General features: G+C 38.1%; 3 protein-coding genes across 8 annotated transcripts in view; 1 reads left to right on the forward strand and 2 right to left on the reverse strand.

Annotated features, from left to right (window-relative positions):
* LOC114626377 (complement factor H-related protein 4-like) overlaps positions 1 to 17,535 on the forward strand; it is a 79,944-nt gene extending 62,409 nt beyond the window's left edge. For all 5 annotated transcript variants that reach the window (XM_028773763.1, XM_028773765.1, XM_028773764.1 and 2 more), the window contains 3 exons: positions 12,768 to 12,944; positions 14,738 to 14,920; positions 17,051 to 17,535. In XM_028773763.1, coding sequence (XP_028629596.1) covers positions 12,768 to 12,944; positions 14,738 to 14,920; positions 17,051 to 17,247 — 557 coding nt within the window. In that variant the 3' untranslated portion in view covers positions 17,248 to 17,535. The remainder of the gene's footprint in view (positions 1 to 12,767; positions 12,945 to 14,737; positions 14,921 to 17,050) is intronic.
* A 19,630-nt stretch (positions 17,536 to 37,165) lies between these two features.
* On the reverse strand, positions 37,166 to 55,543 carry F13b (coagulation factor XIII B chain). 2 transcript variants are annotated; one of them, XM_028773784.1, is made up of 12 exons: positions 55,370 to 55,543; positions 52,561 to 52,761; positions 50,942 to 51,127; positions 50,143 to 50,319; positions 49,643 to 49,819; positions 47,243 to 47,422; positions 46,845 to 47,030; positions 45,638 to 45,820; positions 42,744 to 42,944; positions 41,878 to 42,060; positions 38,345 to 38,558; positions 37,166 to 37,554 (listed from the first exon to the last, which is right to left on the reverse strand). In XM_028773784.1, the coding sequence occupies exons 1-12, from the start codon at positions 55,431 to 55,433 to the stop codon at positions 37,521 to 37,523; spliced, it is 1,986 nt and encodes a 661-aa protein (XP_028629617.1). In that variant the 5' UTR covers positions 55,434 to 55,543; the 3' UTR covers positions 37,166 to 37,520. The 2 variants fall into 2 exon arrangements, with proteins under 2 accessions (XP_028629617.1, XP_028629618.1); XM_028773785.1 differs by having other exon boundaries at positions 52,561 to 52,782; positions 55,370 to 55,466.
* A 9,650-nt stretch (positions 55,544 to 65,193) lies between these two features.
* Aspm (abnormal spindle microtubule assembly) overlaps positions 65,194 to 67,886 on the reverse strand; it is a 48,692-nt gene continuing 45,999 nt past the window's right edge. Inside the window, exons 26-28 of the mRNA XM_028773782.1 lie at positions 67,453 to 67,629; positions 66,219 to 66,388; positions 65,194 to 65,433 (exon numbers count right to left, since the gene is read on the reverse strand). Coding sequence (XP_028629615.1) covers positions 65,331 to 65,433; positions 66,219 to 66,388; positions 67,453 to 67,629 — 450 coding nt within the window. The 3' untranslated portion in view covers positions 65,194 to 65,330. The remainder of the gene's footprint in view (positions 65,434 to 66,218; positions 66,389 to 67,452; positions 67,630 to 67,886) is intronic.

Genomic DNA, 67,886 nt, shown 5'->3' on the forward strand with positions numbered 1-67,886 from the left:
CCTTCTCCTCCTTCTCCTCCTTCTCCTCCTTCTCCTCCTTCTCCTTGTCCTCCTCCTCCTCCTCCTCTTCCTCCTCTTCCTCTTTCTCCTCCTCATCCTCATTCTTCTCCTTCTATTCTGCCTCCTCCTCTTCTTCTACAGTGAAAATATCAATTCTAATTTGTGCTGGTTTTATATTTTGGGATGTGTTATATTACACTGGAGTGTAGCTAATAGGGGTATGATTTTAAAGAAAACTGATTCTCCCTAATAAAGTAGCTATGGATTGCAAATATCTCATCTGCTGTGGTTGAGAATCTCCCTTCTTCATCTTGGAATTGGCCTAGCTTGAACTTGTTCAAGCTTTGTACATACTTCCACAATCGATTTGAATTCATAAGTGATTCTTAATTATTGTGTCTAAAAATGCTGCTACCTTGAAATTTTCAGGTTCTTCTCCTCTTTCTGCCTTTCTGCTGCAGTTTTCTTTGAAACTTGGTAGAAAAATATGATAGTGATATCCCATATAAGAATGAAAGACACAGTATCTTATTTCATGCATTTGGGTCACTTGTAGGTCTATATGCTAAAAGAAATATACTAAAACCATCTCTAGTGAAAAGTTAAGAGATGTGTTAACTTTAAAAACCTATCTCTTATACATGAGTACCATACTTACATCATTTTATCACTCTACCTCTTCTTTCATTCTCTCTCAAATTCATGACCTCTTTTTTAACTATAATTGTTCTACATGCACACACACACACACAAACCTTCTGAAATCATTTAGTAATAATCATTTACATGATTATTCATGTATTTAAGCCTGATCACTTGAGATTGGATAACTTATTGGGAGGGCTCATTCCTTAAGATTGGGTTTCCTTCCCTAGGAAATATTAATTACATATAATTTTCATCTAGTCATAGTAAATGTGAAAATTGATCCATATGTGTAGGCATGTCAATTGATGTTGTACTGAAGTCATTTACATCATCATATTTCTGAGATTTCCTGGGTACACTTTCCCTACCATATGTAGAAGACACTATCTCATAGCACATATCTGGATATCATAGTTCTCTGGATCTCATAATCTTTCTGTTCCTTCTTCCATGATGAACCCCAAAACTAAGGTTGAGATACAGCCTAGATTTTTCAGTTCCAGCATTCTCTCAATTTGTGCTTCCTTTTTCTAACTACTGTTGAGGTCTGCCCCCACCCCAGCATAGTTGTAGCCATTTTGTTCTATGCCAGCCAGTTGAAGGAGAAGAATAACTTGACTCAGAACAATTTTATACTGACCACATACCGTATTTGTTCTGCAAATTCTGAGGTTTGCAAATATTAAGAAATTCTACAGTGATAAGCTCCTCTTATGACCAATCAGAATGAAGGTCAGTTAGAACTGTTTTGTGTAGCTAGCCAAAGTAGCTTGAGTGAAGGCCAACCATGCTGCCATGCTGTGTGTGAGCTCATTGATTTTTCCCTTTATAAGCTGGCCCCAGAAATGTTCCAGGTTCAGTCTCAGTTCTCTATTCTAAGCTGTGACCTTGATCCATCAGTCTTGGTGTGGGCTTTCAATAAACCAGTCTGTTTACCTGAGATTGGAGTACAAGCAATGTGTGTAGTGATTCTGAAACCCCAACATTGGTCCCTCCACCAGAAATGCCCCCTCCCCTCAAACACCCCTCAGTTGTTGCTAGTGAATGCCACCAAGCTGGCTCCTCCACAAGGAGGTCTGGTTTTTTTTTTTTCTGTTTGTTTGTCTTTTGGTTTGGGGGTTTTATTTGTTTGTCTGTTTCTCTTGGTTTGGCCTTAGTTTGGACTAGTTTCTGGTACCTTTTGGTGACTCAAGGAAGAGCTACTGGGTGTAGCACTTTTCTTCCAGTTCCTCTTGGTGTAGGGATGGGGTTACAATCCACTCCTTTAGATATGGACTTAATAAAGACTCTTGTCTGAGAGCCCCAATGCACAGCACTGTTTGTATTTGAAACTTGATTTCCTTTGTGTTTGTCTTCCATTTTCATTTTGTTGTTATTGTTGTTGTTGTTTGTGGTTGTTGGTGCTGGCACATCTCTCCTCTTTCTTTAGTCCCCTCACTATGTGATATTTGGGTTGCTTCAATGGGACATCTGGCCTCTCCCCTCTTCTCCCCAACTTTATTGGTTGTCCTGAACAAGCTAGTCTGTCCATGTGTGTCAGATTTTGTCTGTAACATCATTTAGTTGCTTGTTGCTGTGTGATTCATATTCAGAAAGAAAATGGTTAAAACTGCATCTCCTGGGCATTCACCCCTTGACTTAGTTTTAACTTATTTCAATGATTAGAAACAACAAATACTGATAAACTGGTGCTGCCATTGGAACCGTGCTGCTTGCCTAGAACCTGCTGACAGCAAGCCAGAAAGCTGCTTGATCTGCTCTTAAAGGGTCACTAGCAGCTTCTCAGTTCTCTAGCAAGAAAGATGATGGCTAGCCCTCCTACATATCCTATGTGCCCATGAGAATTGCATTCAGCAAGTACCAAGGTGATCCTCCCTTGAGATTACAGCTAGAAAAATAAGGAAATTTTTGTTGGTTTATTCTAAATGTATAAATATATGTGGCCACTATATCATTTTTCTCTGACTGCTCTTAGATATAGATGTTTACTATGTTCTGCATATCTTGGTTATAAATTATTGGCTTATAAGTTATTGGGTATGGTTAAAAATCTGTAACATCTGTAAGAAAAAATGCGCTAAAACTCATAACTCAGGGTGGGAGTTATTCTGGACAATGATACATGACATGAGCCAACCAAGGAAACTGATCTCTAGAGATGCTTTTAAATTAGGATAATATTTTTAAGTAATTCCTGTCCTAAAAAAATAAACAGACTTAAAAAGAAAGAATTTAAAACAATGTTTATTTAATGAGATATTAAAGCTGTACCTCCATTCAGAAAGAAAATGGTACTTCTTCTACACAAGAACTATACTTCTACACAAGAACTTTTCTTGCTGGAAACCAAACTTTACAAGGTCAAAATAATGCACTTGTTACTGATTTTAGAGACAATGAATTCTTTAAACTGTTAGAACCTGGTTTTGCCTTCTAAAAATTATGGTTATGCTCTATGTCTTTACTCCTACAAAAGTAATTTATGTTGCTATTACTAAACACAATTTAGATATTTTAATTTTTAGAGGATTTCAATAGTAAGAAGGTTAAGAGTCACTGGTTTTTGAATACCACACTCCCTTCATTTCAGTTTGCCTAAAGTCCAGTAAGGCTGTGGCTCCTGTCCCTTCCTAAATCTACCTTTCGATAATAATAGTTTCCTCAGCCAAAATGCTTGCCATTCTTCACACCTTCTTAACTCTTTCCTGTCCTGACACGGACTTCAACTTAAATGGGAAACTGTTGTGTACTATAACGTTATACCATATAAAGGTCAGAAAAGTTCCTAGTCTCTTTAAGTATTATGTTTATAGTTTTATTTTGGTACTAGAAGACCTTCAATTCAAAACTGTGATTTTTTAAGGCTCAAACCTAAATAGGGATTGATAGTAACCCTTTAAATAATCAAATTCTTTAATGTATTCAAGAATATATTTGAAGTCATGCTAAATACTGATGCAGTTAATTCCAATATTAAACTTATTTAGTCTCCTATTTTTTTTAAAGATTTGTTAATTTTATTTATATGAGTACACTGTAGGTGTCTTCAGACACACCAGAACACGGCATCAGATCCCATTACAGATGGCTGTGAGCCACTGTGTAGTTGCTGGGAATTGAACTCAAGACCTCTGGAAAAATAGTCAGTGCTCTTAACTGCTGAGCCATCTCTCCAGCCTGTCTCTTATTTTTTAAAGGTGCTTCTCATCATGCTAAAAAAAATCATCTTTGTTCAAACTAAAATTTACATAAGCTTCGGGGACTCAAAAAAGCCATGAGATTTGGATTCCAGATAGTACAACCACCAGTTCTTTTTTTTTTTAATTTTATTTTTATTTACTTTTAAATCAAATTGTAATTTTTACTTATTCACATGGGGGTTATAAACACAAAAAGGCAGGACGTGGGAAGGGGATGACACCAGAGTGTGGGTGTTTGGGGGGAGTACCGATATCTTTCAGAACATGGCTGGGTGAAGGTTCAGGGACAGATCACTATGACTCAGCCTATGATTCACTTGTCCTTATCTAAGTTGGTATTATCCACCAAGGCTACCTATTTACAAGGTCTATGACTACTCAGGTTGGTAAATTTCCACAAAAGCTGCCTGTTTACAATACCTTATAGCCATCTGTTTCAATGTTTTTCCACAGAGACCCAAGACTTTGTGTTAACATAGATGTATGACAGGCCTATTGCTGATTTTAGGCCTTCAGTGCAGAAGCAGGGCTGCTCCTGACATCTCCTCCCTTCTATAAGTATAGAAGGGTTGTGGCAATTCTAATCTTTCGAAGGCAGGGAAAGAGGCCTGACCTACAATAATTGAAGGGAACCTTGTAATGGCTACAGTCCCCGTCGTTGTCCAGTGAGGCGTGAGAGCTATTCCCGTCCTGATATCTTTTTTCTGGAGAGGGGATACTTTTGACATCAACCCCTATGCAGTCAGGATTGTCCCTCAAGGAACCCAGAGAGATATTTTTAACTTTTATTTATATTCCCTTGCAGTGCTTAGCCTCGCGGCCTAAGCAAAAATTCAGATTGCCAGTCAGAGGGGATTCTCGGTGGCCCCTCTCTGCTTGGTCTAGGGGCGGAAGTCCCCTCTTTTAGGTTGGGTGGAGATGGGTTTTGAGAACACCCTGGATAGAGTAACAACTTCATCTTGAGTCTTGTGGTCTTCCATAGCTAACTTATGATAATGTATCTGAGTAGGTTTTGCTACCAAATTATCTATCTGTTGTTTCACAAAGTTAGTCAGCCTATTTAAGGCCCAGAGACCAAAAGAAATAAGCAAAAATAACCCAATTAATGGTCCCAAGATGGGAGGAAGTAGGGTTGACAACCATAGAGAGGTTGAAAACCAATTCTTGTACCAGCTTTCATCTTTCTCTTTCTCTCTCTGTCCTTTCTCAGGGCCTTCTCTGACCTTTTTCATGCTCTCTTTAACCATCCCTGTCTTGTCTATGTAAAAGCAACATTCTTCTTTAAGGGATGTACACAGTAGAGAGCTGTACACAGCCTTTTCTATTGTATAAGAGTAAATCAAGTCCAATAAAGTCCTTTGCAATTTTGGGGGGGGGTCTCTTCAGACAGCAAAACGAGGGATTTCTTCAGATTAGTGAAGTCAATCTCTAGCTGTTTGATATCCTTGTCAATGGCCCATCGAAGGTCTGAGTATTATAAGTTTGGAGGCCAGCATCTGGATTAGAACTTATAAGAGCAGACATCACGGGTGATTCATTTTTACCTGAGATACTGCCCAGGTAAGAACTCCTGGGAAGCCCTCTTCCTCTGGGTTTTGTGAGGTTGGGTGCAGAGCTGCCACCCGGGATCTGCTCTATGCTTGGGCCCAGACCAGAAGTCCCAACCACCAGTTTTTAAAAATGGGATTTTCCCCCTAGTTTTAACTTCTGCTGTAGTCTATATTTGTCCCAACAGATTGTCATCTCGTTGTCAGACACCATCCAGCAATAACCTGTGAACTGCAAGCTTCTGAACTCTGACTTGCTGAAAGCAGATATAAACTGGTCCAACCAACATAATTGTTCCCTATCCTTCAGCTGGATCAACTAATCAGATGCTTCTGATAAATGCCCCATTGCCCAGCCTTTAACTAGACTTTAAGCTTTTTTGGGGACCCGGATAACAAAGTCCTAATGTCAGCTGGAAGTAATTACAGAAGAATGTGTCATCCATTGTCCCACACAACAAGCTGAAATGCTAAGGCAAAAAGAACCCCGATTCTCAGAGGAAATTTTTGAGTTAAAGAATTGATTCACTGGGGCAACTCAAGAGGGTTGATGAGACCTGCTATCCTAGCTGTAGCCATTTTGTTTCACTCCTGCCAGTTATTGAAGCAGAACAATAACTTGAGTCAGAACAAGGTGATGCTGCCAACATACCCTATTATGCTCTGCATGTTCTGAGATTTGTTAATCTTAAGAAAGTGAACAACCATAAGCTCCACTTACTACCGAGCTGAATAAACGTCATTTAGAACTGTTCTATCCTCTCTTTGTGATTCTCTGTTCCACAAGGTCTAAGAACTTGGGGCAAGGCAGCTTGTCCCATCAGGGGTACAGTTAAGCAATGGTGGATCTAGAACTTATGTGCAATACAGCTTCCCAATCATGAATGTCAGGGCACTAGCAAGCTCACAGGTCAGCATCATTCTTTGTCCTGGCATCAGCATGTCTCACCCATCACTCTGGAGCCACCATGCTCCTTTTGCATCCTGTAGAAAAAACACAAACATACCCTCTTCCCCCTATTTAATACTTGATAGGGGTCATTCTTTATGCCAGTAAGTGGATCTTTCCCTTTCACCTATGCATAAGTATGCCTAGTTTTAGAGCACCATAGACACTTGGCAGAAAGTTTCTTAACATCCAAATTTTTAAAAAAAGAAAAAAACTTTAAAATAAAAGTAAAAAGAATACGATTTAAATAAATTTGTGGTGTATGGGGGTATATCTCCCCCTTTTATATTTTATGAAGATATTGTTTTAAAGTTCTATGGGCCTGTTCCACAGTCTCTTGTCCTTGACAATTATAAGGAATCCCCGTAATATGGGTAATGTTAAATTGCCACTAAAGAGTCTCAAATGTTCGACTGCCATAGCCAGTTCCATTATTTGTTTGTTTGTTTGTTTGTTTTTCTTTTTTTAATTGGGTACTTTATTTATCTACATTTCAGATGTTATCCCCTTTCCCCATTCCTTACCCCCAGGGACCCATTCGCCCTCCTATTTCTATGAGGGTGTGCCCCACCTACTGACCCACTCCCACCTCCCCTCCCTCAGATTTCCCCTCACAGGGACATCCAGGCTTCAAGGAACCAAGGCCCTTCTTTCCCACGGATGCCCTACAAATACAGCTAGAGACATGGGTCCCTCCATGTGTGTTCCCAGGCTAGATGTTTAGACCCTGGGAGCTCTGGTTTGTTGGTATAGTTGCTCTCCCTATGGGGCCACGAGCCCCTTTAACTCTTTCAGTCGTCTCTCTAATTCCTCCATTGGGAACCCTGTAGTCAGTTTGATGGTTAGCTGTGAGCATCCGCCACTGAATATGTCAGGCTCTGGCAGTGCCTCTCAGGAGACAGCTATATCAGGCTCCTGTCAGCATGCACATCTGGACATACACAGCAGTGTTTGCATATAGTGATTGCATCTGGGAGGGATCTTCAGGTAAGGCAGTCTCTGGATGGTCTCTCCTCCAGTTTCTGCCCCACACATTGTCTCATATTTGCTCCTGTGAGTATTTTGTTACTCCTTCTAAGAAGGACCGAAGCACCACATTTTAGTCTTTCTTTTTCTTGGGCTTCATGTGGTCTGTGAGGTATGTCTTGGGTATTGTGAGATTTGGGGCTAATAACCACTTATCAATGAGTGCATACTATGTGTATTCTTTTGTGATTGGGTTACCTCACTCAGGATGATATTTTCTAGTTCCATCAATTTGCCTAAGAATTTCATGAATAAATTGTTTTTAATAGCTGAGTAATACTCCATTGTGTAAATGTACCACATTTTCTGTATACATTTCTTTGTTGAAGGACATCTGGGTTGGGTTCTTTCCAGCTTCTGGCTATTGTAGATAAGGCTGCTATGAACATAGTGGAGCATATGTCCTAATTATATGTTAGAGCATCTTCTGGGTATATGCCCAGGAGTGGTATCACTGGGTCCACAGGTAATACTATGTCCAATTTTCTGAGGAACCGCCAGACTGATTTCCAGGGTGGTTGTACAAGCTTACAATTCCACCAACAATGGAGGAGTGTTCCTCTTTCTCCACATCCTTGCCAGCATCTGCTGTCATCTGAGTTTTTAATCTTAGCCATTTTGACTTGTGTGAAGTGGAATCTCCAGGTTGTTTTGATTTGCATTTCTCTGATGACTAAAGATGTTGAACATTTAACTGGAAAAAAAAAGAACTGTTCTATCTAGCTAGGCAAATTAGTTTGAATTAGGCCAACCCCACTGCCACACTGTACCTTTCCCTTATTTGGTTTCTGCTTGATTTCAGTTCATCGTTTTAGGTTTTCACAATTTGTGATTGTGTTAATATTTACTTGCTTTTCCAAGTTAACAAAGTAAATACACATACTGAATTTTATTCTTTACTGAATTTTATTATTTATTCTTTTCCAGCTGTGTGATAGTGTTCTTGTCTCTTTACTACTTAGTGCTTCCACACAATATTTTGTCTAATATTTTCTTTGAGATTTACATAAAATATTTAATCTTTTCTTATTTGATTTCCTACTCATTCCTAATGAAGCAATTTGTGTATTATAATGAAATTGATTAACTGAAAAAAGTCTACTTTTACAATTTCTTTTGTAAGTTAATTTTTCATGCAATTTACTTTTATTTTGTACAATTCATAATGAAATATTTATTATCCAGCTGATGGAAAATATAACTGAGAGATTTACTAGTACACTTTCATGTTCAGTTGCACAGGAATTGAGGAATCATCATTGTGGCATAAGAAGATTCAATAAATTTATTGTTTCTTCTGATCTTCTTTGAACCTTAACATCTACTTTATTTTAGGCATGCACTTATAATGAGTTTTCAAATTTTGCCATACTGAAGTTTGTACCACTTATGTGGATAAATTTTCTGAGATTATCACTCAACTCCTAAAACCCTAATTGGATAAATGAATCTGTTTGTAAGGGAATCAATTTATTTTCACATATGCACACACACATATATATAGCATACATATATATATATATATACATATATATGTATATATATCACTCACATATATATGTGTGTGTGATGTATGTGTTATATGTGTGTGTGTGTGCATGTGTGTGTGTTCTGATCTTCTATAGGACTATTTACTTGAAAATATCTAATACATTTTTACAAAAAATTATGAATGGTTTAAATATTGCTTTGTTAGAAAAAATTCACAGCAGAAGATCATTGTATATCTTTAAACCTACAATTTGTTTTTGTAGACAGGGGTTGTATTTTTGCCCAGCAATGTGAATGATTTTTATTATTCCATGTCTGTGCACAAAGGACTAATGGCTATTTTTATAGTATTCTATGGTAGCTCCTAAGCCAAGCATGGTCTAAGCATACATTGACCTTTTTCTCACTCTTTTCCATTTTGAGACGTGTTCAAAGTCAAATATAGAAATTGAGAATGGATTTCTTTCTGAATATAATTTTACATGCATGCTCTTAATAAGAAAGCACAGTATAGGTGTAACTAGAGATATGTAGAAGCAAGTAGAGAATCATCAGTATCAATTGGCTGCCTGAAAAATAGATGGGCAGTTCAAGCCTCATGCATTAGTGAGTACGTCATTGTATTACTCCCATTATATTACTGATGTATAAAAGTTTTATTCTCCTTTTATGAGGATGATGTTGTTTCATTTGAAAGGTAAGTTTTAAATTTAAATTTTTTACACCAGTATTTGTTTTCTTTGGACTTATGCCTTCCCTTCTAATGCTTTAAAATATCATATAATTTTAGGGTTTGTTGTTGTTGTTGTTTTTGTTTTTTGTTTGTTTGTTTTGGTTTTTCGAGACACGGTTTCTCTGTGTAGCCCTGGCTGTCCTGGAACTCACTCTGTAGACGAGGCTGGCCTCGAACTCAAAAGTCTGCCTGCCTCTGCTTCCCAAGTGTTGGGATTAAAGGCGTGGGCCACCACTGCCCAGCATAATTTTAGATCTTAAAGGATTCTTTGACCAGCTGACATTTTTAAAGGTGTTCTGCATGCATATTAAAGCCTTGTTCCCAAAGGTAAAGGTGAAATGTTTAGCTAAGATGCATGTCCATGTTTTAAATCCTAGAATATGTGATAACTTTTTTATTTTTATTTTTAAATCAAATCATAATTTTTACTTATTCACACAGGGGTTACAACACAAAAAGGCAGGATGTGGGGAAGGGGATGACACTGGAGCATGAGTGTTCAGGGGGCTACAGATATCTCTCATAACAGGCTATTGGCTGGGTGAAGGACGACAGGGGGACCAGAGCCATTACAAGGTCCCCTTCAATTACTGGAGGTCAGGCCTCTATCTCCGCCTTCGAAAGATTAGAATCACCACAGCCCTTCTATATTTATAGAAGAAAGGAGATGTCAGGGGCAGTCCTGCTTATACACTGAAGGCCTAAAATCAGCCATAGGCCTAAAATCAGCAATAGACCTGTCATACATGTATACTAACACCAAGTCTTGGGTCTCTGTGAAAAAACATTGAAATAGATGGCTATAAGCTAATGTCAACAGGCAGCTTTTGTGGAAATTTACCAGCCTGAGTAGTCATAGACCTTGTAAATAGGTAGCCTTGGTGGATAGTACCAACTTAGATAAGGACAAGTGAATCATAGGCAGAGTCATAGTGACCTGTCCCCAGGTTAAAAGTCCATTTCTGAATGTTGCCCTCTTAGGAAATCTTTCCACATATCTTGATATTGGAAAGAAAAAATATTTTCAGATAGTAGGAAATTTCTGTGGTTTTGATCAAAATTTATATTCCAATTATCATTTTTTCATGTAGGAATAGTAGTTTTAGGAAATAAGGGGTAAGTTTAGTTTTATATAATCTTAATTTGAGATGCCTTCACAATATTGAAAGAGATAAGGTGGCAGCTGACTAAACAAGGCTGAAGCCAGGATAGTAGCAGAGATTGACAGATGGGTTGGAGAGTTATTAGCATATAGATGAAACTAAATAAAGATACATAAGCAAGTCTCAGCTACAAGAACTACTGCCCAAGATTGGTAATACAGAGATGGGAAGATAGAAAGTACTTAGAGAAAATCAGAATGCAAAGTTGCGAATACAGAATTTGAGGTACTCAAGGCAAGAAGATAGATTCTTTTAAAATGGCATATTGAAAGTGTTAAATATATGAGGGTAATCCAAATTTAATCAACAAAATTCCACTGGTACTTAAGTAATGGAATAGGCTGTGTTGAAATAATAATCATTAGAAAGAATTTAAGAGTAAGTGGTGTGCTGGAGAGATGTCTCAGCAGTAAAGAGCACTGACTGCTCTTCCAGAGGCCCTGGTTCCCAGCATCCACATGGTGGCTCACAACCATCTGTAATGGGATCCGATGCCCTCTTCTGGTGTGTCCGAAGACAGTGACAGTTGTACTCATGTACATAAAATGAATAGATCAATCTTTAAAAAAAAGAAAGAATATTTCCTTTGTTTTAAGAACTAATGAAAGTTTTCTAAGAATAATTAGTTCTTAATCTTTATCTTATTCATTGGTTAGTTCTTATCTATATAAATTTCAACACAGGCAGGCAGAGTTTCTTTATTTTCAAGTCACTGGAGTATTTGCTGTTCCTCTATCACATATCTTGATTTTCATTGTCATTCTTTTTTGTACAAACACACATTTATTGACTAGAGGTAAATTGAGCCCTCTAGTTTCCTGATAAGGTCAAGGTGAGCATGGACACCTATATATTATACTTTTGCCACCAGTTGCCTGGAAGTAGCTGGCACACGACACAGCCTGCAGAAGGCTCAACATGTTGGAGAATGTCTCTTCCAACTGATTCCATTGGTCTGAAGCTGTTCCCAACAGCTACGCTGGTTCCAGCTACTGCGTATGCCCAAAATGGATAATATTTGTTTCTATTATTTCATTGTATTTATTAATCCTGTGTATATTTGCATGCATGTATGTGTTTATGGATATATGTTCACCACATTTGACCACATAGATGTCAAATGCTTTTAAGAGTCACCTCATTCTTTTCATCATGTGAGCATCTATCAATATCTTACCTATATTATTAGTTATAAAATCTTATCATACTTATTAGAAAGCTAGCAAGTGATATTGTTCAAGAACTATTCAACATAATTTAAAGAAAAAGACTCTTCAAAGAATTCATTGCTTTTTTAATTTTTATTTTTCATTCATCATGCTTTTACAGGATACTATTAAAGAAAAGTGATTAAAATTATTCCCATGTAATATTCATTTATATTAAATTATAAATAATAAGCCTACATTGGATTTTTATTGGTAAAAAGAAAACCCTTGATATACTACAATGAATTATTGTAATATTAAGCTAATCTACTTTTCTGAATTCTATATTTCATGTTAACTACTAAATATGGGACTTTATTGGGGGGAACTTACTAAATATGGGACTAAATATGGGACACAAAAATGCTATCATGCTTTCCTAAAAATATAATGTACATCTTAACTTGTCTATTTATTTGTATCATGTCATAAATATGAGTAAATTTGACCTGTGAAATTATTTTTAAATTTTGAAGCTTAAGTGAAGAGATAAATGCTATATAGAAACCTTTTTCATTTTAATAACTGTTTTGGTTGGATATCTTTCTTTTTTTATAGCATAGAATAGAGTGTATTCAGGGCATGGGGAGGGGAGCCAGGAGGGTGGCAGAGAGAGAGAGAGAGAGAGAGAGAGAGAGAGAGAGAGAGAGAGAAGTCTTTGGTTGGATTTCATAGAAGGATTTTATGCAGAATTCAATGTTAGAATACATTAACCTATAATACCTTTTATCTTGATATGAGAATTATTCAGATTATTCAACGACACATTAGAAATTAAATCTTCTATTTTATTTTACATTAGAGTCGTGTGATATACCTGTGTTTGAAAATGCTGGAACTAAGAATGATAGCACATGGTTTAAACTCAATGACAAATTAGACTATGAATGTCAAGTTGGATACGTAAACAAATATAATCATACCGAAGGCTCGATAACTTGTACTCATGATGAATGGTCTGATAAGCCCTCATGTTATGGTGAGTACTGTTGTCTCTACAATTTTGCTCACAGAAGAAAATTAAATATTTATGTTTAACTTAAAAAATTAAATTTCTCAGAATCTTCTATCAGATTTAATATAAACTAAGAAAAATAGACTATGAAGAAGATTTTTGAAGGACAAAGATGATAATACTTGTCTGTATTACTTTAATATATTAATTTATTCTGTGCATATTTGCATGCATGTGTGTGTTTGTGGATGTGTGTAAACCACGTTGCACATACAGATGTCAGATGCCAGATGCTTGTGAGAGATAGCTCACTCTGTTCATCATGGAGTCCTTAACATTGAACTCAGGTCACCAGGCTTAGAGGCAAGAACTGTCATTGAGTAACTCTTCTCACTGGCTTGATAATCTATTTTTTAAATAATACATTCATCAGGTGTGATATATATCTTATTTGGCCATAATTGTTTTTAGTATCACAAATACAAGCTCTTAATTTTTTAATTAAATTACATATTACTAAAATTATAATCTGTAGTATAAAATGAGATCATGCAAACTTGAACAATGTGACGAAGGACGATGAAAGACGATTTGTAGTGCAGACAAATTGAAAGAATAATAGCAGCGACTGAGAAACTTGATTTTCATCTCAAGGATATACACAAATTTAATTCATTAAGGATGTCAACTAGCAGAGTGGCACAGACATATAATCTTAGCACTTGGGATAAAGAAGCATAAGGCCTCTAATTCCAGATAAGTCTGGGTTACACAGGAAGACATCACAAACAAAGAGGAAATGCATAAACACCAAATAATAATATCAAACTAAACAAATGAAAATCATTACTTTTACTGAGAATAAAAACTGCAATGTTATCAAATCAGAACTTTCTACAGTATAATGCTAAAATAAATGCAAGGATGAGAGTATTAGTTCATTGGGACAAAACTTGGCCAAGCTATGGTCTTAGGGTCAGGTCTAGCATTATATAAATGAGATGAAAATTAATATGAAATTATTTATATACAATACTGTTATATGAAAAAAAATTCCTGTTGAGATGATACACAAACATTTACTCAAACCATATAATATGCCTAGAGCACACCAATATACAAATACCACCAAAGTCCGATGTGGTAAAACACTAGTTGTATTGAAGTTACTTATAGAAATATAGGTGACGGTTTATTTATAAGAACAGAAATGACTCAAAGACAGTTGCATCACCAAACCCTACCCATCATAGAGATAGCTCAATATTTATGATAATGTCTCTTACAACTGACTCCATTGTTCTGAAGCTCTTCCAGACAGCTAAGGTGGTTCCACCTACTTCCAGGTAGCCAGAAGTACAAGTATAATATATAGGTGCCCATACTCACCTTGACCCTATCAGGAAGCCAGGGAGTCTAATTTATCTCTTGTCAATAAATTTGTATTTCTACAAAAAAAAATGACAAGAACAAGAAAATGTGTAGAAAGAATCAGTAAATACTTTAATGTCTTAAAAACGAAGAAACTACCTGTCTACACTGACATTTATCTGTTCAGCAGCTGATAAGACATCTATCACTGGAAGGCTTCAGAGCAGACATGCTTGCTCTGGTTGAGTAAGTGCTTTAAATGAGAATGGAGAAAGAGCTTGACCTTTAACTATCAGCTTATATGATTAAAATTTCTTCAAGCAGTCTATATTGCAGCATGAAATCATTAAAGTCTTGACCTTACGTTTAGCACTGTATGTTTATTGGATCTTTTTAAACCAATACTTTGACTTGACCTTTCAAAATTTCAAATGTTGTCTTTTTAGATTCAACAAAGATATGTGGTCCCCCTCCACCTATTGAGAATGGAGACATCACATCCTTCCCACTACCAGTATATATACCACCATCATCAGTTGAATATCAATGCCAGTCTTTATACAAATTGCAAGGCAACAAGACAATAATATGTATAAGTGGAGAGTGGTCAGAGCCACCAAAATGTTTACGTAAGTAACTTGTTCTTATAGATCCTGGGAAAGTCAATATTCCAATATGAAGGCTGAAGTCAACTCATTTTGAGTGTATAGATTGCCATATGTGGTAATCTATAGTACCTCCAAAGAGGTACTCAAATTTAAGAACTTAAAACAAATCTGATTAAGAATCTAAATGGGTATCAATATACAAAACTAGCTTTGTTCTGTATATTAATTCTAATTTTATGAGAAGTAACAATAAAACAATCTCATTCACAGTAATTAAAAATAATCTACCTATAAATTCAAAAGAACTTAATGACTTCTGAGTGCTAAAGTTTATTGATGAAAGGATTTCACAAAATTAAAATTGAGAAATCTGTATTACAGGATTGGGAAAATTAATATTAAAATGTTCATGTTTCCCAATGCAACTAGCAGACTATGAAACTCTATTAAAATATGGGAAACATATTTCATACAATATAAAAAATAAATCTAAAATTTGTATGGAAGTACAATAAAATCAGTACAAGTAAAAGGAATTTAAACATAGCGGAAAAAATCTGGAGCTATTATAATACCTTATTTCAAGGTACACCAGTAGCTAGCTACAGTAACCAGAGGATTCTGGCACTGGGATAAAACTGATGCACAGAAAGGGAATGTATTTTGGAGAAATTGATCTATGCATCTATAGGTAATTGATCTTGGTAGAGTTTCAAAAACATACATTGGGGAAAAGGGTAGCATCTTCAATAAATAATACAGGGAAAGGCAAAATACACGTGGAGATGATTAAATTGATTCCTGTTTTATTCTGTGGGAAAGAAAATCAACTAAAAAGCAAAGACATACATGTAAGAACAAAAGTGCTGTAACTACAAGGGAAAACACTTAAGTAGGCTGGGACTCTGACTATTTGAATGGGATCCCAAAGAACAGACAAAAAAAAAAAGAGAGAGAAAGAAAAAGAAAACCGTTAGCAGTGAAGTTTATCATTGAAATGCTCCTGCATAGCAAAGAAGAGGATCAATTCAACTAACAGACAGACTGTAGAACTGGAAAAAATGATTGTCAGTTAATTCATTGTCAGGAGTTTGCATATATAACATAGGGGTTTTCCCTGGCAAGAAATCACAAGAATATTCAAATCCATTTTTAGAATGTAAGCAACCCTACAAAACTGAGGCAAAAGGAACAGACATTTATCAAAAATAAATAAATGCATAAATATATCAGTGAGGAAAATAATGCTTAATTTCATTACTTCTCATGGTACTGCCTGTCAAAGTCACAATGAGATACTTTATCATTTAGTTAGAATTCTTAATGGAAAAAAAAAACCTTAAAATAACAAATGCTCATGTAGAGAAATCTGTTAATAAGGTGTGATTTTGTGTAGTTACTATGGAGAATAATTCAGAAATTGCTTTAAAATCTATATACCATTCCTGTACCTGTCTTTTCCTATATACGAAAAGGAAATAAAATTAGCCTACTTAACCTCCAAATATATGTTAATTATACAGTGCTACTTGATAGAATCTAAGACAAGAAAATTGTCTATATTCCCATAAATTGTTGAATGCCTAAAGACAATGTAGTATATTTATATGATGTAAGCCAAGATAGTGATTGGAAAAGCTGCTTTTCAACCATTCTTGTCACTTAGCCAGTTTTGTTATTTAATAGATTTGTTTTTTAAAAATTATCAAAATAAAATTAATGATGCATTTATAGTTACTTTTTAGTGAATATATCATGAATATTGTGAAGGCAATTATGGTCAGGTTCCTACTTGCAATATTATTAATAATGGTCATATCATTGAACATTAGATTTGAGTACCATATATAAGTCAAACCTCAAATCGTATAACTTTGCCCACCACCCAAATCAAGGTAGACAACCATGAATACCCTTAAAGGTAAGTTACTGATGTTAAGAATGCTTGATGATGAGATCAAATTATCACATTAAACATCACGTTTATATCATTTAATGCTCTATATTTACTTAACTCTATGTGCTGTCCTTATAGGTCTCTTAAAGAGTTTGTCAAAGAATGCCTTAAATATATAACAAGTACACTCTACTTAAAAACTGGATCTCTGAAGTTTCATGTATTGATATTTAATGGTATATTTTTTCTTTTAGATCCATGTATAATATCAATAGAAATTATGGGAAAACGTAACATAACTTTCAGGTGGGAAGAAAAACAAAAGCAGTATTACCAATCCGGAGAGATTCAAGAATTTAAGTGTAAAAGTGGACATCATCTGGCAACGTCTCAACCATTAACTACAATGTGCATTAACGGTTACATCAATTATCCCACTTGCACAAAATAATATGAAAAGTTTTAGTAGAATTTAGGCATACACCTCTGTTCAGTTAAGATGCATGCATATTATCAATACAGTGAGAGCTTTACTTTCAAAGTCTTGTTTAACTCATTTCCATTCATAAGTGTAAGCTGGTGTGTATATACATGATGATTAATCTGAGAACTAACTGGGATACTGTAGACACCAAGGCAAAGAATTTTCTTTAAAGCTTCTAAATCAAAATGTGATCTATCCTAGCAAAAAAAAAAAAAAAACAGTAGTAGTAATTAGATGTAATTACTTCTCTATCTGGCTCTATCCACCACTCTCCCAAATCTTTCAAAGCTTCTACTATGCCTTTTGGTATAAGGCTCTGATTCACAGTGAAAACAAAACATGTTCTCAGTCTTCAAAACTGTTGTCATTTCACAAATATATAAGAAAATGTCTTAGTTTATATTACTAGTGAATATAAGTAATTCTGTATATTGCTTTTGTTCCTAATTAATAAATACAAAGAATTTTTTGAATGAACTTCTAAATATGTTACTTTCATACTTTAAAATTTTTCAAGAAATTATGCAAATGACTTAAATTTTAATTAGATGTATGATTACAATGAGTACCAAATATTGGCATTAAAACCTATGAATATTTTGTGCAACTTACAAACAGGCAAGAAGCACATACTCTGCTCAAAAATATAAAGAAAAATACATGTTAAATATAATAAACATGTCTTAAGAAATGGTAGGGTTTTGAATTGCTGCCTCTCCTCCCAGCCTTGGGACTTGGCCACATGGGGTAGTCCCAAAATTCCCCTGAGGTTTTGTCTTTTATCCATTCCTTCTAGCTCTTCTTATATTTTCTTTTGTTATTGTTACTCCACGTAGACTTAATGAACAGTTCTGTACCCGGGGCCCCATAGCCACCACACATGGCTAGAAATCAGGAATCCCAAAGCACTACACATGGTTAGAGTCCAGAGTAGGTAACAGCAACCCAAAGGTAAAACTACTGCCTTAACAAAAATAAGACCAAAAATTTATAAGAAGAGCTCCAAATGCAGTAACTCTAGATGCCAAGATAATAACACAAAAACACAACCATGGTTAAATGAGAACATATGCTTTCTTCAGAAGCCAACAGACCTATTTTAGCATAATACTTGCATGTAATTAAAATGTTATAAAGGCAAAAAGGAGGAGGGATGGGATAAGGGGGTTCTAGGGGGTAATGGGGAAAGGGGATGGCACCTGAAATGTAAATAAATAAAATATCCAATTAAAAATGGAAAAATAAAGATTTAAACCTCCAATCTGAAGCAGAGGAACTTTGAGAAGAAAACAGGCAGTATCCTACATGATATAGCTGTAGGAAGACTTTCTGAATAGAACTTTATCTGTACAAGAATTAATGCCTACAATTGACAAGGTGTACTTCATAAAGCCTAAAAACATTTGCACAACTAAAGAAAAAATCAACAGGGCAAAAAGGAAGGGAACAGAATAGGAGAAAGTCTTAGTCCACTGTATACATGACAAAATATTAATATCCAGAATATATAAAGAACCCCCAAAAAGTAGTTTTGATTTTAATTTTCCTGATAGGGAAGAATGTTTTATATTTTTTGAGTATTTTCCAGCCATTTGAGTTTCCTCTATTGATAATTCTCTGGTCTAAATCTGTACCCCATTGTTTAATTAGATTAGTTGTTGTTGTTGTTGTTGTTGTTGTTGTTTGACTTGTAGATCTTTGATTTCTTTATATAGTTTGGTTACTAGGCCTGTGTTGAAAGTGAAGTTGGCAAGAAACAGTGTCCAATTCTGTAAGTCACTGTTGTGTCCAAATGATGATATCCTTTGCCTCACAGATGCTACGAATTTTAAAGACGTTCAATTTGCAATTTTTTTAGACTAGTCATGTTTGGTTTTATTCCATGTCTTTGGACTATCCAGTTTCTGCATTATTTTTGTTGTTGTTGTTTTGCTTTGTTTTCTATTAAATTAGAAAGATACATTGAATAAAAACACTTCTTAAAAATAGAAGCTCTCTTTTTTTTCAACCTTTTATTGATTCTTTGCGAATTGTGCATCATGCACCCCATTCCCACTCATCTCCCCACCCCTTCATATCCACCCTACGCCCTTGGAACATCACCCCCAAAATAAATCATGCAAGCAAACAAACAAAAAACAAAGCATAGGAAACATCACTGTGAAAGCTGTAGTATGTCCCACTATATATCCGTCTGTCCACACATCTTCACTTGCAAATGTTCATTGCAGTGAGTATTGGTCTGTTCAAGAGCTCAGGCTTCTGTGACACTGTCAATATTGGATTCTCATTGGGACTTCTAGTTATCCTGTTGCTGCACTGTGTTACGAAGATCCTGTAGCTTTGGAACACCAGGATTGGCCCTTTCACTTATCTCAACCATTCGAAGATGATATAGACTTTGGAGAAGGCCAATTCAGAGCCTTGGATTTGGGCCTGGGTTGTAGTTGAGTTGGTCAGCCCACAGGATCTCCTTTATCCACACCACCAGAGCTATATAAAGCTATAAAAAGCTGAAAGCAATAATAAAATTTGGTGTAGTCATTTCTACTACACTCAGAATGTGTGTGTATGCGGCTTGACGGGCTCAGACTCATCTACCAAATGTATATATGCATATGTCTGTCTGTCTATATGTATGTATACTAAAGAGTTAAGAGTTAAGAGTTTCTTACTAGGCATTCTTGCCAGCCCCACATAATTAAGTTTTGTTCCTTCACTAGTGCTGACGCCATAAATCACCTGTGGCTGACATCTGTCCCCCATCTGATATCAGATGACCCCAATAACCAAAACCATACTCCCTTTTGCTGCCTACCTCAGTTAACCTTCTATTGTTGGCCTTTGGTACACATTGAAGATGAATTTTCATAAATTTCATAAATTTTCATAAATAATATTGCTTAGATGAAATAATGATTTTTATAGAATTTCTGATATGATTTAAAAAGTTTTAGAAAGTTGGAGTATTTGATAGAAAGTTTAAGGAGATGGTTTAAGTTGTTGTTGCCAGAAAATAATATAATAAAGCTATAATGAACCGTAGAATGTATGACCTTATTGCAGAGTAGTAAGGGCTACATAGGGTAGAAAAAGAGCAAAGTGTGCTGTCAAGCGTTACAAGCACAGAACTGTACTTGGAAAAACATAGGTTTGGGAAAATCTAATGATCAAAATATATATATATATATATATATAAGCATTCATTCTAGGTTGAGTCTGAGTACCTTGATCTTGTAATCTAAGGATGTATCCATGGATTTTGGAGTGCACCAAAAAGAGACAAGGTTATTATAAACCAAGAGTAAATAATTCTCTTATGAATATAAGGATAGAGAATAGATGACTAACCAATTTAGCTGAGCAAACCTTCAAAACTAACACATAAGATAGATGATCTGTTTCCAGGTAAATAAAATTGCTGTCAGCTAAGCATAGAAAAAACTTGTTAATGCAGACTTGATTTGCTTAAACTTGGTTAATCAATGACAAGAGTCACTGCTGTGGGGTTACAATGAGCTTGTTGAGAGAAAAGGAGATGGGAAATGTTTAGTTAAGTATGTGTTCCTGAAGAAGACGATATAATCAATAATCCTGTTGTCATTTTCTTTTATATAATGATTTTAATCTGTTCTTGAAGAATATGTTCTTGAAATGATTATTTTTGGAGAATATGTAACTTGTGGCTATGAGGTAATCTTTTTTTTCTACATAGAGAACTTTTGTCTTGGGTGATATAAAAAGGCTAAAAGAAAAAAATTAAGTTGTTAGAGCTTGTTGAAGCTTGTTTCATCCACCAACTGTGTGTGTGTGTGTGTGTGTGTGTGTGTGTGTGTGTGTGTGTTTCTTTCCCCCTCTTTTGCCAGCTCCAGAGAGTTCTTCGGTGACCCCAGAGAATTAAGTTTTGCTCCTTCAGAGGAAAGCCTGCTGAGTAATTAATCTCCAACTCCATGCCACTCTTCAGTTTTTCTGACCTGTTGAAGCTGGCTTTGGGCAGCCATTTCATGCTGCCATCAACAGGAGGCAGGGGCAACTCTTCTGCTCTCATGCCTTCAGGGCTGGCTCACAAGAATCAGTGCCTCCACAGCCACCTCCACTGTGCTGCCCACTTCAGGTTCAGGGCCCACTCTCCTAAGTGCTGAAGCCTATGGGGTGCTGAAACAGCTCTCCCACTCTCACACCCTCCGGGCTGGCTTACCTGTGGTTAGTTCCACAATGTTGCCCAGGCAAGATGGGGGACCCACTTTCCAGAGTGCTACAGCCAGTGAGGGGACACGGCTAGCTTTCCCGTTTTCATGACCCCAGGGTCAGCTCTTCCAGTTACTGCAGGTGGTGAGAGGTAAGAGGAGGAGGGTACCACTCCAACACCCATGCCACCTCATGGCAAACAAGTGGCAGGGCCAGCTCTTCTGAGCTCTCTCCCTTGCCCTAGGGGCTAACTCATGTGTGGCCCCTCACAAAGAGGGTTAGCTCTGCTGTTCTGTCCAGGCAAGGAACATAACAGCTCTCCTGAGTGCTACAAGTGGTGAGGGCCAGAGATAGCTTTCCCAAGCAGCTTTACAAACTGCCAGAGGTTGCAAGGGGTTGCAGGGAACATCACTTCTGCATCTGTACCACCCTACAACAAACAAGTGGTAGAGTCCACTCTCACACACTCACCCCCTCGGCCTGGCTCATTCACATTCCAGGCACCCGGACCAGCTCCACTGTGCTACCTGCCTGGTTGAGGCACAGGGCCTGCTCTCCTGGGAGCTGCTGCTGGTGAGAATGGGGCTGGCCTCCAGGGCACTACATGCAGTGAGGTGTTGGGCCAATTATTCACACCTCTTAGATGTCCATGTGGTCACAGGTATCTGCCCTGACCAGGGACATCCCTGTAGTGGTAATATGAGAGACGGACATCAACACTGAGCCCCTTGGCTGTGTAGCCACTGACTCAGACATGGCCTTCAGCAGTACCTGGGACTGGGACCTCACCATGACTCTAGGTGCAATGGCTGGCCGCTCATAACAGGCTATTCCCCTCCACCCTCGAGTCTCCAGTCCCATCTCTCTTCACAATGCTCTAGCTGCTCCACTTCTCTTTCTCTCCCATCTGACCACTACATACTTTGTGTGGTTCCCACTACAGGATGATGGGAGATAACCCCTAGAACAAGGGCAATCCCTGAGCAACATCCTCTATCTGCACTCTGTGGCATGGTGTCAAATGGATACGTATGGCCTGCCTGTGCCATGCACTGGAGACCAGGTCTATGGGTAGTACAGTGGTCTGCAGGTCTCTCTGTCTTTCTCCTCCTGTGCTGTGTTGCCTGGAATTGAATTGATTTGATTTGATTTGATTTGATTTGATTTGATTTGATTTGATTTTTATAAATCCTAGGCAAAGACAGCTTTGGACATCAAGCCAGGCCTCAAGAGAGAATGAACGAAGGACTGACAACTGCTCTGTCTCTGATTGCTATAAGAACATCACTAACAAGAGTTCTTTTTGAATATCGCCATAGGGATAGTTTCTGGCTCTTGTTTACATAAGCTGTGCTTTGTACGGGTTTCTTCTTATGAAGTAGGCCTTAAGTAAAATCAGACAGTGGTTGGCTACTCCGATAAATTATGTGCCACTATTTCCCTAAAATATTTTGGAGGCCAGATTGTATGTAGGTCAAAGGTTTCTTGTCTGGGTTGGTAACCTCATTTCTCTTTCAGTAGTCTGCAGTGTTTCTTCCCACAACAAAGAGACTAGAACATGAATGAGGCTCCATGTAGGTACAAGCTAGATTTCTGAATGTTCAAATGAGTTATGTGTGTGTTGTTCTTGCAAATGTGACTAAACTATCAATTTGTAGAGATCTGCCCTCTGTCTTAACATCAGCCTTCATTGTTTGGGGATTTCTACGTGACCCTCTTGGCCAACCACTCAACAGAATGCAACCCAGACCCACCACTGGAAGCCCTGGCTATAAGAGATAGTCAGCTGAGACACTATCTGCCCCATTACTGCTAGTCCTCATTAGGATCACCTCCATAGATTCCAGGAAATTTTCACTGCATTAGACTCTCCCCCTACACCCTGTCCCTACCTCTCTGCCCATCTTCATCAGGCCTTCGGATCCTGAAATATACAAGTAAGCTTCCCCTACCCGATCCATCTTCTTCACTCTCTAAGTCCTCTGGAGCACCTTAAACTGCCCTGAGCAGTCTGCTATTAATGGTATACCTCCATTCTCCCACCAGCTCTCTGTCCATCTTCATCAGACCTATGAGTCCTGAACCATACAAACTTGTGGATCTGACCCATACAAACCTGCAGATCCGGGACCATGCAGACCTACTTCTCCAGAACCATAAAGCCCAAGGATATCCGTCAGAAGCCTACCACACCACTAAGATCAACATTCATCCTCTCTCAATACCTACTATAACAAGAACTCCAGGAACCAAAACCATCTAGATGGCTAAAGACCCTTGAAAGAACACAATCAACAAAATCCAGGGCAATACAATACCTCCAAAGCATAACTACCCCACTACAGTCATCCCTGGATATCCTGATACACCCAAAACACAGGAAAATGACCTTGAATCCTATCTTGGTGTGACTCTAAGCAAGCAAGTGAAAGATATGCATGACAAGAACTTCAAGTCTCTGAAAAAAGAAATTGAAGAAGACCCAGAAGATGGAAAGATCTCCTACAATCATGAATAGAAAAGATTATCAAAGTAAAAATGGCCGTCTTACCAAAAGCAATCTACAGAGTTAATGCAATCCCCATCAAAATTCCAGCTCAATTCTTCATAGAGTTAGAAAGAGCAATTTGCAAATTCATTTGGAAAAACAAAAAACCCAGGATATCAAAAACTATTCTCAACAATGAAAGAATATCTGGGAGAATCACCATCCCTGACCTCAAGTTGTACTCTGCATGGTATTGGTACAGACACAGGCAAATAGATCAATGGAATAGAATCCAAGACCCAGAAATGAACCCACACACTTATGGTCACTAATCTTTGAGAAAGAATACAAAACCATCCAGTGGGAAAAAAGACAGCATTTTCAACAGATAGTGCTAGTTCAACTGGAGGTTGGCCTGAAAAGAATGCAAATTTATCCATTCTTATCTCCTTGTAAAAAGCTCAAGTCCAAGGGATCAAGGATCTCCACATAAAACCAGATATGCTGAATCTAATAGAAGAGAAAGTGGGAAAGATCCTTGAACACATCTGGGCAGGAGAAATTTCCTGAACAGAACGACAATGGCTCATGCTTTAAGATCTTATAAGATTGAAAAGATTCTGTAAGGCAAAGGACACTGTCAATAGAACAAAACAGCAGCCCACAGATTGGGAAAAGATCTTTACATACCCTATATCCGATGGAGGGATAATATCCAATATATACAAAGAACTCAAGAAATTAGACTCCAGATAACCAAATAACCCTATTAAAAATGGGGTACAGAGATAAACAGAATTTTCCACTGAGGAATATCAAATGGCCAAGAGGCACCTAAAGAAATGTTTAACATCCTTATTCATTAGTGAAATGCAAATCAAAACAACCCTGAGATTCCACCTCACACAAGTCAGAATGGCTAAGATCAAAAACTCAGGTGACAGCAGATGCTGGTGAGGATGTGAAGAAAGAGGAACACTCCTCCATTGTTAGTGGGATTGCACACTGATACAGCCACTCTGGAAATCACTCTCGTGGTTCCTTACTCTGGTTGAACATAGTATTACCTGAGGACCCAGCTATATCACTCCTGGGAAAATACCCAAAAGATGCTCCAACATGTAATAAGGACACATGCTCCACTATGTTTATAGCAGTCTTATTTATAATAGCCAGAGCTTGAAACAACCCAGATGTCCCTTAACAGAAGAATGGATTCAGAAATTCTAATACATTTACACAATGGAGCTATTAAAAACAATGACTTCATGAAATTTGCAGGCAAATGGATGGGACTAGAAAATATCATCCTGAGTGAGGTAACCCAGTCACAAAAGAGCACACATGGTATGTACTCACTGATAAGTTGATTTTAACTCAAAAGCTCAGAATACTCACAGTACAACCCACAAACCATATGCAGCTTAAGAAGAAGGAAGACCAAAGTGTAGATGTTTCAATCAGACATAGAACAAGGAACAAAATAATTGCAGGAAATAAAGGGAGAGAGGGATCTGAGAGGGAGAAAGGGGGAGAGGAAGACAGGAACAGATGTTGAAAGGGACAGGAGAGACGTACAGAGGGTTAGGAAATTGAATAGAAATAGGTAGCCATGAGGGATGGGGAACTGGAGGTAGCCACTAGAAAGTCCCAGACTCCAGGAAAGTGAAAGGCTCCCAGGAGCCAATGGCTTTAGCTCAAATACCCAACAAAGGGGAGATACAACCTATAGAGAGCACCTCCAGTAGATAGACATGCCCTCAAGTTGAGGGATGAGGTCACCCATGCATTTCAAAATTCTAATCCAGAAATATTTCTGCCCAAAGGGAAGACAGGGACAAACAAATGAAACAGAAACTGCAGGAAAGGTCATACAGTGATTGCCCCATCTAGGGACTCACCCCATCTGCAGACATCAAACTCCCTCACTATTGCTGATGCCAAAAAGTGCCTGCAGACAGAAGCCTAATATGGCTGTTTTCTGAGAGGTTCTACCAACATCTGACCAATACAGATGCAGATACTCACAGGCAACTGTAGAGAGCCGTGGAAAGCAGAGACATCTCTGGCAAGCCGATGTTCTCACAAGTTCTGTAATTTACTGTCTTTGTGTGAGGGAAAAGCGCGAGAAGTCACAAGCCCATCCCGAGGCATATAGGATTTTATGGGCAATTAACCAACCAGATATGTACACATCACTCCAGGGGGTATTTAACCAGGACCTTCCCGGGGCTCGGGGCCTTTTCTCCCAGCCGGTTTCCACCAGCTGGCCTTTTTCCAGCGGGTCTTTCCTCTATAACATCGTAATAAAGATCTGCTGAAGAACTTTGGTGTCTGTGTTATCTCGCTGGCGAGTACACGCCACCGACATAAGTGGTGCCACAAACCCGGGAAATTCGAAGGTACCCTGCGGAGAAGAGGTCCTCCCATCCAGAGTAAAACGTCAAAAAGACGGACTGCAGTGGAAGACAGAATCAGAGAGGTATGGTTAATCCTGAATCTTTTCATATTTCCCCTAAATCACAAGCAGCAGTGAAAATTTTGTTATCTTAGTGCCAGCTTTCACCCATTACCTCCTGCTATTGTATTGCTTTCACCAGTTTGCCTGTTCAAATCTTGCTGCCGCTTGAGCCGGCCCTGTCCCCCCTTCCAGCAGCCGTTCTGGGCTGCCAAGTTTCAGCAGACAAGTAAAATTTGGTCCTTTCCCTTCTTCCAGCTCTTTTCTGGGGTTTTTACAAGGCAGGAAAAAGTTTGGCTCTAGCTGCTTTGATCCGGTGGTTTTTATGAGCAGGCAGAGGCTTAGCATACTTAATCAACGGCGAGTGAGCTACAGAGCCCTTCTCCCTGAGAGTCAGATTCTCCTGGAGATAAGGGAACAAACAGCATGTGGCCTTGCAGTCAATTGTGACCAGCTCTGCAGAAAAAACTTTGTTAGGGAGAGAGATCTGTTTGCCTGCACGGGAACGCTGACACTCGCCTCCTGGGACAGGCTAGAAGGAGATCTGATTAAGGAACACCAGAATGGAAAGTTGAGGCCAGGCACACGTTCATTGTAGAAATTACAGGATCAAAAGTATAGTTCAGCTACTGTGCTGAGTCAGGGAATTTTGAGACAGATTCAGGATACAAAACCTATCAGAAACTGATTCTGGGTGGAAGTGCTCACAAACTCAAATAGAAGCTTGGGTAGACATGTCTACAGAGATTCCCCAGACATTAGATCTGCGGGAGGGAAGTAGGGGCCGGACGAGTCCCTGGGAGAGTTCTTTTACGAAGAAAAAGCCTCTATATCCAGTAGAGAAATTGCAAGATCTGAAATTATATGAATATGAATCGGGGAGGTCTGATCCCTCTAAGCGGGAACCGGAGAAAGATGGAAAAATAGTCCGTTATGAGGCGGAAGGAGATGAAGAAGTAGTCCTCTTTGAGGCGGAAGGATTCCATTCACGTGGGCAGCTGCAGCAGCAGAATAGAAAACAAAGAGAGGCGGGGATTAGAAACCACGTGCGAGCTCCCCCGCCCGCGGTGAAAACCTGAGCCGCTGTGGCGCTCCGCGCGCTCCCCTGCCTTATGCAGGCGGGCCGCTACACAGAACTCTTTTCAAAAGAAAACAAAAGAAAGATGTTTCAAGCCTTTCCAGTGTTTAAAGCTACAGAAAGAAGTTGCGTTTACACATCGGTATAATATACTTCTATTAAGGAACTTGCTGAATTAGTTCAAAAGCATGGGTTTGATGCTAATTTTACAGCCATGAAGTTTGAGAGATTTGCCGCTATGGCAATAGCTCCGAATGTTTGGAAAAATACAATAAAAGCTACTCTCCCCAATAAGAATTAATAGATACTGGGGCTGATGTAACAATTATTAAAAGACAAAACTGCCTTTAACCTGCTGTTTATCTGATCCCTCATTCAACTAAAAAGAGTTGCTTATTCAGTTAAACCAAAAACAAAGTTCAAATTTAAGATTTATGACATTAATGAGGCATTACAGCCTGTCTTGCCTACGTCAGTTACCATTCTAGTAAATACATAGAATTATTATAGATTTGAGAGATTGTTTTTATTGTTCCTTTACATCCTAGTAAAGGTGATGAGATTTAAATCCAATGAATTTATTAGTGATTCTTGAGAGCCCATGAAACAATGTCATTAAAAGGCTGCCTCAAAGAATGATTAATAGTCTTGGGGCTGGAGAGATGGCTCAGCGGTTAAGAGCACTGACTGCTCTTCCAGAGGTCCTGAGTTCAAATCCCAGCAACCACATGGTGGCTCACAACCATCCGTAATGAGATTGGATGCCCTCTTCTGGTGTGTCTGAAGACAGCTACAGTGTACTCATAAAAAAAAAAAAAAAAAGAATGATTAATAGTCTTATATAAAAATTTGTTATTGCTTTAATACAGAAATTAAACATTTAAATCTCTCAGTGTATTTTATTCATTTTGTTAACTGATATCTCTAAAAAGAGTTTTTCTATACGCCCTTGCTCTAATACAATGAGTTTTAAAATTTTAGAGTACTTGTTGCTCCAGAAAGATTCAAAGACAGTATCTTTTTAATATTTGAAAATTCAGTTACATCTTAAACAGATTGTCACACAAAAAAATTCCAATAAGAATGGATAATGGGGGCTGGAGAGATGGCTCAGCCGTTAAAGGCTAGGCTCACAACTACAAATATTAAGAGTTCAATTCCCAGCAACCCATGGTGGCTCACAATTATTCGTAGTGGGATCTAGTGCCCTCTTCTGGCTTACAGGTGTACATACAAAAATTGGTTTACTTTTAATGATTCTTAAAAATCAAGTTAACAGATATTAATTGGCTAAAACATCATCTTAAACTTACCATAAGAGGATTTGAGCCTCTGTTCGATGTTTTTCAAGAGAGATACAAATCCTAATTCCCCTCAACAGTTAACTGATGAGGAATAGATAGCTTTGTAAAAGTATAGAATAAGCTGTTAGTCATTAAAAGATAAATTATATAGACCATGATACATTGTTGGCTGTTTACATTATTGCTACTCATGTGCTCACAACAGACCTTGGCCAAAGAAACCATTAATGTGGATTCATCTATCTACAAGTAAAGTTTGAACATCTTATTTTGAAATTATTACAGTATTAATACAAGATTGTAAGATAAAATCCTAAAAATATTTTAGATGAAATGTTAATTCCTTATTCCAAATAAAAATCAAGTTGGTTATTGGAAAATAATGATATTTGACCTATTACTTGGCAAAGTTTTTAGGCAAAATTGATAATCATTATCCATAAGACAAATTGTTAACAGTTGTTCTCTATACATGCTTTTGTTTTTCCTATAAATTTACATGCAGCCCATAGAAAAAATATTTACTATATTTACAGATGCCTCATCAATTTATTAGACAGTATATGTAATTATATCACATGTTCATTTTCTTGAATTTTCCCCTGCTTCAACACAAATAATTAAATTATGTGCTGTAGACACTGTTTGAAATGCTGAAAATTCAAGCTTTCAATTGGTACACTCATAGCCAGTATATGGCTCATGGTTTGTAACTACTTAAAATTGTTGCCGTTTTTGATATTACTAATTCTCAAATTTTACAGTTAATTATAGAAATACAGCTTAATTTAAGAAACATGTACTGTTTCTTTATAAGACATTTAAGGGTTCATTAGATTGCCTAGAGCCCAGGACAATGCCAGAACAGAATTGTATACCACTCAAATTATAGACCATATAGAAACAATTGGCCATACAATCTTATTCTTTATATCATCAAAATAATAATAGCTTGAGACAATAATTTGATATTTCTAGAAAGTGTACAAGTAAAATAACAAAAACTTGTTCTCAGTGTCCTCAATTTTCATAATGGTGTTAAGCCTTGAAGACTTACACATGATTAATCATGACAAATGGATGTTACTCATGTCCCATCTTTTGGGAGACTTCAATATTTACATGTTTCTATTGACACCTGTTCTGGAATCATTTTTGCCTCCCCGTTATAGGGAGAAAAGACAGCACATGTTATCCAACATTGCCTTGAGGCCTGGAGTGCCTGAGGAAAGCCTAAAATTCTCAACTTATACGTCTCAGAAGTTTGGACAATTTTGTTGCCAAATAGAGGTGACTCACCTGACAGGTCTACCATACAATCCTCAAGGACAAGACATTATAAAACGGGCTCATCACACTCTTAAATATTATCTTTTAAAACAAAAAGGGGGAGTCGAGGAGGCTCTACCCTCAGTGCCACGAGTCACCATTTCTATAGCACTCTTTGCTCTCAATTTTTAATTTTGGACAGTCAGGGCTATTCGGCTGCTGACCATCATTGCTTAGAGCCTGATAGGCCAAAGGAGATGGTCAAGTTGAAGGACGTCTTGACCAGACAATGAAAGGCCCGGATCCTATTTTAATAGGATCCAGGGGAGCGGTCTGTGTTTTTCCACAGGAGGAAGACAATCCATTCTGGCTACCAGAGCGACTAACGCAGAGACTCGTGATGACTGAAGATGACACCCCGAAGAATTCATCTGCAGATGCTTCCAGTCCTAATCTGGATCCTCCAAAATTGGGTTCCTAGTATATGGGGAGAACAACGATGGGCTATATTATCTGCTTTTCCTAAACCTATACCTGTTAGACATGATGCCATGGTGTTTCCAAGATTTCTTACAACTAATAGAACCATGGGGCTGCCTTATCTTCCCTATGATAAAATGCAGGCCCCCCTGGGAGAAAATCGTTCCTTGCCTGAACGGGGTTCTCTCTGTTTTCAGACTACTGAGACAGGAAACTGTATAACTCTCTCGAAGAGAACCTTGGGGTGGTTTTATGAAAAGAGAAGCTGGGTTAAATTAACAACCAAAAAGAATAATAATGAAAAGGACAATAGTTATGTCAAAGAGTTCTCACAGTCTTTTTTGCAAACAGCCATTTGGATAGATGGAACATTTTTATCACCCAAACTTATTGATGGAGAGCATCCTCGTCAACCTAAGGTCTCTTCCTTTTGTAGTCTAGAAGATGAGGGAGTTGTTCTGCCATGGTCTGATTGTCAATCCAGAGTAACACTATGGGCAGATACCAATGAAACTTTTTCCTTTTCACCCAATATGTTGGGAGATCCTGGAGCTGACGCGGTAATGAGAAAAGGTCCTTTTCTACAGAGCGTTAGTATAAATCCTTTTCACAAATGGCTACTCTGTGGAGTTAATGGCAGTTGTACTGACCTCAACCCGCTAGCCTTTCTCCAGGGTGGAGCGACAGGAAGAACATCCTTTACAGGAGTTATTAACGGAACTATGGTGAAACAGAGTGCAGATCCGATCCCTCAGTTGACAAATCCTATTCAGTTAATTACTGGAGTTAACAAGATTATTGTAAATCAAACAGTATTTTCACCTACACCAGTGTGTGTTTTTCCACCTTTCTTGTTTATTCTTTCCAATTCCTCATTTGAAAAATGCACTAATGATTCATGCATGATGTCTCGGTGTTGGGCTGTTGGACAAGCTAAACGTGCCATGGTTGCCAGAGTGCCACGATGGGTTCCTGTTCCTGTTGAAACACCCTCTACTCTATCATTATTCAGACAAAGAAGAGACTTTGGCATAACTACAGCCATAATAACAGAGATATCAGTTACTGCCATTGCAGCTACAGCTGCTGGGATTGCTATGACAACCAAAGTCCAAACAGCAGCAGCCTTAAATCGGCTGTCCGCTACAGTGACAGAGGCAGCCAACTTCCATACTTCTGCTAATGCTGAATTGAAAGGCGGATTGATGATTGTTAATCAGCGCCTAGACTTGGTAGAAGAAAGAATAGATATCCTCTTTCAATTGTCACAATTGGGATGTGAAAGAAGTCTGGGAGCACTCTGTATTACTAGTGTTCAATATGAAAACTTTACTCAAGCAGCTAATTTGTCCAGACAATTGTCTCATTACCTAGCAGGAGAATGGTCAGAAGGATTTGATGAACTTCTCGAGAAGTTGCGAGCAGTGGTGGCAGCCATTAACTCAACACGTGTGGACATTTCGCTGACTGAAGGACTCTCCACCTGGATCTCTTCAGCCTTCCCTTTCTTTGAAGAGTGGGTGGGAGTAGGCCTGTTTGGTACAACCCTGTGTTGTGGATTAGTGTTCATACTCTGGTTGGTTTGCAAGCTCAGAGTTCAACAGAAACGTGACAAAGTCGTGATTACCCAAGCACTTGCAGCCTTAGAACAAGGTTCATCTCCCGAAATCTGGTTGTCTATGCTAAAGAAATAGCCAGCAAACAGATCCTCAGCTACTGCACCCCAAGGGCTCAGCCCATTGCACTGGGTCAGTGAGGAGTTTTAGTCTGACTGGTCCTTGTCTGTGTAGCTCTGGTACCTGAATTTTGAGACAAACACCCCTTGCACCCCTAGGAGATGACTCCATTGCACAGGGATGGGTGTTTGCATCTCTCTCGGTTTCCCCTAGCCTTTGCACCCAGAGGACTTGCTTCCATTGCACCTGGTAAGGTGGGAGAGACTGTATCAAACTATTAGTCCTTGATCGCTTATTCCCCCATAATGGAATTTGCTTGATCGGTCTTGAGTTTGAGTTTTGATTGATACCGTGCCAGACAGACCAAGGACAGCTCTATCTTTTTGTCTCCAGGCCAGCTGCCATTGGTCCCAACGACGGGAATAGGTTGATGCCATATGCCAGAGGTACACCATGTGGTGTGAGTTTACCCCATGACGGGCATTACGAGTGGCCACAACCTGGGTGCACATTCTTGCTGGCAAGAATGCCAGGTGTGGGTGCAACCCTCTTAGCCTAAGACAGGGAGCTCACCATTCCTTGGTGCTGGCTATGGAAAAACTTCAACTAGCCTAAGACACGGGAAATGGCCAGTGCCTGTGATTCTCATTTAAAACAAAAAGGGGGAGATGTAGAGAGCCGTGGAAAGCAGAGACATCTCTGGCAATCCGACGCTCTCACAAGTTCTGTAATTTACTGTCTTTGTGTGAGGGAAAAGCGCGAGAAGTCACAAGCCCATCCCGAGGCATATAGGATTTTATGGGCAATTAACCAACCAGATATGTACACATCACTCCAGGGGGTATTTAACCAGGACCTTCCCGGGGCTCGGGGCCTTTTCTCCCAGCCAGTTTCCACCAGCTGGCCTTTTTCCAGCGGGTCTTTCCTCTATAACATCGTAATAAAGATCTGCTGAAGAACTTTGGTGTCTGTGTTATCTCGCTGGCGAGTACACGCCACCGACAGGCAACCATTGGACTAAGCCCAGGGACCCCAATGGAAGAGCCAGAAGGACTGAAGAAGCTGAAGAGGATTGCAATCCCATAATAGTAAATACTTATTTATTATTTAATTAAATTTTGAGAATATCTTACATGAGTAGTATGCTTAGATCATTCCCACCTTCTCCTCTCCTCTGCTGATCCTTCTGTGACTTTTCATGGTTTCCCAGACTTGCTGGAAGTTTTGTGTCAGGAATTTTTTAAATTGAACATTTTTTGACTGACATATCAATTTCTTCTATCGTATCTCCTATACCTCAGATTCTCATAAGAAAAATATCAACTAACTGGACCACCCAGAGCTCCCAAGGACTAAACCACCAACCAAAGAGTGTACACATAGGGATCCAGGACTCCAAAAACATATGTAGCAGAGGATGACTTTATCTGACATCAGTGGAAGGGGTGAGAGGCTTGATGCCCCAGAGTAGAAGGATGCTAGAGGGGTGAGGCTGGAATTGATGAATGGGTGTAGGAGCACCCTCATAGGGGCAAAGGGGAGGGGGAGCAGAGGGGATGGGATGAGGTGGTTATGGAGGGGTAACCAGAAAGGGGGATATCATTTGAAATATAAATGAATAAAATGATTAATAAAAAAGAAAAGGAAAAATCCTATCTTATAAAGATGATAGATATCTTTAAAGAAATATAGGAAAATATAGTCAGATAGAGGTCTTTAAAGAGGAAACAAGTAAATCTCTTACAGACTTACAGGAAAATACAATTAAGCAGGTGAAGGAAACAAATAAAACTGTGTAACACCTGAAATAGAAATAGAAGCAATGAAGATCACAAACTGAAGGAATCCTGGAGATGAAAAACCTAGGGAAGAGAACAGGAACAATAGATGAAAGCATCACCAACAGAATACAGGAGATGGAAGGGAGAATCTAACACATAGGAGATACAATAGAAGAAATTGATATGTCAGTCAAAAAAATGTTAAATTTAAAAAATTCCTGACACAAAACATCCAGGAAGTCTGGAAAACCATGAAAAGACAGAGATGGATCAGCAGAGGAGAGGAGAAGGTGGGAATGATCTAAGCATAGTACTCATGTAAGATATACTCAAAAAATTAATTAAATAATAAATATTTACTACAAAAAGGAGTATTAATTTTAATAGACAATAAGTTTTTTAAAATGTAAAGGTGAAGTGGTCACAGATTCTGTTATTCAGTTGTCTTTGGAACTAGGAACTTTATGGGAAGATAGAGTTTTTCTCTTGCTTTCTAGAATACAAAATAGCTCACAAGTAATTACTTGAAAACAGTCATTATTAATACAAGTAGCACAAATGGAGTGTATTCAGAATAGACAAGGTAGAGAGGTACTATTTGTATACATCTTTGGAGGCAACAAGAATAACTCTTGAGAAGCTATAGAAAACAACTTTTAATTCTCTGCCAGCCTTTCAAAAAGATTGATTTATTTTACATGTATGTCTGTTCACATAAGTATATGTATGTGAACCATGTGAGCGCAGAACCTGCAGAGACCAGAAGACAGCATCAGGCCCCTGAAATTGCAGTTATAGGCAGCTGTGAACTGCCATGTAGACACCAGGAACTTTTCTCTGCATATCTACAAGATTAGCCAATGCTCTTATCCACTGAGCCATTTCTCCAGCTACTTGGTTAGACTTATTAAAGCCACATCTTCTCCTTTTTTTTTTCTCAAAAAACTCAAGCTGAGTTCTCCTGAACTCAGTTTTAATATATAATGCTCTCTAGTGTTTTGATCTTGATTTTTATGAAGAAAAGGGTAGGTACCTATGAATTCTTAATTTCCTCTTGAAAATTTTAAGTTTCTCTGTGAAGAAACAAGCAATACCCTTCTGCACTTTGTAATACCCCTGGGTAATAATCATGTCATAGTGGTTCTTTGATCTTTTATCTTTGTACTACAAAGATGATAAATTACCTAAGCAAAGTTTGCTTTTTCATATTCTTCTTAACAGATATTAAAACACAAAGTTCTTCGAATAGCAAATGATGATTATTTTAAAATTATTCTCAACATCACCCATCTACGAGAAGTAAGCTGGGAGTATTGCAGTGTGTGCCAGGTTACCTAACTGGATTGGGCTTCTCTGAATTTCTGTCCCCATTTATCATCTCTCCCCATTCTCAGCAGGTAAATTGCTCTTTTGTTTTTCACAGAAGAAACAGAAACCATAGGGTGTGAATGTCCTCGTTCCAGTCATATTTCTCCCTCCCAACAAAGGTCATTCCTATCTTTGTCCTTTGAGTGGGTGTCTATTCTTGTTTCTTCAAGAAATTCTCTGTAATATATTATGTAATATTTCACCAGAGACTTATACATATCTTTCATTACCAGTTATATTTCATTTTCATGTGTTCATGTTTTTCCCATAATTTCAAAAGACATCCCTTTTATCCTCATCCCCTCTTACGTCATTCCAGGTCCCACTCTGACAAAATCACATTTATGTCTTCATTTTTTGCGTGTGCTGTATATTTATTCTCCAACCTACAACAGTCTCGCATTCATACGATCCTGTTTTCTGTGAGGGAATGAAGGGTTGTGAAGGGATGATTTGGTCTCCCCGGTAGAGCACTGGGTTTGAGATAGCCAGAGACCCAACAGGTGACCATTGCCTGAGTAGGGACGGCAAGTATCTCCCCACACCCCAGATTCCAGACTCCTACACACGGCCTACATCCCCATTAACCTGAACCTTACAGACACGTTTGGCTCAGAGTAGCTCCTCCCAGAGAAGTTTGCTTCATCATCCATACCTACAGGTAGAGGGCGTGACTACAGGCTTCAGCATCGAGAGATTTCCATACTCATGAGTTACCTAAAGACCAGCTTAATTAAGTTATTCCGTTTCTCAGCCCCTCTTCCCCCTCCCCTATTTAAGCCAGCTCTCCCCTGGCTGAACTGGGAGTGCACACATCCAGATCCAACTACCACAACATGGCAATAAAACTCTTGGAATCCACGGACTTCTCCTATCATTGGGGCCTGCTGCTGCCAAAGCTTCCAGCCTTTATGAACTCCAGACTTTCTCCTGTTTGTGGGACCCACTGGCGTGAAAAGCCCATGGGACTCCGTGCAGACCCAGGGCTGCTACCACTGTTTTGTTCCCACAAGCGAATCCAGACCATAACAACGCTTTTTTGTCTCATCTCCACTGTTTTTCATTGAACCAATCCAACCATTCTCTTTTTATTCCCTTTGTAAATCCTCCATTCTACCCCTAATCCCTAGGCATACCTGCCTTTGGGCCATAACATTACGTATATCCATTGTCAACCATTTCATTCTCCCATTTTTCAGAATTTGGAATTAAATGAGTAGACTTTGCAATAACAAGTTAAATGATATAAAACTATAGCTTGGTGGTGTTTTAAAAAATGTCACATTAATAAAACTAACATCTTGAGTTAAATGAACAGGGCAACTCTGCTCTTCTAACAGCCAGTCCTAATGTGGACAGCATGATCCTGGTATCACTGCTATATACCTGTAATTGAACAGAAGTCACAACTGAAAATATAACTGTTATTTTTTTAAAAAAGGTATCAGTGTTTCTATTTCAGGTGATCCAACTGAGCTAGGTAACTGACATGATCATGTTACCTTCAGAACTGCCACTTTCATGATACGTAATCTGCATGGCACCAGCAACTACCTGTCCTTAAGATATTATGCAGAAAATATAAAATATTAAAACAAGAGTCATTATTTGAATATGTAAGTAGTATACTACACCATAATTTGGTTATTATCCTTGTAGGAAACATTAGAGTTAATTTCAAAAGTTCTTTACACTTTGAAGTGTAGTCTCTCATTTTATAAAGTAACTCTTACACTATATCATTACATATGCCTTTTCCCACTGTGTTTGTCTCTGATATTAATATAATAATGAATTAAAAGAAACAGAAAATCTTAATTTTAATGAATATAATAAACCCAAATGTGTTTTCCATACATACTCAAGTAAACAATATAGTCCGGCAGTGATCAATAGAAAACAGGAATGATTTGATGAATAAATCAGATTGAACAGGTGAAAGATAACAATAAAGATTAGATTAAATGTAAAATTAAACAAACTAAAATGAGATACATTTGTGCTTTGATTTATAAATAAGGAAAATATTGAGCACATTCTTATGGAAAAGTAAAGCCTCAGAACACTGAGCTCAGCATAGTCTTTCTATAATTATTTTGTGCGAGATTCATAATGTGTTGGAATACTCTTTATCTTTTGTCCATTTGTCTTCAGGTCCTTAGCGCTTCCTGAAAGGACAGACTCCTTGATGAGAAAGGGAGAGAAAAAGAAAAGAAGAGAATATAAAAGAATGTTAATCATAATCCAGTGCCTACTACAGTTTTAGTCATTAAATATTTCATGTGAATTATGTCTTAAATAGGAACCAACAAGAACAAGTAACCATGCTTAATAAACTACATTTCTGGTTCCTATTCATGTTGTTTCCTATAGTAACACCAGGTTTATATATTCTTCAAATTATTTGCTTCCACCATCCCCTATGCCTTGGAACGGAGGATCCCAATACCAAACATTTTAATATTATACAAAAATCTTCTACTCCAATGTTATCATAATTAAACATAAGAAGTGTTTCTAGGCAAGGCTCCTAAGCATTTTTATGCAGCATAGAATATACATTTTAAAGGTTGTTATTGTGTAGGTCCAAGAGTTAGCTCATCAACTGCAACTGTCCAGGTATTTCCAAAATTTTGTTATATGTAAATTATGACCAGTAATAAATATGGTAACTATGCTTTTTTCTTATTTCAAAAATATGAGTCAAATTTTGAACATTAAAATATTATATATGCAAATAAATTTGTTTTCCAACTGTCAAAATATCACAGATAGTAAACAACAATTTGACTCCAGGAAACTCAAAAACTTCCAGTGTTTAGTCAAGCTTAATTAAGATATGAAGAAAATATGTTTTTTCTTTCCAACAAACATAAAAACAGAGTAGTGTAGAGCACAAGATTATAAAATTTATAAAGTAGTGAACCTTTCGAATAACATCTGACAAAAACATATTTTCAGTACGTTTTCTTACCTTTCTCTTGGAGTACACTTAGGGTATTTCAGCCTTCCCCTGTCACACTGCACTCGAAGTTCAGACCCAATAACAGATGTCTCAGTTGTATACGCATCTCTCTTACACATAAATTCAATATACTCGCCATGGAGAATGAGTGGTCTGTTGTCAAAATTCCATTTCAGCTGTAAATAATTCTCATCCATCTCAGCAAATGATAATGTGCAAGGCTCTGGAGAAACATAAGAAATTAAGAAGAAAACTATATTGACGCATCTTGTACTAACAGCACTTTCATGTTGCCTATATGAGATGACCTTAACATTCCAGAGAGAGGCAAGCATGTTAGAATTATTATTGAAGTCAGAAAACATGCTCATTCCTAGTCCCAAAGAGAATCTGTATGGCATTCACTCCTGTGGTACTTGAGTCAAAGAGGAAATGCATAATTATAAAAAATCATTAAAACAGTCTCTTTCCTTTGCTTATTCATAAAATTTAAATAAAGTGCCTGAGTGATGACTCAGTGATACAGCATTACCTAGCAAGGGTAAGCCCCTGTCCTATGTTCAGTCCCTAGGAACCCCTAATACACATACTGTCCTCATTTGGTTCCTTGACTGAATTCATTTTCTGCAGCCAGTTGGACATTTATTTTGCCACTAGTTAATTTTTAATATGCATAGTTGATTATAAACATATTTTTTATGTTTAATTTCAAAAAGGTCTGAATTCTGACACCATGAAAAATTTACATCATTTATAATATTCCTATAAATATTATATACAATATGTGCAAGATAAACCATCAATCGCTACTAAGGTGGCAATGTAGAAACAAGCCAGATTCCCAACACTAATGCAAATGTTCTGAGCTATCACAATCCAAAGCAGGGTACAGTTTTCTCTCTTTTAAATTTCCAGTTGAGGAGTGTTGGGTTGGATTTAATTGAAGATTGGATTCTATTGTAAATGCAAAGCAATGAAAGTACTCATGTTTTCGTTCAATTGTGTATTAAGATAAAGCAGGACAAAAAATTAAACATGTATAATAATAGATAAACATCTTTGTTATCCCCCCATGATAAAAATAGGATTTTGAAATTTTTCAAGAATCAAAATATTTAACCAGGCAGCAATAATAAACACCTTTAATCACAGCAATCAGGATGCGGAGGCAGGCAGATCTCTATGGGATCTCTAGGTTAGACTAATCTACAGAGCAAGACAGAGTTACACAAAAGAAACTTTTTCTTGCAAAAACAAAATATTTTCAAAATGGAGTTACTAATGTCTCATTTGCCTCCTAAATGACATAAGACTAAAGAAATCCTTCTAAGGATTTCCTTCTAAGGAATCCTTCTAAGTAGATTTAAGAGTTTAAAGATTTCTAGAGATACTAATGTAACAGACCAACCATCATATGTTTATGCAGATAGTTTTAAAGAATGTATTGAATATCTATAGATCAAATGCTATATGAGAGGCAATACACTAAATAAAAATGATTGGAAAGGTAGACTCTCAGGGTTGTTTTGATTTGCATTTCCCGGATGACAGGATGTTGAACATTTCTTTAGGTGCTTGTCAGCCATTTGAGTTTCCTCAGTTAAGAATTCTTTGTTTAGCTCTGCACCCCATTTTTAATAGGGTTATTTGGTTGTCTGGAGTCTAATTTCTTGAGTTCTTTGTATATATTGGATATTAGCCCTCTATCAGGTGTAGGATCAGTAAAGATCTTTTCCCAATCTGCTGGTTGCCGTTTTGTCCTATTGACAGTGCCCTTTGCTTTACAGAAGCTTTGCAATTTTAGGAGGTCAATTCTTGATCTTAGAGCATAAGCCATTGATATTCTGTTCAGGAACTTTTCCCCTGTGCCCAAGTATTCGAGGCTCTTACCCACCTTCTCTTTTATTAGCTTCAGTGTATCTGGTTTTATGTGAAGGTCCTTTATCCACTTAGACTTGAGTTTTGTACAAGAAGATAAGAATGGATCGATTTGGATTCTTCTACATGTTGACCTCCAGTTGGACCAGCACCATTTTTTGAAAACGCTGTCCTTTTTCCACTGGACAGTTTTAACTCCTTTGTCAAAGATCAAGTGACCATAGGAGTGTGGGTTCACTTCTGGGTCTTCAATTCTATTCCATTGATCTTCCTGCCTGTCTCGGTATCAATACCATGCAGATTTTATCACTATTGCTCAGCTTTAGGCTAGGAATGGTGATTTCTCCAGAAGTTCTTTTGTTGTTGAGAATAGTTTTTGCTATCCTGGGATTTTTGTTATTCCAGATGAATTTGCATATTGCTGTTCCTAACTCTATGAAGAATTGAGTAGGAATTTTGATGGGGATTACATTGAATCTGTAGATTGCTTTCAGTAAGATGAAACGGGTCCTTAGAATTTTCAGGCTGTTTGTTAAATATTATTTTAATGAGGTCAATTTGAGTTGTAATTTAAATCAGTATTGACATAGAATAAAGTAGAAAACACCAATTGGTCGATACTCATTTTGTGATATATTTAGTGATTTATTTAAAGCTCTGCCTTTATTGTTTATTGCCAAACATGACTTAACTTTGCTACCAGGAAAAGAATGTTCTGGAAAAATACATGAAACACAGTAGGTGATTGCCCTTAGCCACCTGACTACAAAACCTTACTATATAACATGTGTCTTTGAAAGCAAAGCACCCAAGTTTGCTGCTGCATATGCTTCTAGAAAATCCTGTGGTCTTATCTGCTCACCCCACCTTTAGTTTTAGAGTATAAAAGGAGAATGCAAGTTAGACTTAGAACTGAAGTCTTTCAAGATCTATCCTGGTTTCTGTCCACTGTGAATACATCTCCACTCTTCCACTCTTACAGGTGTCTGAGTGCTCATTCCAGAGAAATTTCTTAAAACACTAATGTTTTATAAAACATGGCATTTTATTTAAATCTTATTCATAGACTTTCTGTGTTCATCTACTTATTACCAAGCTTATATCAGACCAAAAATTATACCAAGAACTAAAAGTATTTGAAAAACTGATTAAAACCATAAATATACCAGGGCATGTAAGAACCACCTGACAAGCCAGTGACTGAAGAACTAGGAAAACTTTATTTGGCGAGTCATTTATACCATGCCCTATAAAACCTAGGCAACATTGCAGAAAAGGGTGCAGAAAAAATACAGAACCTGAAAAATAGAGAAAAGAGCTGAAAAATGTCATCTCATAGGCAAGACACAGCTTTGTAATTACAAAGTAACAGCAGCTACAGATGCTGAATGGAATACAAAAGGAGTCCATCAGCAGTGAGGACAGGTGGAGGAGCCCTCTGTAATTCTACTCCTCACTGCTACTGTTCATTGCTGATAGATTCAAAGAGGGGGGAAATTTGAAGAGTAAACAAACTATAGTTATTCATAATACAGAGAGAGCAAAACCAGAAGCCTGCAGTTAAATAAGAGCATCACTAAAACAAGTAAAGAAAACCAAGTGTTATCTCAGTATCTCCTTATCTCTCAATGACAGAGTAAAGAGGGGTGTTTAGCAGCACATACCTAAACATGATGGTGGCGTAGTCCACACTCCATCTACACAATAGGCATCCCGAGACCCTTGTAGGAAATGGTTATCAAAACACTGGTATTCTACTGAGGAGCCATTTTCATAGGTGCTGGCTGCTGAACTAACAATGTCTCCATTTCTTATCACTGGAGGAGATGCACACATCCCTTTAGATTCTGAAAAATGATTTTACAGAATATAACAACTGCTACGATGAACTTTGAGTTTTTGGTGACTGCTAACAGAAATAAAATGACATGCTTCACTGACTTAAAAGTATTAAGGCAATTAACTATTTCTCATATTGAAAATAACTGGCCAATAAATATCATACTATATAATGAATGATCACAGTTAGGATTTCATGTTGTAAAACCTGAATGCATATTTACAACTAGAAAAATAGTGACAATATTATTTAATATTTTCCCTTTCCCTTTTAGTCAAACCAAAGGTGAAAATGTAAAACATTTATTTGCCTTAAAGCATATGCCTTCCATATGTATTATCTTTCTTTTCTCTTATTAAAAGAAATAGCCCCTAGATCTAGGGAATAAATAAAATCTCTCACATTCTGCCCTAAATCCTTTCTTGATACAAAGGATCCCAGTAAATCCTGAGTAAACTGAAGCTTTAGAAGTGTTCTGCATGAGGAAAATCAGCCTCTGACTGTCAGCTTCTTTATGAAATCTGCCCATTTTCCCATCACAGTTATTCTTTCAGTGTAAATTTTCAGTATCGTCTTCCTTTGTGAGCACATATGCTGACTGGAAGCAGACAACTGAGTCACTTCCGACTGGTATCAGAATAGAAGGCTGCAGATACTGGTCGAGCAACATGTCCAACATTATTGCTTTACCTCTTCTAACACACATAGGGTATCTCACATCTCCTCTATTGCACTGCACAGATACTTCAGACAGTGGAGTCCATGGTGACAACTCATATCCTTGTTTACACACAAAATCTATTAGGTCTCCATGCAAAATCTTGCCCTCATATTTCCACTTCATCTCTATGTTATTCCTGTTCATGTGATCCACATCAATAGTGCATGGCTCTGAAAAACAAAATGATCTTTTAAAATCATCAATAATCTGATAAATATGTAATATGTTTTCTTAAAATGCATATCATAGTAGGCACCAAAAGTAACATTATACATTTGACATTCATCATTACTAGAAATCCTACATCCATGTTAGGTAAAGAGGTAACAGGTAGAGACACAGACAGGAACCGAGGCGTATTTTTATGCTGGCTACTATATCTAGGACTCACTTGCTTCCAGGTTTTATCATGTAGGCAAATACAGGAGCTCAAGGGACAAAGGAATCACTATTTATAACTTTTCCCTAGGATGTGGATGTTTTCAGGTAATACATATGTTTACTGCTGGGGATGCTGACGAGGAGTTTGGCCTTGGAGGCACTTAGCTGGGAGCCTTTAGATAGGATGCTTGTATGCAACTTAAAGATGATTTGCGGTGAGAACAACAGCGTTGCATCCAAGGAGGACCATAAATAAGAAAGAACATTTCCACATGTCCCTTCTACATCTGCAGGAGACAGACACCAAGCCACAGGAGAGGCATGGCCAGATCTCCTTTGTGAAGACAACAGAGGGGAGAAGGAACTGGGCTTGCTTTCCCATCATAGCTGGGGCCTGATACTTCTTTGTCTCAAGGTTCAGGCCACATAAGCTGCTCAATCTGGTCTTGAAGCACGGGCCCATAATATGACAATATAGATAATAAAACACATAATTTATGACTTCCAATTTGATCAATATTTCTTATTTTCATGATATGATGGATTTAAACTAAGTAGTTTTCAAAAATCAAAATATCATTTCCAGAGAACCCGGCACTCATTACACACCTAGCCATGAGAACTCATGGAGCTTTGGCTGCAACAGAAGCTCCCATGGTAAATCATAAAATAGATACATAAACTGTTGTGATTTGTGACCATCTTACAGCTGCATTGCAAGTTAGAGAACAGAAGAGAAGTGTCAAGGAAGAGCTGCCATGGAAGCTGAAGGAAGGGAGTGTGCCCTTTTAAGTAAAATGCCCCAGTGAACCTAAAGGAGAAGTACACTTAATAATGGTTTTTAAGGATTGTATCTTGTCATTTTCCAATACAGGGAGCAATCAATATAAAGGTTGTCTGGAGATGAAATCATGGCAAAGATAAAGAAAGCAGCATGGCTGAAGCATTGTGGGACCAAGGAGATGAGCAGGGAAAAGCTAGAAAGACTCATGTCTGAAAACTGATTTATATGGAAAACCGTGCCCCTTACACAGTTGTTTGAACCTGTGGTAGAAGAACAACTGAGTCTAAGAGATAATGAGATGGTCACCCTCTGGCGTTGTACCCTGCCATCAAAAGTGACTTTTGCTCAATGTAAGCTTTGATTCATTGACTGTTAGGTCAGGATGTCTTATGGCAGCTGTTCCAGGAACAGGATGGAACTTCTTTAAATCTTGCTATTCCTTAGGAAGTTGTTTCACTGCTATTTTAATCTAAGCTCTGTCCTCAGATTGTATTTCAGACCAAATATCAGTCACATCACCAAGAACCTAATATCAATTCATTTATGACAACATAATACTAACAGAGAAATTGTAATTGCCAATGTGTTTGATTTGATTGGCATGGCATTCTCACAATGACTTGAAATATAGAAACCACAAAGGCTAAAAGTGCAGGTGACTGTGTTTTAAAATATTATAAATAAAATTAAAAACAAGAAAATATTTCTAACCCTATGTGATTCTCAGGGGTTAATATACATTATGTTTCTATAGCTCACATGAAAGTAGAAAACGAAAACAAACCTATGTGTATTAGAAAACTGAAAACTGTTTAAGTTATACTTAAATAAAACAAATTAAAGTTACTATGATGGTTAGGTTAAAAAATTATATGATAATTAAAATATCCAAAGTTGACAGAGCTTAAGAGAACGGGGAGTGTTATAAACCAGAATTAAATATCCAAAACAATAATTCGATAATTAAGAAAAATTAAAATTTCAGATGTTTGGTCAAGAAATCGGGAAAAAAATTATAAGAAAATAAAAATAGGAGAAAAATAAATGTAATTAACTTTTTAAACAAAAAATGAAACTAAGTACAAAATTATTTTGTTACAAAATGTATTAATTATTATGTAAAAATGTCAAACATTAAATATGTCAATGAAGTGATTATTTGAATTGATTATGGTATACAAACACAGTGAAATTCTATGGAGACATGAAAACATTAAACCTAAAATATAAAATGTAGACTTGTACAATATTTTAATTGGAGAAAATGTGTCCCACACACAGTATACACAATTTGCATCATGTTCATGCTTGTATATGACATTATTGTGGTGTATAATGATCTAAGTCAACAACAATAGTTAGCTCAAACGAGGTTATGAGATGTAACAAAGGTGACCATTTGGGTGCAGAAGAAGCAGGGTCAACGGCATCAACAATGATCATTGCAATCTAAGATAGTGAGTGCACAGCACTGCACATAAAGGAACATGTTACAAATTTAAATATTCATAATGTCATTGGATTGTCCACTAACTGTGTCCCAAAATGTCCAATTATATATTTATATTTTTACAATAAAATTAACTGCAAAAAATATATGTAGATCAATACCAGGATGTAACAGTTCTCCTAATTAAATCAGATGAAAATGTATAAATGTGTATATGTATAAAGTCAGTAATGTATTCTCTTTCTTACCCAAGCAGACAGGTGGCGATGACCACATTCCTTGTTCACAGTGAGATGTTTCTGATCCGCTCAATAAGTAATACTCATTGCATCTGTATTCCACTGAAGATCCTGTTGTGTAACTTGCCAGTAACCCATCAACAACTGCACCATTTGCTATGTCAGGAGGAGGCTTACAATTCTCAATATTCTCTAAGAAAAGGGATTGTTTGGAAATTTAATAAATGTGCAACAATACAATGATGCAACTCTCCAAACCAAGGTATCTCAATATTTGTGCTATCGCTTGGGAAAATTGTTTCTAAGTTAATTAAAAATTGAAAAGTTTTTAGCTTAAATATTTTTAAAAAATATATCTTGTTCTTAATCAAGAACAAATTTGTGTACGTTTCTTCTTTTCTTGACAGTAAAACGACAGTGATAAGGATGCTCTTAGATGCTTAAAAAGATCCTAAAAATCTTACCCACTCCTATCTTCCTCCTTCCCAATTCCTTTATCTCTATTCTCAATTAACACATGGATGAAATATATACTCTCTCTCACTTTCTCTTCCTCGGTTAATTTATTTAACCTCTTTTCTAGGATTTTTTCTTATGTAATAAATACCTTAGATAAGCATGCTTGGGGAACAGTTTTTCAATATCTAATAAAAGAAAACATGAAAAAGATGGTTGGAAGGGTGGCAATCAGCAGTGAGTAGAGCTCAAGATATCCTTCAGTAAAATCTAACACCAAGGGTGTGCCTCTTAGAAGCTGTAAGTCTCAGGGGGGCAAAATGCAAGATTCCAATCAGCAGGACTTATCTGGGGTCTAAGAGAGAGTGTCCTGTATTGACTATAGCACACTGGGGAGGGGAAGCAGATTATACTCATGGCCATCCTCTAACCAGGCATCTCTCTACTTGCTTCTTTAGCCAAACACATCTCACGTAAGTGTAGTCACTAAAAGTACACAGATCATGAGGTTAACAAAACCTATATACCACCCTAGCACTTTTGATTCTTTTAAAATTATTTTTTGAATAATGCTTTTGATTCTGAAATATTAATTTGCCCTAAATTTTATAGAAACATCTACATATTCTAAAATTCACACAGTGGATCCAGTAGCTATGTGTCTCTAAATTTTGAAAGCATTAGTGTCTGCCCATGAATAGACAGACTGAACACATGCAAACAAAATCTTAGGCTTAGATGTTAGAAGTAGCCCACATACCAACACACTCAGGGGGCAGTGTCCATCGGCCACGATTGCAAGTTATTGTACTTGACCCTCGGAGACTGTAGCCCCCTTCACACTTGTATGTCACTATATCCCCACTGTAGTAAGTCTCAGAGTGTGGGTGTACAACGCCATTCTCAACAGAGGGTGGTTGCTCACAGGCTATCTTCTCCTTTTCTTCTGTGAAGGTACAATTAAAGAACGAAACCAACCATAAGCATTTTAGGAGATACATATTCAAGATATTACCCAGTAGGGAGAATAGCATGGGTAGATTATGAATTAGAGCAAGAGACAATGATTCACATGTACGGGAATGTCACAGTAAAATTTATTATAAAATACATATATTAAAATATTAATGAAAACTAACTTAAAAATATTTTACCAACCAATACATTTTGGAGGTTCTGTCCACTTCCCATTTTCACAGAGTAGTTCTTCTGAACCCTGAATCACATAATTAAGCTCACATTCTATATGTACTATTTCTCCATGACGGTAAGTTGTTGACTGTGGTTGAATTTTAGAATTTAGAGGCACAGGTGGAGGAGGACATCGATTTCTTCTTCCTTGTGTTAAAAAACAAAAACAAACAAACAACAACAAAAAAGCCCAGCAGCCAATTTAGTCATATTGTTTAAAAAAAAACAATAAAGATTCATTGGAGATATTTATAGGGTTAAGCACCATAGGAAATATGGGAGACAGACTCCAGAAACACCCTTGCCTGACTATTCTCTGATACAGCATCCTTCTCCATGAGTGGGACCTGGCAACTGTTTCTTAAGTAAAAATGATGAACTAGCATGTGGTTATGTTATGATGACTCCCATACATACAAAATGCCATTCTCGCTGAAGGACTCTCTCCCTACTGACTTTGAAGAATCAGCCTGACATGTTGTGGGAGTCCAAATGAAGGAGGCCAGAAGGCAAGGGTTAGAGCATGCTACCTCAGCCAAAAGCCACCAATACTAGCTCAGCAGCCTGCAGAGCAAAAACAGCTATCAACAGCCGAAATGAATTTGGAGTACCACTACCAAGCCAAGCCTTCAAGCAGGCACTGATGTAGCGCAACAGCCAAATAAAGCCACACCCACACTCCTGACCTACAGAACCAGTAAAGCAATAGCCACGGGCCATCTGGAGTATTTTACAGGCCTTCTTTAGTCCTAAATAAATTCCTCACATATTATAGATAAAGAAGCTAAAACTGCTCTCTTTCATTGTTACAGCTCCAGCTTACTCTTCTGTGGTCAAGTACCCCTCCAGTCCCCTTTACAATGACACGTATTATATTTAGGATCCAAATAAATAGCCTCAGATAAGAGCCAATCCTGCAGCTCTTTAGTCATCTCTGTAGTTATTTTGCCATGTCAGTAAGCTTATTAAGCTGTCTTTAGGATTAGAATGGGCATATCTGGAGTTGGGAAGTACATTGTTCAAGATGCTGCTATACTACACACAATAACTATTAATTTTAAAATGACAGGGGTGTGGCCATGCTAATTTGGAGGGGGCTCAGAACCGTCAGTAAGTTGTCATGCTACAGATAGCTTGCTAGTGACCCCTCCCCCACATACTGCAATTACAAGGCTATTGGGCTCACCTAGAAAGTTAGTAAACCTGCAAAGCCACCACTCACTGCTTACAGAGTTCTGATAGGTACAGGCACTGTCATCCATATCCTGTCCAGATACCTCTTTCCTTCCTGCTGCCATCTATTTCAAATATACTTTTCTCTTTTATTTCCATGCCATTGGTCTGCTTGTCAGTTATAGCATTATCTTCTATGTTATGGCAGAAATAGTGGCTATCACACCTTTTACCTCTCATCCCACCCCCCCAAATCCTCAGATTTCCATTTATTTTTCAGACCCAGTTCAAACACTATCTGTCATGTCTATGAATATGGAAGTGGAAGTGGAATTCTCTCACACTACACTAATAGAAATCTTGAATGCTTACTCACACGCTTGTCCTTGAGTTTCGTCTGCCACATGAGGTCCCTCTATGCTAGGAATTGGCTTCTTTGACATGTGGTCATGGTTCTCCTTTGAGCACAGTCAGTGATAGAAATCCACCCTTAGCTATTACGTGTCTGGACTGCTCTGACTGCATGACTGACCTCATGTCCCATTTTCCCTTCAGGTTGATAGTCTGCTTGTATGCTTCCCACTTCATCATTTTGGAGATGTACTTTTCATATCCAGAAACATATGGCTGATTTAAAAAGTGGCTCATCCAACTAGATTGAAAATGTATAACAGAAGGTTTAGGGAGACTGTGAGACTGACAAAATCGCTTGCCTTGTAAACAGGGAGACCTAAGAGAGAGCATCCCTGTAAAAGCCAGACACAGCGGCAGGTGCCTGTAATCTTGGGACGTAGGATGGAGGTAGTCTGATGCTCATTACCTAAGCAGACCATCCAATTCAATAAGCTCTGGTTCAATGAGAAGACTTCCGTCAAAAACTAAGGAGAGGAAGGAAGCAGGGGTGACACCTGGCGTGGACCTCTAGCCTCCACATGTACAGGTGTTCATGCACCTACACAAACATATTCACATACTACATACGTATATACTATACTCAGAAATGTTCACGTTAAACATAACAGACAATATTTACTACACAAATGCATACAAAGCTTAGTTTCTTCAGAAAAAAACAATTCATTGACTTGATATGTAATAATTAGAAATAGTTCTGAAATTAGAATTTGATATGATTAATCAGAGGTCATGGATTAATAAAGCAATTTTTTTAAGTATGAAATTTTTAAAAGTTACCTTCACATATGGGAGATTCTGGATACCAGCCAAAGTTATAGCACTGAATTAGATCAGATCCACTTAGGTAATAATTTTTATGACAAAAAAATTGAACGACATCTCCTTCTTCATAGATTTGCTTTACAGGATTAAAATAGCCATTTTCTATTGATCTCAAAGAAGGGCACATTAATTCTAAAAATGAAGAAATAGATAAAAATAACAAAACATTTACTTCTTTTTAGTAGAATTCACTATATATAATCCATATCTGAAATACATAGTAAAAGATTTGCTATATTGTTCTATAAGCTAACTAATATAATTTGTCTTGCTAAACAGCAGCAGTTTTAATTGAATTGAATTCCAAATAGCTAAAATGAGATTCTTCTGAGAGCTTAAAATGACCAAAGTCTTCTGTTAACTAAATTACAACTGAAACCAAAACTGAGAGATACGGAATGTTATCGGCAGGACAACTTATATGGCATGAACCTCTGCATCAAGAAAATTCTTACTGTTGCACTGTGGCGTGAGGGACCAGCCATGAGCCTGGCACTCCGCTTCCTCCGTCTGCTTCCCTGTAGCAGTGTAGTAGCCTGCAAAGCACGTGTACCCCACTCTGTCCTTCACTTTGAATGTTCTCTGCATCGTGGAATAATTTCCATGATCCAGCTCAGGGGCCAAACATGTCTCTGAAAAAGTTAAACATTTATTTTATGAACCTTGATAAGCTTTGCCAATACCCTAGACTATTAAAAAGGAGTCACAAAGTATATCCCATTGAGTGTTAATTATAATACAGCAGTTGGCAAAGGTGACTGTTGTAAAGTGGAAGGGACCACTTTGCCTTTGCCTCTGTGGTTTTATTGTCATAGTCCTCTATCAGTCTTCTAATTTTGAAATATTGGCCCATTGTACTTGACCAAAGGTCTCATTTCAAATGAAGTCTTGAGACATAATATTTCTATTAAGTGTCATCTGTATATTTGTATAATTTAAACAACTTATACTGACACATAGTCTAGCAATAAAGAAAATATTTGCATAAAGTACACAGAAAAGCCAAGTAAGGTTCTCTCATTTTGAGCATTTTAGCTCTTTCTAGTTAATTCAAAGTAAAATCTGATGAGGCAGGGGACTTGCTGAAGTTGAGAACCCATGGATTAAGAAAAACACAAGCATTTTTAAGATAAAAAAATACTGTCAACTTCTCACACAGAAGAGACACAGTGGAAAATAAATTATACAAAATAAAGCTGCCTATCAGGCATTAACTTCATAGTTGAATATGACACTGCATTCTTGTGTGTGTACCTTGTTCTTTCCTGCAGGACGGTTGAGAAGACCACCCTTCAGAAAGACACTGGACCACCTCTTCATCCTTTCCCCCGGTGGTTTTGTATCCTGAAGTGCAACCATAGCGCATAGTCTCTTGAATTTTATACAGTACTTTGCCATCAGAAACATAGCCATTCCTTAGGACAGGCATCAGACATTTTTCTGTGTTGTAAAAGTAAATGTGCTTTGTTTCATGATGAAATTACAATGTCTATTGGTTTAATAATAAAATCATATATCATGTACTTCACTAAATTGAAAAATGAACCCAAATATATAATGTTACTTAGTTGAAATTTTGAGAAGTAAAATAATGTTTACTCCAGAATTCCTTGATTTGGCTCAATTTTGGAAATATCTTACAAGCCCTGTATGAAATTTCTTTGAAAATGGATTCAGTTTAACATCGACTGGTTTTGCATCTACAGGTTTTAATTTCTTTACACAGTCCTACCCTTCCCAAATCTTCTTTTGGAAAGTACACTAATAGCTTTTCACAAGTTGCCAGCAATCACAAGAAAGAGCAATTTCTTCTTGTCCTGCTTGATGTATTATTCCAATGTTTTATAATGTAATCAAAAACATTGTTAATGGAATCATTAAATAATGCTAAATTAACTTATTGTAAAATCTTTATTCATTCATTATTCTAGAAAGTATTTTGGGATCCAGGAGTCAGGGTATGTGGACTTACTAAGTCATACATATGCGCCTAAAAACCTTTAAATCTACAACCAAGTTTTTGATAAGTATGTGCAGCAGGAAGGCACACATAAAAAAATTATCTTCACATTAGGCATCCAATAATTTTTATAAGCCATATTATTGTAACTTTTGACAAAGCAATCTAGAAGGGTTTAGAGATTTGTCCAATATGTTTATATTATCACAAACACATTTAGTACTAGCTGTGTGGCACTCTATGTCAAAGTTCCTATTCCATTTTGTGCATCAGAAACAGGCTAAGAATTTTCACATCACTTTCACAGGGATGGTGATGAGATCTCATGCAGTCAGTTGACTGCAGAGATTCTGTGTTAATGATTATGGTCCCATGTCAATCACTGTAATTTTCTGTCTCTAAAGATAGTAAGTTCAAGGAACATGACTTCTTTCTATGATGTTATAATGACATTTATTTTATAACTCTGTTATAAAATATTCTGGTCTGTCCTGAAGTCACAGAATGAATGGTTATCTTATGCAGTTCTGTTTACTAGGTATATCAACCACCGCTACTACCGTACCAAAATGTCTCTTCTAAATGGAAAGGACTTAATGGAAGCCCTTTACTCTGGAAAACAGGAATCCAGGGAACTCAAGACATTTCACCTAAGTACAGGAAAGCCAGAGATAACGTAACATGTGATGCAAGGAAGCAATGAGGAGAGCCCATGTACTATTAAAACCAAATACAATGACTTATTGATATAGCAACATCATTTACAGAATTTCACGTACAGTATTTTATAGCAGTACTTTTGTTGCTATATATGTATATAAAATTTAATCATTGTTCACATTTAATATAAATAAGCATTCTTTTCTCAACAACTAGTCTATAATAGCTGAGTTGACAGCATGCCCAGACTTACTGTAGCACCGTGGTTTTGGAGACCAGCCTTCTGCTGTACACCTGATTTGCTCTTCTTGCTTCCCACTTTCGGTCGCATAGCCAGCCAAACAGAAGAATGAGAGTTTTTTGTCTACACTCATGGGGAAGTAAAACCTTTCAAATGTATAATAATATTGGGCAATCCTTCCATTTTCCACGGTAGGAAAATCACACTGTTTCTCTGAAATGAGGAAAACTCAAGCTGAAAATGGAAAAACATGCAAACCCATGAAACTCATGGTGAAACAACATTCCTAAAGATTTTTTTTTAGAAGATCCTTCAGGATGCACTTATTTTCATAACCTAAGTTTACAAGTGACATTGTTGTAGTCTAAATATCTAATATCATGCCCTCCCCTCTTTATATATGCTGGCAATTCAGAACATCTGTGTTACCAGAGTAACTGACAGGCGACTTCTTGGAAGCTTGTCTTAGCTTTGTAGAACACTCTCATGGATATACCATAACATCTCATAAGCAATTTTAACATTACTGAAAGTCACACTGGTAAGAGTAAAAATGAAAACTTAGTTCATTTTAATAATAGGTTTTACTTAATTTAATGTGCTAAAGTGTTCTATATTCTTTGTTTACACTTGTTAAATCCAGCAGACGTTCCATTCACAGATGTGAATGGATCAGCTGTTTCAGTGCTCAATAGCAATGGAGATGACACTCTGTATTGGCAGGGAGTTGATTCCAAGTCTCCCCATAGATGCCAAAACCTGTGGATGCTCAAATATTTTATGTTCAGTGATTGAAAATTTGCATATAACTTACACATTTCCACCCATGTAATTGAAATCATCTCTAGGTGCTTAGAACATTTAGTACAATGTCTGATCATCATTTTATGAATGTGAATTCAAAAGAACATTTAGTACAATGTCTGATCATCATTTTATGAATGTGAATTCAAATTCAAATTTTGGTTTTTGGACCTTCCTGGATATTTTTTTCCAAATTCATCTATCTGAAGTTGGATGAGCCTGCAGATGGGAACCCAGAGGGACATGCAGGCTGCCAACCTTCTGTGACTAGTGTCTCCTATATCAGATGGCAAGTTCTAAACTAGATGAGGTCCTTGAGATACAAAAACACACACAATTGTGAAATAAGGGGCTTATCATTTTAGGGGAAAGGGGGCATATACCCAATTAAAATAAAAAAACTTTCAAGAATAAGTTTGAAAAACAGTATGTTTACATGGCCAGAGAACAAATATTTAGCTTGCCAGTCATTGTCATTGGGAAATTCACATTCAAACCACTGAACCACTGCAGTACCACTAAGATGACAGAAAGGAAAAGGACAGACCTTTACAATGACTGGAGAAACAGGACTCTCATATATGAGAAAATATGTTGGAGATTATTTATTACAGAACAACACATAGTAGGTCATCTCATATAAATGTACTTTGACTCCAAAGAGACAGTGTTTTTATATTAGCACTGTTCATAACAGTATCAGATTGCAAACTAGTTCCCTTTAATGGCAGAACAGATAGTGGCACAATTTAGATTAATGGTTCACAATTTTCCTAATACTGTGACCCTTCAGGACATACAGTTCTTCATGTTGTCATTATCCCCCAACCATAAAATTATTGTGTTGTTACTTCATAATTACAATTTTGTAACTGTGGTGCATCATAATGTAAATATTTTGGTATGCAACATATCTGATACATGACCCCAAAGTGGTCATGACCCAAAGGTTGTGAACCAGTAGTTTAGACAATCTTCCAATAAACTGGGCTTGATAGAAGTCTACAATTTCAAACCATCTTCAAAAACATAACAGTGAATGAAAGAAGATAGTTGCATATAAGTCATGTGACTTCTTTGAGGAGGCAAAGTGACCCATGGTAAAGAAGTCAGAGTGGTTATCTCCATGTTCTGCTGCCTTAGAGAGAAAATGATGATAACATCAGCCAAGGCTGAGACAAACAAGACAAAATTACAGGCACCATAGCACTGCCAGCATCTAGTGAAACACATGCAGTAAAATCCCCAAAACTAGTATTCCCCATGTATCATAAGGAGGAGTTTGGAAGGACCCAAAGTACGTGCTATGGAAAACAGTGATGGCCCCAAGGGTCACTGTCCTGGACAGAAGGGACAACACCAATCGATGAGTGCACTGCCCTGGGTTATACCTCAAATCTGTAACATTGATATTTCTGGACAATTTGATTTATAGCATTATTTTGACAGAATCACATCTGGACTCTCACACTCTCTCCCAATATTCCTGTTTCTATAATCAATATTGGCATCAAAATAATCACTATGTAATTACTCCAGACAAAGAAAATAAAATCATGAGAAATCTTGCTAGTAATTTTGTTCTTTTTCAAATTTCCCCCATTAAACTCTCTCCTCTTTTTTTAAGAGGAGAGAACTAAACTGATGGAAGTGTTAGTATTATGCATAGATCCTTGCCTAAAATTATAATTAAGGCAAGTATGTGATTTTCAAATTGACCAGATTACCAGCATTACCAGAATTAATTTGGCTAATACCAAATTAACCAGAAAACACTCTAAAGTGGTTAGATTCTTGCTCCCCATGCTCCCAAATCGAGAGGAAATAAAGGATTTCAAAGAAACATTAACAAAATGTTTAAACAAGTTACTTTTATTTAAAGCATGCATTACAAAATTGGTATGTTAAAATTAAATATTAGAATAGTATTTTAAGTATTCAAGTATTATGACACCTAGATTCTCCGTTCTCCATACATATTTTAGAGAATACAGAGTAATAAAAGAATTAATTTTACCTTGTGCATAAAGTTCTCCTGAGATGATTAATATAAGAGTAAATGACAAATGTCTCAGCCTCATCTTCACTGTATGTGTCAAGAAGATTTTTACAGCTCTAAAGCACCCAGGATCTCATTTCTAAGTACACAATACTTCTCTTGACAAAACAAGTTAATAATTACAACGTCTGTCTAAGTACCTTTGGAACGAGGTAACATTTTACTTAAACTATTCTCAAATAATTGAAAATACTGTGCCAGTATTAGCTGACAATATTTTTCTTTCTGAGTTTAATAAGAACATATGAAGCAACAGAGGCAAAAAATGACAGCAGCATAAATAATGAATCCAGGCCAAATAAGGAAGGGTATATTTCAAATCAGATTCACAACTATTTACTCCTAGGGCAAAGTCTACCTGCTCGCTGTTTACCAACTTTGAACAGAGCAAAGATGAACTTAGAGAGTATGAGGCACTGGATACCTGATGTGAAAATATATTGTCCAGCCTGCAGTCCCCCCAAACATAAATGATCTTGTCTTAAAACACATGTGCTGTGTTTGAGCTGTGCAACAAGAGGCCAAATGAATAGCATTACAGTATTACTCACGTGTGAGAAAGTTATGAATGACCACTATGAGTAAGTCATAATGCCCTGTCTCCACAGCCCACACACTTTCCACCCAGGCTTCACCTCTGAAAACTACTGTGTTACAGAATTGAAGACCGTACACATGATGATCAGAAGACATATTCAAAGAATAGCAGTGCCCCATATTATACTGCTGCCCCATCCTTCATGTCTTTGATGTGGTATATTGGTTAGGTTCCTTAGTTAACGTATCTTTGCATCTCAAGAGCAAGTCCTAGTTGGCAGTGGAGTACACACCATTCAGTTGTGTGTACTAGTTTCCTGTTTGTGCTTGTGTTTACTCATCAGGGATATCTATCCTTGTCTGCTTTGGTATCCTGTGATGCTGGCTTTACTGAAGGAGTTTGGAAATGTCAATGATCTTATCCAGATCTGTATCTTGCATGCTTCCATGTTGGTTAAGATGTACCCAATGATACAATAGTGAGATAATTGGCAGTTTTCTGATTGGACTGAGGTCTATTCCACAGGAGATACTTCATACCTGGTATAGTAAGCATGGTCAAAGCCTCTGAATGGGGAGATCATAGTCCCTAGGGAAATTCTGTTGTCATACTAAATGGCCTGACTGTCAAAGTGCATTGTATATATTTATGTTCATATGCTTAGATTTGAGCTACTCGCAACATTGAATACTGAACTTTCTCTCTGGAGTAGGTAACAAAAAGCAGCCAAGAATGAAAACTGGGTGGGCAGATCATTTATATCAACCTTCCACCATCCAAGGTTCAGGCAACTTTGCAGAAAGAATATAAGAAGCAGCAGATACTGAAGGGAGCTATGAAATACCGACTTCTGGACAGGACATTGTTATTGTACATATCAACTCACAGCAGCTGGGGTTAAATGCACAAGACCTGCACAAAATTAAGCCAGTCAAAGTTCTTTCATGGATGGGGAAGGGGGTCCAAAGGCTCTGACCCATGGGAGGAGTTATTTGCTGTTGATAGCTGCTCTGAGAGCTGAATTCACTCTCACTTGGGAATGTGACTACTTATAGGTTTCCTGTCCCTTTTGGTGACCACATACTCATGTACATATGGAAAGTACTAATTGGACTCAGGAGTCACTAGTAACAATTGTTTAAAAAGATACTAAGAGTGTGAAAGGTACTAGGGGGAGTTTGAGGAAGATAGCTGTGGATGGATGTCTTAAATTTTCAAAGAATAAAATATGTTTTTTATTTTTTATTGGATATTTTATTTACTTACAATACAGCTGTCATCCCTTTTCCCCATAAAATATTGTCATCAGAGAAACCAGAGAGTTCATCTGGCAACTGATGGGACCAAGTGTAGATCCCCACAGCCAAATATTACGCAGAGCTCAGGGAGTACTGAAGAAGAGGGAAAAAAGGATCTGAGAAACCAGATGGGCCAGGGACACAAGAACAAAGCCCACAGAATCAACTGACTGGGGCTAACGGGTGCTCCCTGAGGTCAGGAAGCCTGTAGAAGTTTTACCTAGGTCCTCTGCATATTATGGCTGAATAGCTTTGTGTGCTTGTGGGATTACTACCAAGAGAGCAGGGGTGGTCTCTGACTCTTTCCTTCCTACGGGACCCCTTTCCTCCTACTGGGTTGCTTTGTCCTGCCTTGATGTGATGGCATGTGCCTGGTCTTATTGTAACTTGTTATGCAGTGTTTGGTTGGTATCCCAGGAAGGCCTGCTCTTTTCTCAAGGGAAGAGAGGGATGGCCTGAGGGAGAGATGAGTGGGTGGGGTGACTTGGGGAGGGGAGAGAGATTATTATATGAGAGAAGAACAAAAGATAGCCTATACTTCAGAGATTCCTATGAAGGTTTTATAACACAAATTTGAAAGGATAAAGGATGATATAAAGCCCATTTGTCTTCATTTAAGGACAAGACCTGATTTAGAAAGAAGGCCACAGGCAACAGGTCCAGGAACAGACCATAAAATTCAGAAACAAAGTCAGAAAACTCACTTGCAAAGAACAGCCTGGAGATGATAACCACAGAAACGGAGAAATAACTTATTTCAGAATGGACTATCCGTGCTGGGCAGCCCTATTTCATCCTATGGTTAAACATTCATAACATAGGAATGCAGACCACTGACCACCTGTGACCCCCTTCCTAGAACCCACCCATCAAATTTTAGATTATCTAAATCTTTCTAGAGAGTTCCCCGGGTTCCCTATATGAAGGCTTGCACATCTCTCTCTGGGGTTGCCATTTTGAAGAATGGTTGACCCTTACATGCCAATTGTTTCTGCAAAATGAACACTCTTTATCTTTGCATACTCTCTGAGTCTGGAGTCTTCCTTCAGCGATTTTCAGACCCTTACAAGTTCACTCTGTCAATAGAAAACAAAGCTTTCATCTTACAGGGAGTACGAAGTCATTTACACCAACCCAAATATGCATGATCATGGCTGGCAACATATTCTGGCTGTGACTACATAACATGTTCTAACATACAAGTGTTTTAATAAGCTTTTTAGAGTTACAGAACAAAAGAAAATCATAATGAAAGCATTCGCCAAGTACATTGGTGGGATTACAGAGAGGCCCAGGTTAGAGCAAAGCAATGAAACTCAGCCATGATCACCAGATGTTATGTGATGGAGTCTTAGCTTTTAAGTTGCTAGAAGCTAGTCGTTGGCTATGAAGACATCCCTAAGATTTACCCAAAAGTGAAAAGGATGTTAGAATATCAGTGTCAGCAATGAATGACATTAAAGGGATTAAAGGTAGTTGGAAACAAACTCGCTCCATATCTGCAGCATTTCAACTCTCTGAGGCCATTGGATCAATTAACCCTTGAATGATTCAACTTTGAAAAAGTAAAAGAGGTAAAAAAAAAAATTTCAAAGTTGTATCACGTTCAAATTAAAACCCTAATTTACTCAAAGTTCAGGATTTCAGTGTCTAAAGAAGCCAGCTGTGATCGCGTAGTATCTCTAGAGAAACTTTGCTCATCTAATTGAATTGAGAAAGCTAGGCTGACTCCATGACAGGCTTTAAATTGGCAGCTCAATTTTCTGAGGAACCGCCAGACTGATTTCCAAAGTGGTTGCACCATCTTGCAGTCCCACCAACAATGGAGGAGTGTTCCTCTTTCTCCACACCCTCGCCAGCATCTACTATCACCTGAGTTTTTAATCTTAGCCATTCTGACTGGTGTGAGATGGAATCTCAGGGTTGTTTTGATTTGCATTTCCCTGACGACTAAGGATGCTGAACATTTCTTTAGATGCTTCTCGGCCATTCGAGTTTCTTCCGTTGAAAATTCTTTGTTAAGCTCTATACCCCATTTTTTAATAGGGTAATTTGGTTGTCTGGAGTCTAATTTCTTGAGTTCTTAGTATATATTGGATATTAGCCCTCTATCAGATGAAGGATTGGTAAAGATCTTTTCCCAATTTGTTGGTTGTCGTTTTGTCCTATTGACAGTGTCCTTTGCCTTACAGAAACTTTGCAATTTTATGAAGTCCCATTTGTCAATTCTCGATCTTAGAGCATTTGCCATTGGTGTTCTGTTCAGGAACTTTTCCCCTGTGCCCAAGTATTCGAGGCTCTTCCCCACCTTCTCTTCTATTAGTTTCACTGTATTTGGTTTTATGTGGAGGTCCTTTATCCACTTAAATTTGAGCTTTGTACAAGGGGATAAGAATGGATCAATTTTCATTCTTCTACATGTTGTCCTCCAGTTGAACCAGCACCATTTGTTGAAAATGCTGTCCTTTTTCCACTGGACAGTTTTAGCTCCTTTGTCAAAGATCAAGTGACCATAGGAGTGTGGGTTCATTTCTGGGTCTTCAATTCTATTCCATTGATCTTCCTGCCTGTCTCTGTACCAATACCAGGTAGTTTTTATCACTATTGCTCTGTAGTACAGCTTGAGGTCAGGGATGGTGATTCCTCCAGAAGTTCTTTTATTGTTGAGAATAGTTTTCGCTATCCTGGGTTTTTTGTTACTCCATATGAATTTGAGAATTTCCTTTTCTAACTCTGTGAAGAATTGAGTTGGGATTTTAATGGGGATTGCATTGAATCTGTAGATTGCTTTTGGCAAGATGGCCATTTTTATTATATTAATCCTGCCAATCCATGAGCATGGGAGATCTTTCCATCTTCTGAGATCTTCTTCAATTTCTTTCTTCAGAGACTTGAAGTTCTTGTCATACAGGTCTTTCACTTGCTTGGTTAGATTCACCCCAAGGTATTTTATATTATTGGCAACTATTGTGAAGGGTGTCATTTCCCTAATTTCTTTTTCAGTCTGTTTATCTTTCATGTAGAGGAAGGCTACTGATTTGTTTGAGTTGATTTTATAACCAGCCACTTTGCTGAAGTTGTTTATCAGGTTTAGGAGTTCTCTGGTGGAAGTTTGGGGGTCACTTAAGTATACTATCATATCATCTGCAAATAGCGATATTTTGACTTCTTCCTTTCCTATTTGTATCCCTTTGACTTCTTTTTGTTGTCGAGGATCCAGCTATACCACTCCTAGGCATATGATCCAGCTATACCACTCCTAGGCATATACCCAGAAGATGCTCGAACATATAATAAGGACATATGCTCAACTATGTTCATAGCAGCCTTATTTATAATAGCAGGAGCTGGAAAGAACCCAGATGTCCTTCAACTGAGGAATGGATTCAAAAAATGTGGTATATTTACACAATGGAGTATTACTCAGCTATTAAAAACAATGAATTCGAGAGGTTCCTAGGTAAATGGATGGAACTAGAAATTATCATCCTGAGTGAGGTAAGCCAATCACAAAAGAACACACATGGTATTCACTCACTGATTATTGGATATTAGCCCAGAGCCTTGAAATGCCCAAGATGCAACTCACAGGCCACATGAAGTCCATAAAGAAGGAAGACCAAGTGGGGGTGATTCGGTCCTTCTTAGAAGGAGCAACAAAATACTCAAGGGAGCAAATATGGAGACAAAGCGAGGGACAAAAACTGAAGGAGGGGCTGTCTGAAGACCTTTCCACCTGAGTATCCATCCCATGTGCAGTCACCAAAGGTAGATGCTGATGTGGAAATCAAGAAGTGCATGCTGATAAGAGCCTGATATGGATGTCTCCTCAGAGGTCTTCAAGAGTCTGACATATTCAGAGGCAGATGCTCACAACTAGCCATTGAACTGATCATGGGGTTCTCAATAGAGGAGTTAGAGTGAAGACTGAAGGAGCTGAAAGGATTTGCGGCACCATGAGGAGAACAATAATACCAACCAACCACAGCTCCCAGGGTCTAAACCACCAGCCTGGGAGCACCTAGTGGGGGGGGGATCCAAGGCTTCAACTGAATATGTAAGAGTGGAGGGCCCTGCTGGGCATAGGTGGAAGAAGAGAACCTTGACCTCATGAAGGCTGGATGCCCCAGGCGGTGGGAATTTTAAGGGTGGGGAGGTGGGAGTGGGGGGGAGTAGATAGAGGTTACATCCACAGAGAAGAAGGAGGAGGGGTGAGGGGATTGGGGGTTCCGGGGTGGGTGGGGGATGGGGTAAGGGGACAACATAGGAAATGTAAATAAAACATACAATAAAAAAAAAAATTGGCAGCTCAAGAAAGGCCTAAATCTCTGCTTCCAAGAACTCCAAGTCTAGGCAAGTCCTGCCCTCAGAAGCTGCCCTGACACCTGGCCTGAGGCAAGGACAATGGGTCAGAAGCAGTTTCTTCAGCTACTTTCTTAGCAACAATTCCCAGACCTCCCCAGCAACAGTTTCCAGCCCCCACACTCTGGTAATGAATTGTCCCTAGAGATGGAGCAAAATAAAGGTCACCTACCCCAGAGTCCCCTAAAGTGCTTTAAGTCAGGAATGAGCTCACTTGGTTGTCTATCTTGGTAATGAGATACCCCAGCATGCTGGACTTCTGCAGAATAAAACACCCTTTGCATTCACATACTAATTGAGTCCAGGGTATTATGAACCCTTACATTTGGGGTCTTGTCTCAGGATTCACTGGAGACCCCCTGACCCAAATAATGGATTTTTTTTTTCTGATCAGTAAGTCTGGGCGCCAGGTTGTCTTTGGTCTTGTCCATATCTGTTTCTGTTTCAGGTTTAATCTGGTGGCCAAGAGGGACAAAGCGGACATGTATTTTGTCACCCAGCCAGGGGCAACAGAAAACGCTCCCAAACAGAAGTAGGAGAACTTGCTAGCTCTCATCGGGATTCTGAACTGGCTGTGGTTTATAGGCCTCCCATGCTCAGAGAGGAAGACTGGGACAGCTTTTCGGTTTGTTTTTGTTTTCCCAGGAATGTCCTTCTGTGTCTGTACGTGTGTATTATGTGCTTTTTGTCCTCTCGTACAAATTTTTCTTTGATTCTTAGGATGGAACAAGCACAAAGCCTGTTCTTGGTTCTGAACCATTTTAAGGACTTTGTCCAGCTGCAGAAGACTCCTGTCTGGTTGTTCGTCCCAGTCAACTAAACCATCTTTTTCAGGAATGAATGGCCAACCTATAAAGTTGGGTGGTCTGAGGAGGGGACGTTCCATCTTCCAACCATTTACAGGGTGAAGGTTTATTTATGAGGCCTGCCACCACCCCGACAAAGTGCTCCCCATCCTTCTTTCTCTAAAGGAGAGTCAGCCACAGCCCATGCCTTGCTCCACTTTCTGCTCCGGAGAAGGATCTCTGTTCCCTTACATTCCTGACCCTGCCCAGTAAGCACAGGCGGTGGGAGGGGCAGCCTCGGACTGCCCCGACTCTCCTGACTCCACTTGGGAGTCCACTTCACACTCTGGCCTATACTGCCCAGAGGGCCAACTCTACAATACAGCCTTACCCTTCTGGGCTACTGGACCCCCAGATGCTCAGGGGAGATAGCTCATGACATATGTGTCATTTGCCAGTATTAATCCTTATAACTGGAATTTGCAGAACTCTCCAGTTTTAGGAAGACCATCAGTTCTTACAGGTCTTCTAGATTCAATCATGCTGACTCACCAGCACACCTGGGGCTGTCAACAACTGCTCCAGGTCATCTTAATGACAGAGAGGATTATGGGAGCCATCCAGAAACTGGTTCCAGGAGCAAACAGGCTGCCCACTCAAATCCAGGCTGATATTGATGCAGCCTTTCCTTTGACTGGACCTGACTGGGATTTTAACACTGCTGAAGGTAAAGGAGAGGCTTTGGGTCTACCGCCAGATTCTGATGGTGGGCCTCCAAGAGGCAACCAGATGGCACACAAATTTCTCTAAGGTGAACCAGGTGATGCAGGGAGAGAATGAGAGCTCTAGGGAATAGCTAGACTATCCTACAGGACCTACACTCATTTTGACCCAGAAGCTAGAGAGCACCAAGCAGCTGTGAACCAAGCTTGGCTTTTGTTAACCAAGCTGCCCCTACTGTCCTCTGGAAGCTTCAGCCACTGGGAAAAAAAATGGCTTTGTGGCCTACCTCTGGCATCCAAAAACTAGCCTCTTTTTGCTTTTGAATGGCAAGACTTGGAGAGAGGTTTCAAGAGACAACTGACTTGGGCACACCTGTCTCATGGATTCAAGAACTCACCCATCCACCACCTTTGAGTCCTCACTGCATGAAAACTTGGGTACCAGTGAGCCCAACCCCAAATAACTGTGCTCCGGTATGTATTGTGAGGGTGTCCCCTACTTGGAGACTTGCCAGGAGGCCACAGGAGACCTGCTACAGGAGCTGAGTCAACTTGGTTACTGAGTGTCTGCTAAGAAGGCCCAGCTTTGTCAATTTGAGGTCACCTATCTGGGTGACATATTTAAGGGGGAGCAGCCAATGCATGCTGTCAGATACCCTGGAAGCATTAAGTTAGGCCTTGGAACTCACTTCGTAGTCTGTCTTGGTAATGGGAGAGCGTGCTGGACTTCTGCAGATTAAAACACTGAGTTTATTTACTAATTGAGTTTGGGGTATCATTCTTCGACGAATCATGGACTCTTACAGAATGCTTTGCCAATCAAAGATGCAATCAAAGCAAAGCACCTTGAGGTTATAACCTCAAGCATCAACTTGGTGAGCTCTAGAATGACCTGGGAAATGTGAAGCTGTGCATTCCTATTAGGTATTACCTTGATTTTCATTTAGCCACCTAAATGAAAAGACCTGCCCACTGCACGTAGCACCATTCCCCAGGCTGGGATCTTAGACTATATACAAAGGAGAAAGTCAGCTGAGCATAAGGATTTATCATTGACCTGTGTGCTCCCTTAACAGTGGATACAACAGGAGCAGCCAGACTCCTGAGCTCTAAGCCCAAACAACGCTCTTGTTTAAGTTCCTTTTGTGAGGTGTTTTTATTTCAGCAACAGTGTGGTAGTTTGAATAGAATGGCCCCTAAAGGTTCAGAATTGAATGTTTCACCAGGGAGTGGTACTATTTGAAAGGATTAGAGGTATGGCCTTGTTGGGGTTGCCATTAACCTTTCAAAAGCCCATGCCAAGCCCAGGGTCTCTCAGCCTGCATATCAGGAATTAGAACTCTGCTACTTCTCCAGCACACCACCAGCATGCCACCATGCCTCCTCCATAATGATAATGGATTATTAACCTGTGACACTAAAAGGAAGCCCCAATTAAATGCATTATTTTATAAGAGTTGCCATGCTCCTGTTATCTCTTCATAGCAATAGAACACCAACCAAGACAAACAGAAAACATAAGACATACAGGAGAGTCTAGCTGCTCCTGTCCTATCCACTGTTAAGGGAGCACAGGTCAATGATAAATCCTTATGCTCAGCTGACTTTCTCTTATGTCTGCATCCTGGGGTTACTTTATATTATTCTCTCATATAAGATTGTAGACTTATCTTCAATCCAATATTTTGCTTTAAAATGTGCCTTAACCTATGTATAAATCACAGATATTACTTTTCCTTTAGAAATAGGATTACATTAAAAAAATACTTTTTAAGTTGATAGACACAAATATTGTAGTCATGACAAAACAGGCTTTGAACCAGTGCCAAACATCAGCTCTGAAAACATACATACAAGTGACATTATACGGATTTATCATACTGTATTTAGGAATACATATATATATATATATATATATATATATATATATAAAATTAGTGAAGAGAGGCAATGAATTTGAAAAAGAGCAAGTAATGGTATACGGCAGGATTTGGAGAAAAAAAATGGAAGAGAAAACATTTAAACTGTAATCTTAAAATTAAAAAAATAGTAAAAATGAATTCATTAAACAATTTAGTAACTTGTAATATATACATTTTTATTTTTACACAAAGTCATATATAAACAGTTTATACTGACAGCAAAAACTCTGCTCCAGGTATCCATGATTGGCATAATTTTTTTTTTGTCTCACACTGAAAATGTTTCCTTTTACTAAAAAGGAATCCCAAGGGTATCCATTACCAGTTGAATAGCTTGCAGGGAATTTGTGATTTCTTCCATATTATCACGCCTCAAAACCCACTGTGGTTTAAGTCTGTTTAAAAAGATAAAAAGCATTAATGAACTGTTTTAAAGTGTGGGAGAGCTTCACACCATAGCTTATTACTACCTATATAACGTATACATTATTTTAAAAATTGATGCTGTCCTCCTTGCAGCTTATGCTGTTTGCCTTCACCGTTGCCTTTTCCGTTCATTTACCAGCCTCTCAAGGTTAAATTCTTGGTGAAACTGGTTAAGCCTTTTCTCAGATCTAGTCACCATTCTCAGTTCTTAGTAACATCACCATCAATATGACCAAAGAGTCAACAGCCTGGGCAGTGTAATCTCTCTGCCACCCCTTACAGACTATCTTTCTGTACTTCCTTAACCTGTCCTTTCTTACAGACACGACTAGGTTTTGTCTTCACCAGAAACTGCATGGCCATTGGATCATAGTGTAAAACTTAAACTTCCGTTCTGCAAACTCCACTCTGATCCCACCGTGTCACACGCCTTACTGAAGCACTTTAACCAGATTCTCCACCTCACCAACGTACCAGAGGGACTTTTGACAGTTGATACACAATATATTTTAACTTTAACAAAGCAAGTGATGTCATTATAACCAGCTTCCTAGCATGCTTTTTGAGCTACTTAACATGGAATTGTTTGTGTAAGTAGACAATGCCCAAAGCCACAGCAATGATGCTTTATTATGTGCATAGACCTCTTCCACTCACCCAGTTTCCTGCTCTAAAGGGTCATAGCATTTTGCTTCTGGTAATGTCAGTAAATACTTATTAAATGAATCCACTGTAGATGCATTTAACTGCTTACCTTGAAACTATCCTGGTCTTCACAGATCTTTCTGGTATATAAGGAAAGCCTATACAGGAACCCTGCTTCTGCTTATCAAATAACCCCTGTGTATTCACTTTATGCTTAGGAACTGTACATTTGTGGAGACGATAAATACGATCGATGACTTTAGATCTACTTTGTGCATCCTAAAAAAAAAAAAAACATACACATGTCAAAAACTGGTAAGGATTACATTTCTCTCTCCTAGAGGAACTAAATAATGAATCATCAATACTATGCTTTTCAAGAACAATGCTTTCTAATTCAGCATGTAGATTGACTTAAATTATTAACTAATTTAATAGGCAAGTCAGTTATAGGAAGATATATAATTTAAAAAGTTACACATGGAATATAGACAGAAAAGACTTCAGTCAATACACATCATGTCCAGAGATCAAATCTTGTGAATTTTTCCGAAGAGGTTCTCTTCCTATCAGTGACACAATCCCAGGCGATACATGCCATGGAGAGGTTATGGCACATCTGCACTCACTTCCTTCCTAAAGTTTCCCTTACCCACACATGCTCACTCAAATTCATTCTCTATCTGTAGCCAGAATGAATTTGGTAGCATGGGAGAGCTCAGCATGGTTGACACAATCCTATTTGAAAACAAACCAAAATACACACCAAAACCAAAACAACAACAGCAAATAAGCAAGCAAGCAAACACACAAACCTCACACTGAAAATATTCTCTGGTATAAAATCTTCAGTTGTTTGCCAACCTACTCAGAAAAAGAAAGCCAGAGTCTAGGAAACCATGGAGGCCATGTTTCCTCTATGTCAACAGCTGTAACTAGAGGCTCAGTGGTCTCAGCACTGGAAAGCCTGCCATCTAAACATGGCAACAGTAGCAGGTCAGGGTTAGGGTTAGGACAGTTACACAGACCCGGTTCCTAACAGGCTGGGATGGGATATTCTTCCTAGTGAGTTGCTCACAAGGATAGAATCAATTCTACTTTCATTAGCTTTCCCCCTTTCAGACTGAGCTTCAGGGCCATGTACATGCAATGCATGTGCTCTACTAATGAACCATGTTTCCAGTTCTAGAGTCAGACTGATTCCTATGTCTGTGTAACATTTCTATCATTGAATAAAGCAGGATTGAATATATATAAAGCTCTACATTGGTGTGATAATTAAAGGAAAAATATATAAGTCAAAAACATTAAAAATCTAGGAGAACGGAGACTTATGTACTCACAAAAGCACACTGCTCTGTCTTCAACAGCACTGCTAATAAACAGCACGTTCTTGTGAAAATGCTGGCACTCTTCTCAGCAACTCTGTCACCAGGCTTCTCGCGGTACACCTGTAAAAGCTCCAGCAGTGTGTCCACACAGTTGTCAGCATTGTAAATGGATGAGATTGTCTTATCATACTTAAAGAGACAAGAATAAAATTAAACCTTTAAACAGTCCAACCACAAAACACATTCAGAGCCAAATTTCTGGAGCATGTGCAGCAAGAAAAGAGACTTACTGATGACATTTTGTTATTTCTGAACATATTTTATACACACATTCCCAGCTTAATCATTTTCAGAACTTTAATATGAATCAGAGCCAAACACTCTTGAGAGAGAGAGAGAGAGAAGGAGAAGGAGAAGGAGAAGGAGAAGGAGAAGGAGAAGGAGAA

The sequence above is a fragment of the Grammomys surdaster genome, unplaced genomic scaffold (genome assembly GCF_004785775.1).
Source record: "Grammomys surdaster isolate TR1022 unplaced genomic scaffold, NIH_TR_1.0 234, whole genome shotgun sequence".
Classification (NCBI taxonomy): Eukaryota; Metazoa; Chordata; class Mammalia; order Rodentia; family Muridae; genus Grammomys; species Grammomys surdaster.

Bases quoted from the DNA above. Each gene is read 5' to 3' on its own strand.
- F13b (XM_028773784.1), bottom strand. From the start codon at position 55,433: ATGAGGCTGAGACATTTGTCATTTACTCTTATATTAATCATCTCAGGA. The intron at 47,031-47,242 runs GTTGGTAAAATA...GTACCTTCACAG, and splicing joins AGAACCTCCAAAATGTATTG to AAGAAAAGGAGAAGATAGCC. The intron at 45,821-46,844 runs GTATGTGGGCTA...CCCTTTTCTTAG, and splicing joins ACTGCCCCCTGAGTGTGTTG to AGAATATTGAGAATTGTAAG.